General features: G+C 47.2%; 2 protein-coding genes and 2 long non-coding RNA genes across 7 annotated transcripts; 2 read left to right on the top strand and 2 right to left on the bottom strand.

The window, feature by feature from the left end:
* The first annotated feature begins 2,335 nt into the window (after positions 1-2,335).
* LOC136547182 (uncharacterized) lies at positions 2,336-2,804 on the top strand. The gene is made up of 3 exons (XR_010781502.1): positions 2,336-2,448; positions 2,530-2,631; positions 2,740-2,804. It is a non-coding gene; the product is annotated as an uncharacterized lncRNA (long non-coding RNA).
* Positions 2,805-19,881: 17,077 nt separating this feature from the next.
* Positions 19,882-23,695, bottom strand: LOC136542605 (ninja-family protein 5-like). 4 transcript variants are annotated; one of them, XR_010780746.1, is made up of 3 exons: positions 22,663-23,695; positions 21,132-22,471; positions 20,633-20,713 (listed from the first exon to the last, which is right to left on the bottom strand). XR_010780746.1 is itself a non-coding variant. In XM_066535119.1 (2 exons), exons 1-2 carry the CDS (start codon positions 23,210-23,212, stop codon positions 20,235-20,237), a joined length of 1,029 nt encoding a protein of 342 aa, XP_066391216.1. In that variant the 5' UTR covers positions 23,213-23,695; the 3' UTR covers positions 19,882-20,234. The 4 variants fall into 4 exon arrangements, 2 of the variants coding, with proteins under 2 accessions (XP_066391216.1, XP_066391215.1); XR_010780745.1 differs by lacking the exon at positions 20,633-20,713 and having other exon boundaries at positions 20,810-21,282; positions 21,318-22,471; XM_066535119.1 differs by lacking the exon at positions 21,132-22,471 and having other exon boundaries at positions 19,882-20,713.
* Positions 23,696-28,123: 4,428 nt separating this feature from the next.
* LOC136547181 (uncharacterized) lies at positions 28,124-29,792 on the top strand. Its single transcript, XR_010781501.1, has 4 exons — positions 28,124-28,586; positions 28,665-29,130; positions 29,210-29,399; positions 29,470-29,792. It is a non-coding gene; the product is annotated as an uncharacterized lncRNA (long non-coding RNA).
* Positions 29,793-38,232: 8,440 nt separating this feature from the next.
* Positions 38,233-51,559, bottom strand: LOC136542604 (uncharacterized). Its single transcript, XM_066535117.1, has 11 exons — positions 50,927-51,559; positions 49,485-49,552; positions 47,660-49,354; positions 47,421-47,535; positions 46,732-46,893; positions 40,592-41,280; positions 40,260-40,440; positions 40,049-40,167; positions 39,746-39,811; positions 39,417-39,480; positions 38,233-38,925 (listed from the first exon to the last, which is right to left on the bottom strand). Exons 1-11 carry the CDS (start codon positions 51,108-51,110, stop codon positions 38,579-38,581), a joined length of 3,690 nt encoding a protein of 1,229 aa, XP_066391214.1. The 5' UTR covers positions 51,111-51,559; the 3' UTR covers positions 38,233-38,578.
* Between the last annotated feature and the right edge of the window lie 11,059 nt (positions 51,560-62,618).

Below are 62,618 nucleotides of genomic sequence, written 5' to 3'. Positions count from 1 at the left end.
GTGTTGGCGTATTCTTTTGATAGTCTGCTGTTGTCAGATGTAGTTGTGTGGTGGTGGTTGAGTGTAAATGCCTTTTGTTCACGGGTTGTACTGTGCTGGTATATTCTTCCGAATATGCCCGTCTTCGAGTACTGTTTCTTCTCGCCTGAGTCATCCATTATTGAGTCCTGTCCTTTCACTGTGTCCTTTGTTGGGTTTATTTCGTTGGTACCCTTGGTCCATGTGCGCCGATCCTTTGGCCTATAAGTACTGTCTCGGAGTGCTTGCTTGCATCCATTGGCCATTCTGTTGAAAACTTCTTGGTTGTGAACATGGTAGTTTGTGAAGTAGAGCAGCCCCCGGGCGTATTTTGTAGTTCCTGTGTGTCTTGTCGTAGCTGGAGGAAGTCTTGTGATAGGGATTAGAGGTAGGCTAATCCCGCGACAGCATTGTGCCAGGATGTACGTGGTGGTAGTTGGAGGAAGTCTTGTGATGTGGGCTTTGTTCCTTCATCCGGCAGTTCTGGGTTGATCCTCGTCGCCTGTCTTGAGACCGTCCGGTGCAGATCAACACCATATCCAGCATCACATCGGTCTTGGGTAGACAGATGCTCGCCGGCCTTCTCTGCTCCATGTTGCCCTGCCGTGCTGCCGATTTCCGCCTTGGATGCACTGCGTTCGTCCTTTGAAGAAAACAGTGTAGCTGATGGCGGTTTGTCCTTCCGAGTAGCAATTTGGGACACGTAGTCGTTCCAGAGCTTAGTCGTGCCCGTGTTCCTCTTTGCTACTTTGCTTTTCGTGGTGCCGAGTTCGTCGGGTCTTGTAAGGTTTGTAATCTTCTATTTTTGAAGTCGCTTGTAATGTAACGAATCTTGTCTTCTTAGTTGTCTTTGACCTTTCTGTTGTGATCCCTGTCGTTCATGAGGCTATCGAGTTAGCCCTTTCTTTCTTCTCGGTTCGACGAGTTGTTCTTGTAGTTATCTGATAATCCTGCTGTGGTGTTGTGCGGATAAGTCTGAAATCTGCCCGTTGGTTTGTACCGTTGTGTGGATTCGTGCCCTCCATCATTTTAGCTGCGTCGGTAAATGGACCGTTGCATTTCCACGCTGCGCTTTAACGGGCCTTATGGGCCGTTTGTATCGTTGAGAAATCTATTTAAAGACCCTTTTATCTTCCTTTCCCTTGTCATCTAGCTCTTGCTTTTAAACCCTAGTTCTCAGAAACCCGCCGCCGTCATTGTCGTCATTGCCCGAGCGCCATTATTTTAGCTTCGTCCTCCTTAGCGCCTTCTTTGCTTCCGCCAGTTCATGGGAAAGAAGAAGACCGCAAGCAAGTCTCAAGCGACCTTCGTGGACGAGGAGTCATCCCTGTCTTTGATTGAAAACCTGGAGTTCGTGGCCATGAGGGCGGCTCAGAAGGTTTGGCCTGTTCCGACGACCGGCGAAGACCAGCTGCGCGAGCTTGTTAGTGATGGCTTGATCCAAAGCAAAGTCATCGCTGAATGGAGAGTTCCGGGCGAGCATCGGGTTCCGGCTCCGGGTCCTGGTGAGATTGTCCTTTTCGTTTCTTTTGTCCGCGCCGGACTTTGTCTTCCTGCTTCCGCCTTCCTTCATCAGTTTCTTGGCTATTTCGGGGTTAGTCTGAACCATCTAACCCCCAATGCTGTTCTCCATCTTTCCGTTTTTGTTCATCTTTGTGAAGCCTTCCTTGGGATCCCTCCTTCTCTCTCTCTTTTTCGCTTTTTCTTTCGCCTGAAACCTCAACCCCGCCGTGAGGAAACCAGTGCCCTCGGCGGTTGCGGGATTCAGTTTCGCCAGGGTCTTAAAATCAAGTTTTTTGATTACGACTTGGTCGATTCTGTCAAAGATTGGCGTGCCGAGTGGTTTTACGCCGCCAATTTGATCCCTTCTCTTGTCGTTCACTCCGGATCTGGTCCCGTGGTTAATGACCGATGGGACAAGAAGCTTGAGTCACCTGCTGAGATTCAAGCGATCCAGCCACTCCTTGATAGAATTAGCATGCTGAAACAGCAAGGTTTGACCGGCTTTGGTATTGTTTCAAGTTTCCTTCGTCGCCGGGTTCAGCCCTTGAAAGAGTGAGAACATCTCAGCTTTGAGTATTCTGGGGCCGAGGATCCTTCGCGCATGGTCCTAGCTCTTGAGCTGACCGGTGAGGAGGTACTCGAGCGCCTTCAGAAGATGTTGAAAGGAGTGAGCGTCATTCCTCCTGCCGTCCCTGAGTACTCGGCCAACAACCCGCCCCCGGCTGTGAGTTGCCTATTCTCCTTTTTCTTTTTATTTGAGTTCTTTAAGTACTCTTTCTGCGTCCGTTCTTGCTTAGTTTTTCCTTGTCTTGGTGTTTTGTCTTTTTTCGTAGGTGCTTGGGCGGAACTTTGTTGATCCGATCCCCCTTGATGTTCTCCCTGCTGTGGCGGAGGCTGGGGATCGTTCAGCCGGTACTTCTGCAATTAGTAAGTCTCAAACTTTTACAGCCCTTCCTGGGGTCTCTTTCAGATTTGATGATGTATATGAAGAGTATGTTCCTCGTCTAGTCCCTCGCGGTCCTCGCAGTGTCCCGAAGAGGGGGCGAATGGACGGGTCCTCATCTGGCTTGCCTGTCTCCAAGAAGCCTCGCAAACCAAGTACTCCCTCAGGTACTCCAGTTGTTGCTAGCATGCTCTTAGGTGAGCACATTTAGTATTCCTTGTTCTTTTATTTTCATGTTTCTCTCTTGAACCGAGTACTTTTCATCTCTTTTTCAGCGGGTGCTCTGGTTTCGCTGGCTGAGGAAGAAGAGGATGATGAAGTTCCTCTCATCATGCGGCGGTGAGTCGTTTTTCATATTCTTGTCGGCTTGAATTTTTCCTCTTTGTTTTTAATTTTAGTCTTGAACTTTTTGAAGTAATCGGAGGTCAGGCGTGAGTTCTTCCGAGGCTCTCGCGCCGACCTCTTCCGAAGCTCCGGGGTCGAGTTCTTTGGTTGCTTCTGCCCCGAGCTGTACTGCTCCTTCGGTGTGGATTTCTTCCACCGCTCCAGCCCCGACTTCTTCCGCGGCTCCGCTGTCGGCTGTCCCGCTCCCGTCGCTGGGCGGCGGGGACGTCTTCGCCGTCGTGGTTCCCCCTGCGAGGCCTTCTCTTGGCTTCGCAAAGAAAAAAGTAGTCGGGTGAGTAGATTCTTGCTTCATCTTTTTGGCTTTTATCTTCCTCCCTCTGGTTCTTATTGGTGTTTCCTTTTATCACTTTTCAGTGCTTCGTCTTCTCTAATTTCTTCATCGACTTCTTCTCCGCCTCCCGTCATGCCAACGAGTTCTGAGCTTCGAGACTCGCAACATTCTGTTGATGAAGTCGCGGCGGGGGCTTCAGAGCTACCTGGCGGAGTCGCGGATTTGGTCGCTCCGGAGGTAACTGTGGCCGTCGCGCCGGGTTCTTCTGGGGGTTTAGCTCCGGCTTCCCTGGAGGCTTCAGAGCTACCTGGCGGAGTCGCGGATTTGGTCGCTCCGGAGGTAACTGTGGCCGTCGCGCCGGGTTCTTCTGGGGGTTTAGCTCCGGCTTCCCTGGAGGTTGCTCTGGTCGCTCCTGCTTCACCCCAGCCGGCTTCTTTTTCCCCTTCTCTTGCTTCCGGCGGCCCTTCGATTTCTGGTGACGTGGTGCAACAGTTTGATGCCACTCATCGGTTATCGGAGCTGACCGCAGCCTGGGGGAGCTTGTCGACCCTTGCGTCTTCTTTTGGTGAGAAACTTCAGGTAGGTTTTATTGCTATTTCTTTTTGCGTGTTTGTTTCTCTTTTACCCTTACGTCTTGTCTCTCTTTGCCTCTTTTTTGCTCAGTCTTTCTCTCGCGATCATTCTGGCTTCTTCTTCTCATCTGAGAATGAGAGGAAGCTGTCTTCGGAGGTGGACGCTCTGAAAGCCGATCTTGACCTCCTCCGGGCTGAGTTGGAGACGGAGCGTCAAGTGCATCAGAAAGAGGAGAAAACCCTTCACGCCCGGGTAGTGGAGACGGAGAAGCAGAGAGATGCTGCAGTGGAGTCTGCGAAGAATGAATGCAAAGGTGCCGTGGGTTCTGCCTGTTTCTTCTTGTATTTTGACTTGTTTTCCTGCTGACTTGTTCTTGGGTGTCTTGCCTAGCTCTCCGAGTTGAGAAGCAGAAGCTCTCGGAGGGTATTGAAGAAATGAAAGCTCTTGTCCGTTCTAGTCACAATAAAGCTGAGGAGGTAATAACTCATGCTGAGGAAGAACTTGCCCTTGCTAGGTTGATTAGGCGCGGAGCTGACAGAGATCTTGTGCAGGCCCAAAAAACTATTGAAAACTTGTCCGGGAAGCTGGCGACGGCTACTGAGAATTGGAATGCTTTGTGGAAATCTTTTCGTTCAGTAGCCGATGTCCTTCGGACTCCGGCGGATGACGGGCAATCTTGGGCGCAGTTCATTCCCCGGATTCCGACTCGTTTCCAAGAGTTCGCGAAGAGGTGTGCCCAAGTTTGTACCAAGAATGTGCTGGCCCAGGTCCGGGTCCTTGCTCCAGAGGCGCCCCTCTCCAAGATAGCGGAAGAAGCTGAAAGCCAAGAATATCTCGACGCCGTTGAAAAGATGGAGCCTGAGGTCGAAGATCTAGCCAGTAGAGTTGTAGATAGTCTAAGTATTGATATTTCTTTTTCTGATGACAATGCCTGACTCAATTGAGCGTTCTCTTGTAATATTGTACTCCTTTTTAAATGAAGATTCTTTATTTTGTTGATGTATTCTTTGCCTGGGTGCGGTTGAAGTTATTTGACTTGCTGAGTACTTTGTCCTGTTCCTGTCTCTGCTCCGTAAAATAACTCTGCGCGTTATTCTGACGAAGCCTCTCGACTTGTCGAGTACTTTTCTTTTCTTTCTCCCTTGTGATCCGTCGAGTGCTTTGCATTAACAACCTTTCGCCTGCGCTATGTGAAATGACTCGGTATAGAATGCTGCCTTGATAAACTTCGGCATCCGAGTGCTTTCTTGAGTGGCACTTGTTCTTTTCCTATCTGGACGTAGCCCCCGAGCCTCTTGCTTTTCGGAACGAAGTGCTGGAGGGTCTTTTGAAGTTAAATTTCGGCCGACTTGTTTCGGTTGTTAGCTTTTAGCTACCCTCATCGGCGGGCTCAAGCATCTTTTCAGCTATTTTGCACCCGGCCGGGACGCTCAGGCATGTTTTCAGTCATTTTGCTTTTTGTTTCGGGTGTTAGCTTTTAGCTACCCTCATCGGCGGGCTCAAGCATCTTTTCAGCTATTTTGCTCTCGGCCGGAATGCTCAGGCATGTTTTCAGCCATTTTGCTTTTTGTTTCGGGTGTTAGCTTTTAGCTACCCTCATCGGCGGGCTCAAGCATCTTTTCAGCTATTTTGCTCTCGGCCGGGACGCTCAGGCATGTTTTCAGCCATTTTGCTTTTTGTTTCGGGTGTTAGCTTTTAGCTACCCTCATCGGCGGGCTCAAGCATCTTTTCAGCTATTTTGCTCTCGGCCGGAATGCTCAGGCATGTTTTCAGCCATTTTGCTTTTTGTTTCGGGTGTTAGCTTTTAGCTACCCTCATCGGCGGGCTCAAGCATCTTTTCAGCTATTTTGCTCTCGGCCGGAATGCTCAGGCATGTTTTCAGCCATTTTGCTTTTTGTTTCGGGTGTTAGCTTTTAGCTACCCTCATCGGCGGGCTCAAGCATCTTTTCAGCTATTTTGCTCTCGGCCGGAATGCTCAGGCATGTTTTCAGCCATTTTGCTTTTTGTTTCGTGAAAACAACTCGTTGGAAGTCATGACACGGCATGCTGTGGATGAATATTATCTTTATTGATCATGAGTATAAACTAATACATATGTTTTTGAAGAGTATTGTCTTTCGTTGGTTGTGAACGTAGGTCCCTTGCGGCTTGCATGTCTGTTTTTCCTGAGTTGTTTTTACGCATGGAATCTTCTTAGCTGGCTGATGTGCCATGTATTGCTGACTTCTTTTCCATCTTCGGTCATTAACTTGTATGTGCCGGGTCCAGTGACTTTTGTGACAATGAACGGGCCTTCCCAAGGATTGAGTAGCTTATGTCGTCCATCAGTCTTTTGTATCCTTCTTAGCACTAAGTCTCCACCTTGTAGTGATCGAGATTGGGTATTCTTGTTGTAGTGCCGTCTTAAACCTTGTAGGTATCTAGCTGTTTGGAGGGTAGCGTTTATTCTGACTTCTTCTGAGCTGTCGAGTTCTAATCTTCTTGTGTGTTCTGCTTCTCCTTCATCATATTGTTCTATTTTCGGGGATGTCCAGATCAAGTCGGCGGGTAGTACGGCCTCTGACCCGTAAACTAGGAAGAAAGGTGAGTGGCCTGTTGCTCTGCTTATTTGAGTTCGTAGCCCCCACACTACTTTCGGTAGTTCTTCAATCCATTTGGACCCATAGTCCACTAGTTCTTCGTATAACCTTGGTTTTAATCCGGCTAGTATGAGTCCATTAGCTCTTTCTACTTGTCCGTTGGCTTCTGGATGTGCAACGGACGCGTAGTCTATACTGAAACCACAGTCTTGAGCCCAGCTTTTGAATTCTGTAGCTGTGAAGGGTGAGCCTAGGTCTGTGATGATTCGATTTGGCATGCCGAAGCGGTGCATAATGTCTTGGATGAACTCGACTGCTTTGGTTGCGCTGTATTTCGCGAGTGGTTTGTATTCAATCCACTTGGTAAACTTGTCAATTGCCACAAAGATGTACTCGAAGCCGCCTTTTGCTTTTTTCAGGGGTCCTACTTGGTCTAGCCCCCAGCAGGAAAAAGGCCAAGCGGGTGGAATGCAGATAAGATTGTGAGCTGGTACATGGGCTTGTCTTGCAAACATTTGGCAACCTTTGCATTTTCTGACAAGCTCTTCTGCGTCTTTCAAAGCGGTTGGCCAGTAGAATCCGGTACGGAATGCTTTGCCAACCAGTGTCCTTGAAGCGGCATGATTTCCACAGCAACCTGAATGTATTTCGTCTAGGATCTCTTTACCCTCTTCAAATGAGACACATTTTAGGAGTACTCCTGATGATGCTGCTCTTCTGTAAAGTTTATCTCCTACTAGAACGTAGTTCTTGCTTCTGCGAACAACTTGGGTGGCTTCTGCCTTATTTGCTGGTAATTTGTTTTCTTTGATATAGTCAATGAAAACTTGGGTCCATGAAGTGTTGATTATCAGGATCTGAACGCCTTTAGCCTGGATTTCTTGTGTTGTTTCACCGGGTTGTTTGATAGAGGGAACTGATAGTTCTTCTATGAATACGCCAGGTGGAACCTTTGCTCTGTCTGATCCAAGTTTGGCAAGGACATCTGCTGCAATGTTGGAATCGCGTAGAACGTGTAAAATTTCTAATCCTTGGAAGTGTTTTTCAAGTTTCCGTATCTCGGCACAATAAGCACCCATGTTTTCTTTGGTGCAGTCCCAATCTTTGTTGACTTGGTTGATGACCACTGCTGAGTCGCCGTATACGAGTAATCTTTTTATTCCGAGGGTAATCGCGACTCGTAGCCCGTGGATGAGGGCTTCATATTCTGCTTCGTTATTTGTAGCTTGCCATAATATCTGAAGGACGTACTTGAGTTGTTTTCCTTCTGGAGAAATGAGGAGAACGCCTGCTCCGGCCCCGCCTAGTTTGAGTGATCCATCAAAGTACATCTTCCAATGGTCGAGGATTGTATCTGATAAGGGCTGTTGGATCTCTGTCCATTCGGCCACGAAATCGGCGAGGGCTTGAGATTTGATTGCTTTTCGTGGGGTGAAATTGATGTCCAGAGCTCCAATTTCAACTGCCCACTTGGATATGCGCCCTGTGGCGTCTTTGTTGTGTAGGATGTCTCCGAGTGGAAAATCTGTCACTACAGTAATCTTGTGGCTTTCGAAATAATGGCGAAGTTTCCGAGAGGTAATGAGTAAAGCGTAGAGTAGTTTTTGTACATGTGGGTACCGGATTTTGGATTCTGACAGTACTTCGCTGATGTAGTATACTGGACGTTGTACTTTATACGCACGCCCTTCTTCTTCTCTTTCTATGATTATTGCTGTGCTGATTACTGTGGGAGTTGCCGCAATATATAGCATCATATCTTCGTCTTTCTTTGGGGGTGTCAGGATAGGCGATGAAGTGAGGTATTCTTTAAGTTTTTTGAAAGCTTCGTCGGCTTCTGTTGTCCACTCGAACTTGTCTGTCTTCTTTAGTAGTTTAAAGAAAGGTAACCCCTTTTCGCCGAGTCTTGATATGAAACGGTTGAGGGCCGCCATACATCCTGTTAGTTTCTGCACATCTTTGACACTTCTAGGTGGGCCCATTTCTGTTATGGCTCGAATTTGTTTGGTGCTGGCTTCAATCCCGCGCTGACTGACCAAAAATCCGAGTAGTTGCCCTGAGGGAACTCCAAATACACATTTGTTTGGATTCAATTTCCATCTCCATTTCTTCAAGTTTTCGAACGTTTGCTGTAAATCTTCAATTAGGGTGTCTGGGTCTTTTGTTTTCACCACCACGTCGTCCACGTATGCCTCCACATTTTCACCGATTTGATTCCCAAGGCAAGTCTGGATAGCTCTTTGGTACGTGGCGCCAGCGTTTTTTAGTCCAAATGACATGGTCTTGTAGCAGTAGGCACCAAACGGGGTGATGAAAGATGTCTTGCTCTGGTCTTCTTCTTTTAGTGCGATCTGGTGATACCCTGAATAGCAATCGAGAAAAGATAATAATGCAGATCCTGCTGTCGAGTCAACTATCTGGTCAATGCGTGGTAGCCCGAACGGATCTTTTGGGCAATGTTTGTTGAGATCTGTGTAATCGACGCACATGCGCCACTCGTCTGTGTTTTTCTTCTGAACAAGGACCGGGTTCGCTAGCCAGTCTGGATGTAGGATCTCCTTGATGAATCCGGCTGCCATCAGTTTTGTTATTTCCTTTTTAATTGCTGCCTTCTTGTCGGGTGAGAATCGTCGTAGCCGTTGTTTTACAGGTTTGGAGCTTTTGTTAACATCAATTCTGTGCTCAGCCAACTCTCTTGGGACCCCTGGCATGTCGGCTGGCTTCCAAGCGAAGATATCCTTGTTGTCCCGAAGAAAGTTGGTGAGCGCGAGTTCCTATTTTGCCGAGAGGTGAGCGCTGATAGTCGCTGTCTTGGAGGTGTCGCCTGTGCCTAAGTCGATTTGCTTGACGTCGGCTTCTTTTGGTGGTGCAATGATACTGGGTTTTTTAGCTGGTATTTCTAATTCTTCCTGGCTTGTTTCCGCCGCTATTGTGGCTATTTCTTTTCTTCCATTGTCAGCTTGTGCTTTGGCTGCAATTTGGATCGCCTGAACGTCGCAGTCAAAAGCGCGCTTTAAATCGCTTCGAAGAGAAAGGATACCGTGGGGTCCTGGCATTTTAAGCAGTAGGTACGGATAATGTGGTATTGCCATGAATTTGGCTAGCGCCGGTCGTCCTAGGATTGCATGATATGATGAGTCGAAGTCGGCGACTTCGAATTTGATAAACTCTGTTCGGTAGTTTGAAGGAGTTCCAAAGGTAACAGGTAAAGTAATTTGTCCGAGTGGCATGGCTGCTTTGCCGGGTACTATTCCGTAAAAAGGCGTGCTTGTTGGTGTAATCATCCCGGCGAGTTGTAGTCCCATTTTCCTTAGGGTTTCTGAAAAGATGATGTTAAGCCCAGCTCCTCCATCGATTAGTACTTTGGTGACGGTCATACCAGCTATAGTTGGATCCAAAACCAATGGATAATGGCCCGCGTTTCCCACGCTAGTCCATTGGTCTTCTCTGGTGAATTGGATAGGATACTGTGACCAATTGAGGTATCTTGGTGTAGCCGGCTCTGCTGTCATAATGGTCCGTAGTGCTAGTTTTTCTTGATGTTTGCTTCTGCAATCCGGAGCCCCCGAGAAGATCACTGCTACCGTTCCCCTAGGTTTTTGGAATCCTTTGTCCTCGTGGTTGTCTTCTTCTTTTTTCTGATTGTCCTCTTTGGCGTTTTCCTTACTATCTTTTCTTTTGTATCGATCGTTGAAAGTGTAGCAATTTCCGATGGTGTGCCTCCCGCCAGGGTGTAATGGGCAACGTATGCTTTCAATGTCATCATATCTTCTGGGTTTGGGAAACTTCTTTGATTTGTCGGCCATTGCCACAGTATTGTCTGGTCTACGTTTTCTTTCGTGATGTCTGCTACTCCGATGATTTTGCTTGTCCGAGTTGTCCTGGTTGTTTCTGTCTGGGAACCTTTCCCGTGTTTTTTCTTCTGCAGTAATCATCTTTTCTACTATTCGTCTGAATTCTTCATTGTTTCTCGGATTTTCTTTGCAGAAATCTTGAAATTGCCACCTAGCCATGATTCCGTGAGAGAAAGCTTCAATTACTTCTCGTTCGGTTATGTCATGCACTTGAGCTCGTAGTTCGCCGAATCGTCGATAGTAGTTTCTGAGACTTTCACCTCCCTTTTGCTTGAGTCCTTTTAATTCTGCATGGGTGATTGGATGTGTAATGATTCCTGCAAAATTCTCGCAAAAAGCTCTTTGCAAATCCTCCCAATTTCTGATAGATCCTGGGTTCAGTTTGTCGAACCATTGGAGAGGCATGGCTTCCAGTGCCATGGGAAAGAAAAGGGTTTTAATATCGTCATCTCCTCCGGCTAGTTCAATTGATTGTGAATATATTCTGAGCCATTGCCTTGGTTCGGTTTTGCCATCATACTTGGAGTGGTTAGACGGTTTGAATTTGTGAGGTAATCGTACTAATGCAAGCCTGTTCGTGAAACAGGGGAACCTGTCGTGCGTCTTGGTTTCTTTGAATTCGGATTCGGCACCTTCTTCTGGCCAGCTGTCGTTCTGACGGGAATAATCTTGCGAGATTGTTTGGGTAGGTATCCTACTTCTAGTCTTCCTGGGTTGTTCAAATCGGTGGCCCTGATTATGTTCCTTCCTACTTCCTTCATTATGGCTTCCACTTGGCCCAAGTCTTTCGAAAGCAGATTTCCTTTGATTTTGTTCTTCTTGTCTGTGGGTTGTTGATCTTGCGGGTAGTCTTGATCGAGCTCTCTCTTCATGTGCTTTCGGGATTGTTGATCGGAGCAAGTCCTGGAGCTGTTCATACTTTTCACTGGGGTGTGAAGTTTTTCCGAGTTCTTCTAATGCCTCTCGAATCTTATCGTAGGGTGTATTCGCCGTGCGTCTTCCCTCGACTTCTCGTTGTGATTTTCTTTTGTCGTACTCAGCCAACTCTGACTCGTATCTGATCCAAGCTTCCTTACGCTGCCTAGCACGGTGTTGACGCCCTTGCTTCAACTTGTTTTTTCTTTCTCTAGCTTGTCTCTGACTGTCTGTTTCTCCGTCGTAGCCTTGGGCAAACGGTGATATGTTGGATTCTGATTCATCTGATGATCTGACATCAGGTGCTTCCGGGAGATTTAATGGTGACCGCGGTCGTCGAACCATGAGTACTTCTCGCGTATGAGCAGTTCTGTTATTGACATTAGTTTTCATTCTGTTGGAGTTACTGATAACTTTAGTAGATGCCTCGGTGTCGTAGATCGAGTCTCCTTCCTGGTAAGGTAGAATAGCTGTTGCTGATGTGCCGACTAGTTGGGTTCCACTATCCTCAGGGACGGAACCCGGCCAGTGGATGATACAGTCCTGCGATGTTATTGTTAGCACGAGACCCTCCTGAGCTCCTGTTAGTGGTATCCCGAATCTAGGATTGAAAGATCTTTCGACCTGCCCCTGATAGGATTTCGCCATGTTGTCGAGCCCAAATGGAAAAGAATTCGACTTCTTGTGATAACTCTGGGGGTAATCCGAGTTGTTTCGGGTTGTGCTCTGGAATCTTTCCGAAAGAGAACTCGGCTTCCAGAAAGCACTCGGATAAGACTTCGCCTTGGAGCTTGAATTCGAATCGGATACGAGTGGTCGTGAAATCTGATTTGAATCGGATACTATGAGTTGCGCGAATCTTCTGGTGAGCTGATCCGTTGCAGTTGTTGAAATAGGAACTTTTTCCAGATGATCTGAATCTTTGAGGAGATGGCTTTGAAGTCTGCCGTTGTTATCTGCCTCGCAGATCCATGAGCCGAAGATGAAAGTTGATCCCGTCGGGAAGATTATGTTGTCGAGGTCCATCGAGCTCTCGGATGCAAGTCGCCGAAGTCCCCTACCTGGCGCGCCAGCTGTCGATGTTTTACCACCGATAGCCTGCCACGGGGGTACCCGGGGCAGTATGTTCGGGCTTCGGCGTATGCCGAACTCGATGGTTAACGCAAGACACAGTCGATTTATTCTGGTTCAGGCCCTCGATCGTAGATCGAGTAATAACCTTACGTCCAGTCGGCCTTAGCCTTTGCGTTGGATTGATTGTCAAGGGTTGTGTCGTACAATTGTTGTCTATGTGTGTGTTCCCTGATCTAGGGACCCCTGCCCTCCTTTATATAGTTCAGGAGAGGCGGGAGTCCTAGTCGGTTACAAAGTAGAGATCCTAGTAGGATTACGTGTAACTAGTCCTAATAGGATTACATGTAGGAAATCCTAGTTGGACTAGGTCTTCTTTTCTCTTCTCCGTGGGGAACCTTATGGGTCCCGCATCGACAGTTGTTTTGTGAGGTCAAGGATGAATGTGCCTTCTTTGAAAAAGTTTGGAGAGTCCTAGCTGACGATATACAGTACCGTCTTCGAGACAATATGGGTAATCCTGAATTCCATGTGTGTGATGAGGACCTTAGAAACTATCTGCTTGATGATATTCATGCTCTTTTCCAGAGAAACGGGGCTAAAATGTGGGAACATGCTTTGCCTGAGAAAACTAAAAACTTTGAAGATATTCCTGGTAATAGACTCATCGAAGAGGCCCTGTCATATGATAGTCATCTGGTAATGTGTGACGCTGAAAATTTGGTTGGCAAGCTAAACACAGAACAGCTTAATGCATTTACTGTAATCACCAAAGCTGCTTTACATAATGAACCAGGGTTTTTCTTTGTATCTGGCTACAGGGGGACTGGAAAAACTTTTCTGTGGCAATCCATAGTTGCTTATATGCGATCTCAACAAAAGATTGTCCTATCTGTTGCTTCATCCGGAGTCGCTTCATTGTTGTTGCCTGCGGGTAGGACTGCTCATTCACGATTCAAGCTGCCATGTGATCTAGATGAAGCTTCGGTCTGTGATATAAAACGTGGCTCTAAGTTGTGCGAGTTGATTAAATCTGCATCTCTTATCATTTGGGATGAGGCTCTAATGACACATAGGCATGCATTTGAAGCTCTAGATAGAACATTTAGAGACATCTTGTCACACCGCACAAAAGGTGCTGCGAATTTAGTTTTCGGTGGCAAGATTGTTGTTCTAGGTGGTGATCTTCGCCAAATTCTGCCTGTGGTTCCAGGTGGTGATAGACCCCAGATTGTCAATGCTGCGATAGTAAACTCTTCTCTATGGAAACATGTTAAGATTTTGTCACTTACTACAAATATGAGGCTCAATAGACAAGACCTAGACAGCGAGTCGTAGAAACAGATTGCTGAGTTTAGCAAATGGGTGCTAGATATTGGTGAGGGCAAGATTGAGAGTTTAGGCACCAGTAGTGAGACCCAAGGAACACGAATTAAAATTCCGCGTGAGCTGCTGCTCATGCCACAAGAAGATAAGGTCGCCTTTATGGTTAGTTCCATCTACCCAGATCTAGGTGCCAAGTATGATGATGCATACTACCTCCAGGCGCGGGCCATCTTGACCCCAACAAACGAAGCTGTAGATACTATTAACTCATACGTGGTGTCCCTGATACCTGGGGAAGAGAAGGAGTACCTAAGCTGTGATAGAATTGCTAAATCCCCAGATACCCATGACTCTTTTAATCTGTTGTATCCTACTGAATTTCTAAATTCAATAAACGGAAACAATTTCCCACATCACCGCCTCTGTCTTAAAAAAGGTGTGCCAATAATGATGCTTAGAAACCTTGATCAAGCAGGTGGTCTATGTAACGGCACAAGACTGATTGTCACAAATATAGGTGAGATGTTAATAGAAGCAAAGATAATGACCGGCACACATATTGGTGACATAGTACACATACCAAGAATTTGTCTAACACTTAAAAATATGAGACTGCCATTTACTTTGGAAAGATGCCAGTTCCCAGTCAAAGTCTGTTATGCCATGACCATTAACAAGAGTCAAGGCCAAACCTTAGAACATGTTGGCGTATACTTAAAAGGTCCTGTTTTCAGTCATGGCCAGCTATATGTTGCTGTTTCGCGCGTCACTTCAAAGCGAGGCCTTAAGATACTCATAGAAGGTGCAGATGGTGGTTGTACAGATGAGACACAGAATATTGTTTACCAAGAAATACTCTCCGCGGCGTATCAAGCCGCGGACGAATCTTAGTTCCCATTCTTTTGCTATGTTGCTGATAGCTTTTGTATTGACTGTAACCATGCTTTTACAGTCAGCTTCACTGAAGTGTGTGTCCAACGGGGACAGTCCACCTAAATAACCAGCAAGCACCATCCATCTAATAATGGTGTTAGTGTTTAGACTCTTCTGTGTGTTTTTCCCTATTTTGCGGGTGTTTTATCACTGAATGTTCACAGAACTCTATGCACTGTCGGTTTACATACAGCCTATAAAATGGATTCCTAGATGTTCTCAGTTTTTGTGCTTGTTTTTTATATTTCCTTAGTTTCATTACAAGATTATAACATGCTGCTTCTGTTTACTGATAAAATGATTCTCTGTAGCTTCGAACGATGGCTTTTTCGATGCTGCCCTCCTTGCGCCCTAATGACTGGCGTGCGGTCATTTGTGTCCGTGTCTACCGCAAGTGGGAGTATTGCGGTGCGACCAATGACGGTCCGGTACAGCACGTGGACCTTGTGCTTCTTGATGAACAGGTTGGTCAGTCTATCATTGGTGAAGGTCGGCTCCCAAGCATTTTTTACTAGTCCATGTATCTCTCCATTTATTTATGCTGGTTTCCTTTTTTTCCACTATAGGGCAACAGTCTCTATGGTGAAATCCCTGGACCTAAGGTTCATGCAAAGAGCCCGCTCATAGATGAGGGGGGCATCTATGTGATTGATAGATTTAGGGTCTCCAATGCGAAGGCAGCCTATAGGCCTGTTGACGCCCCTACATGGTTGAGTTCACACTACACACCACTATGTCAGCTGCAAGAAGTGGCATGCCTGACTTCCCAAAATATGCGTACAAGATCACTCCTATAGATGGCCTTGCTGCTCATTCTGGTGACACTAGGAACTTCCATGGTGAGTTATACCTATATAAACTCTATGATTTTAATTCAGTTTTCCTTTGTGAGTTCATATCTATATAGACTCTGTGATTTGAATTCAATCTTGTCTAATATAACTGTACTTTCCCTAATATTGTTGCAGATACCATTGGAACACTGGTGGAGGTATCTGACATCCACACTGTGCATCTGCCTAACAAACCTACGCCCACGCTCTCCAGGCACATTGTTCTTAGGGACCTTAGGTGACACATTGTGCTCTCCATGCCTACCCTTTCCATGGCACGACTACACAATTCCTAATTCTCTTACTTAAACCATTGTGCTCTCAATTTCAGCTATTCTGAGATAAAGATCACTCTGTGGGGCCAAAGAGCCACTGCGTTCTCTACTGAGGGTGTCTATGACAGCAATGAAGCCAAGCCAATCGTTGTCCTGTTTGTCGGAGGACTGGTGAAATCTTTCCAAGGTATTAGCACTGTTCTATTCCTTCTGTGGTCCAGTACATGCTGAGTAGTAGTATGCACTCCTCTATTGATTCCCAAGAGTCTGAACATCATATCCATGAAATTCAGGCAGCTACTACCTAAGTGGTAATACAGCATGCCGTTGGTATTTCAATCCAATGATTCCAGAGGCGCAATAGTTCTATGCGAGGTACATTCTGTTACCCAAATACAGCTCATGACCCTTCCTTTACTTGGTGCTTTGCCAACTTTACCTAATGTGTCGTCTCCACCCAATTTCCACAACCAGAGGCTTGAGATAAGGTCAGTCGCAACACCAGTGCAGCAGCAGATCCAAGTCCATGTACCAGCACAGCTTGATGAGAAGAACCTGAAACAGCTAAACGACATGAACCCATACGAATTCTCTATAAGAAGCAACCTCATTTCATTCTGATTTTACCATGGCCGCTTTTCCCTTCTACCCATTTTACATTCCTCTCCCCAACATTACAGGAAAATCGATACCGCTGCACTGTCACTATTGGACGCCTTGTTCCCAACACATCGTGGTGGTTTCCATCTTGCAACAAGTGCAGCAAGTCCTGTGTGCCAGATGGTACTGGATATAGATGCATTCCATGCTCAAACACATCGTTCAAGTTCAAGTAAGTGCTTCTTCCACTGTTTGCTTGCTTCCCAATCTCATAGTAGGATACACCTACATACTGAATGCAAACTGACAACAGGTACAAGGTGTGTTTCATAGCCCTCGATGGCACTGATGAAGCTGAGATGGTTTGCTTTGGAGACATTGCTCGTCGTATGATTCGGAAGCCTGTCCAGCAGCTTCTGAGGACATCTACAAGTGCTAATGCATATCCACCTGATATAACAAAGCTGGTCTCTCTTAGATTCACTTTCGTAGTTACAATGACCCGTCAGAGCTACTACAGGGCCCAGAAGACCTACAATGTTGCATCTTTGGTGACAGCACATGGCCATCCTGTTGCTGTTCCGGCTAATGCTGCACATGGTAATGCTGGAAACAAAGACCATGGCCATCTTGGTGCTGCTGAATCTGGTGATTCCTCGGGTATAAGTGATGGTGTAGATACACATCAGCTGTTGTCTGCTGGTACACTGGATGGCACTCTGTCTTCACCAGGCCCTTTAAACGTATGTTTCTTCTAACACCTAGATTTAGTGGCGCTGTTTCAAGGCTTTTGTGTGCGATGATCACAATCCTTGCTTCCTGCAGACTCCACCGCCCAAGCTTGATGGCCTTGAAACACCGGTGTCAAAGAAACATTCTAGAAGGTAATATATTTGCTCTGTGCCTCTCCAACACATTCACCATATGTCTGTTCATCTGTGTTTGATTGCTCCTCATCCACAGTGGCCCATCCAAGAGCAGCAACCATCCTTCCTCTCGCCGTAGGCTTTTCAAAGAGGGTACTGGTGCTGACATTACTGATCCAGACGGTGCAGGCGCAAGGTATGCGGTCATCATGCTCTTGTAGTCTAGGCCAACTGCTAGCTTTCAGAACATCTCATGGCTCAAATGTGATTCACTATTCCTTGTTGTTAGCCATTTCTTCATGATTTAGGAAAAATCGTACCTCCTTATTTTAAATGAACTTTATCATACATATAAAATCAAAGGCACCATTCAATTGTTACACCAAGGCTAAACAATGTGATAATGCTGTACACCTCTCTTTAGAAGAACTAATTCTTTGCCTCTGATGCAAAGTCATCTCAACAAATATGGAAAAGATGAGATTATAACCCATGCATCTCCTGTGTGCCTTCTTACAGCGCTGCGTCTGACAAGACTCAGGCTCCTGAAGACCGCTCCTCTGGGGAACCTTCTACCGCTCAGGAGAGCGGCTAGATAAGGCATGCCCCCTAACTTCAAACCTGACTCTTCCCTAGAATCGATAGATTTTGCAAATTAAGAAAGATCCATTATTGTCCGCAGGTACATTCAGTGGCTCCCATGCTTTTGGTTGGACTGGCTCACTAACACATGCCGTCCAGAGAAGACTTCTGCCTATTTTTTTGGTGACGTGGTATCCTCTGCAACGGAAATTAACCCGTCATTCTCTGTCTGTTAGCTTGGCCCCTGTATCGGCCCCCAGGCAGCAACAACTTCTTTTAATAGACCCTTGAACTGGGCATGAGTATGTAAACTCTTTAGTTTATTAGTGGCCCTCTCGTTGGCCTCGTGCATGTTCCCTGGTTATGTCGTGGTTCCACGGGCATGCACCTCGAAACAATTAGCGTCGCCAAATCGACAATAGGAAGGCTGTGTCCTTGCTTGGCTCCCTGGTCAAACTGATGTAGCTTAAATTTGGTGTCCTGTTTAGACTCTTTAGTGCAGCGAGAAACTGCTCCTATATGTTACTCTATCTGTTTCTGTCTGGAGATCGACGGTGGGTGTTTTCGTTGACCAAGGGCCGTCGTCGTCGGTATGGTCAAGCAGGACCCGTCTTGCTGCAATCCTAGCTTCAGGATTGGCCGCTGCTGCCAAGGCGGGCCCCGTCCCGCTGACTCCCTTCCTCTCCCATTGGCCGCTGCTGGCCGTTGTCGACCTGCGATTGGTTCAGAGTACGCCGGTCCCGCTAGCAGTGGTGCGACGCCTGCCTCGTTTTGCGTTGCCGTGTACCAATTAAAAAAAATCCATCCCGCCCGTGAATGCCTCCATCCAGTATGGCTGTCAATCCACCACTGCCCATTCTGGCAAACTGAACATGTAGCCTCCTGTAATATAATATTTGCCTCCCTTACCTGCCCAGCACGTAGACCAATCCCTTCTCGACAACACCCAGAGCCCTGGACCCACATTGCCCTCCGATCTAGACTCTGCTCAGCAAGGCTGAGTCGTCCTCCACCTCATTCCTAAACGCTGCCCACCTCCAAGCCTCTCTTCTTCTTCTCCCTTCTTCCCACACCTCCTACCGTGTCTAGCTCCTGTCACCCCCCTTTGCCATGAGTCCCAGCTCTGCTTCCTCCATCCCTCACCTGCCAGAGCCCATAACCCCGCCAAAGGACGAAAAACAGCAGCTCCGGATCCAGCCCCATGCGGCGCCCATGACACACCTACAGACCACAGAAGATGCTTCAGATCTACAGCTCCTGGAGGACGATGACCGGATCTCGCTGGTACGAAGTCTTGCGTAGTCCCTCATGGTCATCTACGTTCTAACTATGTTCTTGCTTGATGAAAAATATTTATTGCCTCTAATTTCAGCTTCCCAGACTCCTTAGGATCAGCAGAAAAGAGATGTTCGCCCTGGCCGCGAAGGAGCTGAAGCTGACCATCCAGTCAGAGGCAACCGCACAGACTGACGACGGCATGTTCGTCAGTAGACTAACCCTTGGCAATATGCTGGCAAGAGTTTCCTATGACATCGAAACCAAAGAATTTATTGGCAGTGCCGCAATCTCGAAGAACTTAGCGATTGAGAATGTATACCACAGTATACTTAGGTACCTTGAAAACGAGAAACGGATTGAGATTGATGACTACAATGCTGAACGTGTCTCAGAACTAAAGGCCGACATGCTTTCCTCTAAAACATGGCTTATGCTATTTGAAGATAAAGCTAAAAAACTGAAAAAGATATCAGTGCAAAGAACACGGCGCTACAACGGTTTTTTCACTCCTTCAATTCAGTGTGCCTTGAAACGTCCTCCATGGTCCCCCTCCTTGCATGCAAGCAGGCATCGCCAGCGAAAAAAAGAGCACGCCAGTAGCCGATTTGCAGCAGCGGCAACACAGATCCATCGTCGGCTTACTCCAAGCTGTCCATGACCTTGTCCAACCTACGTGCGGAGCTGCTCCGACTTCTTGAGCCTGCCGACCAGGACATGTCCCCCCATCCGAACAAGCTACGACCTGAATGGCCCTGCGCTACACCTGACAGGATCGGTACAACTTCTGAAACCAGCACCCCTTGTGTTAATCTGGCTCCTGAATTCTGCATCGCTAGCAATGCTCTGTTGCCACTTTTGTGTAAAATTATGTAAGACAGCTACCACGGCAAACTCCATGTTTCGTATAATATATGCTCGCTGTTGTGTTCTTCGTCGTTTGTTTCTAACAAAACAGCATCTCATCATCGTTGATAATTACAGGTGTCAATTAGGTGACTCAATTTTAGTTAGGCCCATTTCCCAGATAGATTTCCGGCCATTTCTCGCGCTTCGTCGTTTGTTTCTAACAAAACAGCATCTCATCATCGTTGATAATTACTTTGTTTCTAACAAAACAGCATCTCATCATCGTTGATAATTACAGGTGTCAATTAGGTGACTCAATTTTAGTTAGGCCCATTTCCCACATAGATTTCCGGCCATTTCTCGCGCGCATAGGCGCGCGCAAATCACTAGTGTAGATAAAAGGCTCAAGCTTCTTCGTGTGCTCATCTGCTACCTCCACCACACAGCTTCCGCTTCTCAAAGGTTTCCCGTTTATGCCTGAGCCCGCCTAAAATGCTGAAGCTCCCTCGGCAGGCACAGCAGTCGGTGTTCTTGTAGCTCCCTCCAGCTCCGCGAGGCCGGCGCTACAAGAACACCGACTGCTGCGGGTTGACGACGATGTGGCGCAGCGGGTTGGTCACCTCGCCGCCGCCGGCATGCTTCACGAACTCGGCGGGCGTGAGGAAGCTGCCGTGGCAGACGCACACGATCCGCACTTCCTCCCCCTTCCTGTACTTGTACAGGAACCCGTCGGTCTTCCGGCCGCCGCCGCCGCTGGGGCCCTCCGCCACCTTGTACGACACCATCGGCATGTCCTCCGCCATGGTGTTCCGGAGGTCGCCCGTGCTCGCCGTCCGCATCGTCAGCGACCGCAGCGTGCGCAGCGGCGGCGGCGCCGGCGGCTGCTGCTCGTGGCAGGCCGCGCCGCCGTCTGACGGCGGCCTTCCTCTGGCGGTTGTTGCCTCCTTCGGGACATGGGAGCTGCTCTGCCCGACGCTCACGCCGTCCGACGACCTGGGGGCGGCCGCCGGGCTACTCGCCTCTGCACGGCGTTCCGCCAGTCCTGCGTCAACAACAGAGGCACAGCATTTCAGATTTTCAGATTCCAGTGACTGTATTAGCGGTTAGCACTGATGAGGAAAACTCTGACATGCGTGTGTTAATGTTTCATCAATAACATATGTGAAGCTCCATCGCACTGAACTGAACTTTTTGCCGATGGACAATGCATGGATAAAGTAGACCATACACAGCAGCCCAGACAATGATTAGTCCCATAATCACTCTTAATAATGCTACCTAATGACTCTGCTGCCTATCATTGTACAGTATGCAGATTGAACTATATCTGGTCTACTAGCCTCCAGCCCTGGTGTAAGCATCATGCACTGTAAACTACGATGGTGCTGTGCGTGCACATCAAAGAATCTTGAAACTGACAGCAATCGAAGCAAACACATGGTACTACAAGCAAGCAGGACCTGATGTCTCCACTCATCACGCATGCATCTTTGTCAAAGATAGTTCTGCATTGCGACTGCACAAGCCAATGTTTCCAACATTTTTCCCAAACTGATGGAACAAGACGACTAGGACATGGCAAGGAAAATTCCACCGATGCCAAGATCAGGCCTATCAGGAAAATTCCACCGATGCCAAGATCAGGCCTATCAGGAAAATTCCAACAATGGCTACTTCTGAACACAGGAAAATCATCATGAACATGTCGTCGTCAGAATACGCAGCAACTGAAACCACAAAGATCCGTGTGTTGATGAAACCTGATGCACCTAGATCTCTCTGCCCCTCCGGATATTTAACCATTTGCCACTCTTACAGAAGCCACCTATCCGATTGCCAGTTTTATACTGCTACCTACACATTTACCACCGTCACATTACGCTCTTGTTATTTTTTGCTGATGTGGCAGGACAGATCAGCGCGCCCCGTGGATGAGTGAGATCCGGAGGAAGAGACATGCAAAAAGTCAATTCTGCCCCTGCCTATTTCAAACAAAACACGTCGACCCACTCCACCCTTTTCCATCTCACCGACATGTGGGCCCCTATGTCATCTTCAACCTCCGTCCTGCACCAGGCACGTTCATCGCCTCCGTCCAAAGCTGGTGGACGCCTCGTCCTCGAGCCATCGAACCTCCAGTGCTCCGTTGCCTCCGGGTCAACGACCGTCCACAACCAGAGCGAAGTGGCCGCGGAGGGCGACGCCGCCAGCGCATCTCGGCAAGGACGCTACTTTCGGGGCCGGGGACACGGTGTGGAGCCCGCGCCGGCACGCCGCGGCGCCGCAGACGCAGCAGACGCTGTGCCCTGAGAGCGCGAGGTACGTGTGCGCGTTCGAGATCTTCTTCCTGTTGCTCCACTGCGGCGTCGTATCGCGTGCACGAAGTCAGTGGTCTCGGCCGCGGCCAGGAACCTTGGTCCTTGCTCGACTGCGGATTGGCAATCACGCACTCCATGCTGTCGACCAGAAAAGGAATCGTCCAGGTCACCGAAGCAGCAAATCACGACCATCAAGCGCTCATCCCAATTCCTATTCCTAGCACGTGATGAGCAAAGCAGCACGATGACATGATCGACACTTCGACAGAGTTGTCGATCGAGAGCCGCACGGACATATGAGGACGAGGACGAGGACGAGGAGGGAGTGTCGGCGGCCGGCGCGGTGCCGTTGCAGCTCGGCGTCACGGGCCCACGCCCACGCCAGCTTCGCCAGCGCCTCTGCCAGGTGCGTCCGCGCCGCCGCCAGCTGTGCGTCGACCACCGCCTCCCACCCTGCTCGGCTCGCATATGCCGGCCGCCTCCTGTTTCGGTGATAAATATGTAGTTGGCATTGTAAAGCTGGCAATTAAATAGTTAAATATCCCCTGAATCTCCTACCCAACGGAACCCAACCCAACCCAGCAAAATCTGTTCATGCACCGTCAAGAACAAGCAACCAACACAACGGAATGAATGAAATGGATAAGCGCAATAAAACAGTGGAGATTATCACCTTGCTGCGGCCGGCTTGGCGTTGGCGAACCCGCCGTCATCAAGGCGGCGATGGTACGGCGGAGCTGGAAGCCGCTGGGGACCGTGTGCTCAAGGCCTTCGTCCCGGCCGGCGGTGCCACCACCGGCCGCCGGAACTGGCCTTCCCGAGTTCATGGAGTTCCGGCGCTCGAGACGCTTCCGCTTGGCCTCGAGGCGTCGCTGGCTCTGCATCGCCCGGCGGCGGAGCCGGTCCTCCATGTACTCGGTGGGGAGGGAGGAGGTGCGGAGCAGCTGGTCCGGCGGAGGCGCGGTAGCGGCGGCGGCGGCGTCCTGCGCCCCCCCGCAGCAGGTGGCAGGCAAGGAGCAGATCGAGGCGATGGAGGACGAGCGCAGGAGCCGCGGCGGCTGCTTCCCGTCCTGCGACGGGTTGGCGCTGAAGCAGCCGCCGAGGGACAGGCCGAGGCTGAGCTCGATCTCGTCCGACTCCCCGCCGGCCCCTGCGGCGGCGCCACCCGCAGGCGCTTGCCCTCCATCCCAGCCGAACCCGCCCAGGAAATCCCTAGAAGCCATGGGTTTGCGCCGGAGACCGCTTCTTCCCACGGATTCCCCGAGGAAGAACGCTTCTCAATGACCAAAAATTCAGCTACAGAGAACACACCAACAAACGATTACGTTCTTCGGCTCGGTGAGCACCAAACAGCACCGGATTTCTCAGCTAAGAAAAGAGAAAGTAAAAAATAAAAATCGCCCCACTACGCGAACTCCCCCGTCATCACAGAATTAAGGCTCTACATGCCCCAAGCGCCATAGCATTGCAGCGGCCAAGAAAACCAAGAATTCGGTGTCCTCTGCTCCAAATCTCACGTCTGAAACCGAGACCAAGAGCAGAACACCGCAGCAGAGAAAAGCCGAATTCGAGGAATAGGAGGAGAGAGCAGAACTGGACTAGCTAGGAGAGAGCAGAGCAGAGCAGAGGCGACCTTCCTGCCTCTCTAATCTGCTTACAGCTTGCTCTTGCGCCCCCCGCTTAAGAAAAAGGAGGGTTTTCGCAGATTTGTTTTCCGGCATAAATGGGAGCGGGAATTTGGTTTTTGTAGGGGGGAACTAGTCGGATGGGACTACGAGCGCACGGCGGCCGGCCACGTATCGGACAACGCGGACACGTGTTGGTACCGCGATGAGCCCGCGGCCAGTGATGAAGAAAAAAAAATTAGGAGGAGCTGGACAAAAGAATGGAGGTTTTTTTATCTTCTCTTAGCCTGGACAAAAGAATGGAGGTTTTTTTATCTTCTCTTAGCCTTAGCTCCTCCTACCTAATACATATATGCATAAAATTTAAGAGAAAGATTAAGGGGGCTCCACGTGCCCAGGATCGATAGGGGGCAGAGCCCCTCTAGCCCCACCGCTGGCTTCGTCACTGTGCGCGGCTCGGCTTCGGCCTGCTGCGGTGGAGGGCGCTTTGGCGTTTTTTTATAAAGAGCAAATTTATTAGCAGCAGTGTGCTGCAATAAGGGTGATTGAGTCACTAGTTACAGATTGCAAAGCCGTCATCAAGGGACAGCCGTTTACATGATATGCATTGGTACAAGTAATCTGCATTTGAGAACTAGTTGTGCTCAAATGATTGAATGCCTGGGTAGCTAGGATATGAGCCGTAGTGTTGAGCCTTCTATGCATCTTGAAAATCCTTGTATTAATCGGCCTGTGTGAAGCGCTTGATCTCCCAAAGCGGTGGATTGGTATGATCATTGCCATTGAAGAATGTCACGAGCTGTTGGTTGTCCGACAAAAATATCGGGCAATGTATGCCTAGTGGTAAGGCAATTTTAACTGCACATGCCAAGGTCGTAGCTTCAGCCATTAACACCGAGGTTGAGTCTTTGAGTATGGCCTTTCATATAGATGGTTGTTGTCATGTTTGGTTGAGTGTTAACAAAGAACACTCCCAATTCCCAAATCAGCTCTTCTTGGAACCTGCATTAACGAGTTTGGCATGGTAGACGCGTCCGTATAGCACCTCGCGCCAGGTAGAAGTGCCGGATGCGTCACAATAAAAAGAGGCGAGCTTGGTAAGCTCGATGCCGATGGTTGATGGTGTTCAAGTGATGCTCTTGTTCCCCTTTCATTCATTGTACCTGCTGATGAAAATTTGTTACCTTGATTGTGTAGCCATGTGCCCTCTTGTTGTGGGGCGCTTTGGCGTTGGACCCAACAAGTTCGAGCTACGGCCAATTGGCATTGCAAAATATTAGGATTTTTTTTAAAAAAAAAATCAGGCGCATAGTGCTGAATGAGGCAAAAACATAAAAGAAATTTTTCAATACTGCTGGATGTGGGGAAAAAATGCGAGCCAAATGAGGAAAATAAAGGCAGATTAAACCTGACTTGTGAGGAAAATTGTCTCTTTTTTATTGTCAAAATCAGGTATTGCTCGAGCTTTCTAAACCAAACAACGGTAAAATTATTGTCGTTTCTTTGTGGTTGATTTTTTTGTGATTGAGAACTGTTCTTGCTCTAAGAATCAGCACTTTCATGCAGTCATTCACGACTACGGGCTTCCCCAGTCCTAACCATTAAGAATTGGACAGAGGGACAACTGTAGGTGCCAACAATCGTTGAATAAGAAGAAACAACGGTTGAAATAAACCCTTGAACATTTTAGGAAAATATACACAAATGATTGGGTCATAAAATACAAAGAGTTAGAAAAATTGTTTTGATTGCATGGTATTAAAAAAATACCACATGAAAGTAGGGAAAGTGTTAAAAAAATTCACCATAAGTTCATAACCTTTGGAAGTAGGGGAACGAACACATAACACCAAGTAAAAGTACAATAAACATTTTGACGACATAGTGGTACGCAGATGAGGAAGGATATGGCGAAGTTTGCTTGAAATCTCTGGAGGAGCCAATGACGAAGGAGCCAAACATAATATAGCAATTTTTACTATTTATTTTGCCCACATAATACTTTGAAATCACTTGTTTTTATTAATAAATCATTTAAATGCAGAGGTGACTGTAGCTTCTTTTGGTCCCATTGAAGCTCCGCCACTAATGAGAGGAAGACGGGTGGCTAGGTCTATAAATTGAAATCTAAGTGAAAAACTAGAATTATGATTACATTAATCTTAGTTTTACTTTCTCACATTTTTATATCCGTACAACATTAACATACTAATACACACGAATTACGAGCATCATGGCTCATAGTATACTTTTCTTTTGAACTCTGGGACTTTCATTACTTGTTAGCTGAGGAATCAGCAAACACAATTACATTAACAATCGAGGCAGCAGAGTTGCTAATTATCTCTTCCCCTTCAACACACATACCCCAGATCCGTCAACACATGGGCGGCTGCATTAGAAGCAGGACTCTTGAAAATACTCGTATAGCATTGTTGTCTTTATCTATAACATTTATATGTAAATATTCGTTGTGGATTCGCATAGTGCGAAGCGCTAAACGCATTGTTGCAAATAGTAATAATAAGAATCCGTCATTATGACCATTATTCCCCTTGTTAAAAAAACACCTCCCAACAAATACTCCTATATTTGTAGAAGAAAATGAGGTAAATGAAAATCGGGCCAGAGCCGTTTACTGCATCGACCCCCTCGGCTCGGCTCGGCTCGGGCCACCCCAGAGACGGCTCTCCGGGACCACGTAGGGGCAGGCAGGCTACAAGGCCTAGCCTGCAAGGTTGCGACTGGCACCCAACGAAACAGCTGCAACATGCCGCGCCTCCGGGGTCCACAGGTGTCGCGCGGGGGCCTACGCAGCAGCGACACGTCTGTGTCATCCGCTTTTAAAGCTGCAGCAGGCCCGCGCGGGGACCAGGGGGGGTACGTGTGTGCGCAGGCCGCCGCATCACTCGCCACGTGCCGCGCCGCGGCACGCCTCGCGTGTGAGCCGCACGATAGCTCACTGCCCCCGAGGCTAACTTACCGGGTCGCCAGGCAGGCCCTCGCGCGCGACGCCCCATCCACGCCCGGGCTCGTATGACGCGTGGGGCCATGGATGGCACGGGACCCGCGGGTCATTGGGTACGGGGTGGAAAGCTGGTGGTGTGGCTGGTTGGTGTGGCGTGCGGGCCTGCTGCGGATGGATCCCCAGTCTACACGGCTCGTTCGCGTTGCATGACACGCGGGTCCGCGGCATCTCCGGGCCCGCAGATCGGTGGGTGAGATGAATGAATGGCGGTGCGGCTGGGAGTTGGCGCGCTGGCCTGCTGGAGAACAACAGGAGATGGAGGCCACGTCTAGACGCTTCGTTCGCGTTGCATGACACGCGGGCCCGCGGCGTGCTGGCCCCGCAAGTTGGTGGGCGGCGCTGTCGCGACGCCTGCGGCTGGAGTGGGACACGTCACTCCGGGTGGGGGTGACGGAGACGTACTGGCGCGCCGTGTGCAGGTGTCGGGCTGCGGCGGCGCGGGGAAGAACGGACGGCAGCTATGGAGCCCGGCTGTCCCCGGAGTGTGGGACCCGCGGAACAAGTGGACGGCAGGTAGTATGGTTGTGGGCCCACTGCCGTGGAGCCGCGGATCGCCTGCGGGACTGATGACAAATGCTTTGCTTGAGCAGCTGATTGCTGCATTGGACGTGTTAGTGTGACTGGTGGTGAAGGTCATCGCCCATTATCCAGCCTGTTCGCTTGCTCGTAAACGATCGTAAATTTTCAGTCAGGAACAGTGTTTTTTTCTCACACCAAACCAGCTAACAGTAAATAATTTACGATCGTTTACGGTCTCCCGAACAAGCCGATCATCCACACCCTGAGACGATGGATCAAGTTTCTCTTTGTTATGATGGGAGGTAAAGAGTAGTAATTTTCCTAAATTTTGCTTTGAAAAATCTATCCTATAACGGTACTACCTTGGTCCCTAAGATTGCAATCCTAGGTTTAGTCTTCATCAAACTATTTGAAATTTAACTAAATATATAGATGATAGTACAAATATTTGTAACTTCAAATAAAAAAATGATATGAAAATAAATTCTACAAAGAATCTCTTTTTTCTTTTCAATTTTGGCAAGGAACAAACCTTGGAACTAGATTAAGCTGCCTATCTAGAACTCATTCTACCTTATACTATATTGTCGAATTAGTTTGAACTGGCAATGAAAATCTAGTCACGCCTATAGGTATATAGTGCCACGTAATCTTTACATAAGAAGCTATGAGACATAGCTATTCTTTGTTTCTTTTGAAGGAACATATTGCTTATTAATGGCCCTGCTTGCTACTATGCTTCTTTGTTTCTTTTGTACGACCATATTACTTTAGTCTGTTCGCTTGCTCGAATACGATGCTACTATGCTTCTTTGTTTCTTTTGTACGACCATATTACTTTAGTGTGTTCGCTTGCTCGAATACGATCGTGGATTATAATCTGAAATAGTATTTTTCTCTCGCACTAAACCGGCCAGCAGTAAATAATTCATGATCATTTACGACGAAACGAACAGGCTGTTTGTTTTTCTCCCCATACCCCTTGCAAGAGGAGTTCACCAACGATCAGATGGAGAACCACACAGACCTGCTGTCAGGTGTTTACCTCCAAGTACAAGCTGCTGCAACGAGGGAAGAAGAAAGTAGAGCTAGTCTCGACTGGTCAGCACTTTGTGCAGAATCTGAGGAATCTGACAACGAAGTAGCTATAAGCCAACTAGGAAAGGCTGCCGCTGAGTCGAGCTCAGGGTCAAAGAGACCAGCGGAGGAGGAGCTGCAGCCGCTAGTGCCCAAGAAGCTTCAGGTTCTGTCTGCAAATGCCTCTGCAGCTCCTCAAGTTTCAAGCACCGTTCCAGACGCATCAAACGCAGATCTATTGCTGTCAGCAGGGATGCAAATCAAAGCCCTCCTTCATGACTTGCAAGGACCATCTGCAGGCGATCTTCCTCTCGTCAACCTAACTTTTGATATGACGCAATCTAAAAAGTAAGTATACTTGAATCCAATATTTGTTTGTTCTCTTGTTCTTGAAGTCATACTAATTGATTACATGATTGCTCTCAGGAAATCTTCTACAGTAGCATCATCTGCAGGCGATCTTCCTCTCGCCAAGCTGACTTTTGATATGACGTAATCTAAGAAGAAAGTATACTTGAATCCAATATTTGTTTTTTCTCTCGTTATTGAAGTCATTCTGATTGATAACAAGATTGCTCTCAAGAAATCTTCTACAATAGCATCATCGGCTCCAATATTGTTTACTTCTGCAATGTCATCCTCAGCTGAAGCCTCACAGCATCTGACTACTGTAGTCGCTGAGCCAAGTACTCGCCCATTTGGCGATGCATCGGCCAGTTATGGTAAGATGCCTGAAGGTCTTCCCATGACATTGGCGACTACTTCCTCAGGTCCATGACTTCCTGAGGCCACTCAAGCCACTCTACTGGAGCAAGTAGTCGTCGCAGAGGCTGAGGACGAAACGCTGACTGAGACGATGGAGTTGTAGAAGAAGCTTGATGATCATATGAAAGTTAGTATATTCATCAATGTATTTTGATGAAAACCAGAGTTTGTACTGCCCTCGTTCTTACTTGTCGTGGTACTCGCAGTCTGTCGTCAAACAGTCCAAGCAGAAATCAACGCTGCTGAAACAGACCAACCAACTACTCGTCCGAGCAGAGTCTGCAGAAGCAAAGTTGGCTGAAGAACAAAAGCGCTCTGCCAACCTTGTAGCAGATATCGTGGCAGCCTAGGAACAGGTCAATTCTCTTAAGAGGGAATTTTCGGCTTCAGAGAAAAGTAAGGAATCCTTATTTCAAAGTCATGACGTACTCATCTTATGATACTAATGGAGTCTTGTGTATTTCAGTTCATGCTGAAGCTATAATCAGACTCAAGGATCAACTGGACGAAGCTCTTCAAAGGGAGGAGGTTGTTAAAACTCAATTGGAGTCAGAGAAGAGGAGGTGCGAGGATGCATATTCTCGGCTTGATCGCCTACAGAAAGCTGAAGTAGAAAACGAAGAAATCAAGGTGGCTGCCAGCCGAATTCTCCATTTATTCTCTGGGTTGTCTGAGAAAGAAACTTCCAAACCCTCTGTGGATCAGCTGAGAGAAGTGCCTGCCTTGATCCTATTATACTTGAAGGAAGCAGTTAGAGAATGCATTTCAAATGTATTGGGATTAGTGAAAGTATTCTTCCCCGATCTTGATTTGACTCCAGTTGGTGAGGACCTGCCAGAGGACTACTCACGTAAAAAAATTGAAGGTCCTGTTCTTCAGCACTACTTCAGTAGTACTTTTCAGCGAACGAACAATGTTTTTCTCTCAGAACAAATCAGCTTAAGCCAAATTTTAGCGAAACGAATAGGGCCGAAGATCTTGTTGCTGCATTGACGCCAGTAGTAGATGGGCTGATTGACAGAATCAGGATGTGGTGAAATATTTTTCACAGACACCAGAAGCTTCTATGAAGACCAACATGATTCAAGACGCCGGGAAGGATGGAGATGCTGATCAAGAGACTGCAAGCTAAAGTTGTGTGGGAAGAATGCTCTCTTTTTGCCCCACCCTTTTGATGTTAGTGGCTCGTAGCAAGTTGTTAGATGGTCCCAACTTGTCTATGTAGTAGTTTCATGAGCGGGTGGTTTAAACTTCAGTTGGAAGTTTGTTTCATTTCAGACATGAATCCCCCCAGCATGCAGTTACAACGTGTCTGTTAAACTTCAGTTACTATGCATTTATCAGGTCACGCCTTGTTCTGTTCAATGCTTAGGTAATGTGTTTGTTAGATTGATGGCATACTGCATACACCAAGTTAGGGGTGGAGGAATATTTTTTATATATAAGTCTGGTCAAACTAAATAGGGTTTGACCTAGCACCATGCTAGAAATGTATTCTTTTTTAGGACGGAGAGAGTAGTTAAGTCAAAATATTCTTTCTTATATTTAATTTTTTTAGAATTTAACGCAACCACTCCTTTTCGAACATTGGTGAGTTTAGGTGATGACAGAGACCGAGGGTTCTAGTTTTGAGTGTGAGGTTACTAGAATCCAATGGGCTTAGAGGAAAGTTCTGTCTAGCAAATTGTGCCTAACTCAACAATATAAAGTTTTTTATTGCTCCCTTCGCTCCAAATTTTACGTTTTGTTCTAAACTTCACTTTTTTAAAAAAATGATCAAAATTTTGGAAATACATAACATCTATGAAACCAAATAAGGGCATCGCTGGGATTATTTTTTAGTAAAATTGATTTGATGTTATAGATGTTGATGTACTTTTCTCTTTATTTGGTAAAAATTCCAGAAGTTTGACTTTAACATATAGATAAAACGATATACAACTTGGAATGAGGGGTACTAGATTCTGAAGGTTTCCCTATAAGGTCGATAGCTTAGATTGTAAATATTGAAATACTCCCTCTATTTCAAGTTATAAGACGTTTGAGTTTTTATAATACCTAGCTTTTACTATGCACTTAGATATACATTATGTCTAGGTGTATAGTAAAAGCAATATATATTAAAAAGTCAAAATATGTTATAATTAATTTGGGAAGAATGGACTAAAATGCTTTTGGATACTTTATCTTCACGGATCCCAGCAAAGCATTAGCAAGCCGAGCTCGTACCTCCCATGTTACGGAGCACCGTGACAGAGCTTAGTTAAAAGATATTTCCTGTTTACTTGGCTATAAGCTATACTTTTTCAGCCAACGAATAGTATTTTTCTCTCACAACAAATCAACCAACAGTATTTTCAACCATGACTTATCAACCCAGCGAACAGGGCAATTGCTTTTCATCGATGTCTCTGATCTCCTCTCTCAATCACGTAGGAGTACTAGTGGGGATAAACACAATGACACGTTGATATTATATTCCACATACTTGGTTGTCCCGCGTTAAAAATCTACCCATCCAATTACAAACTAGTGCGTGCAAACACGACAGCATAGTGATATCAATTGTAATCCACGCTACTACTTCCTTACCGACATTACATTACAAGGTTCAGATAAGAACCGCCCCCTATCAAAAAAAATCACAAGTCCCCATCTCATGAACCCCGGATAAGCTTAAGCCCAGAGTGATCTTGACGCTATTCAGCATCCATTTGTTGACTGGCCATCGACGCCGCTACCACCAATGATTGCGGTGTGCACAACCTAGGCCTTGTTCAGATTGCCTCAAAATTCCAAATTTTTTCACTCTCTTTCCATCACATCAATTTTTGGACGTATACATGGAGCATTAAATGTAGGTAAAAAAATAACTAATTACATAGTTTGGTTGTAAATCACGAGACGAATCTTTTGAGCCTAGTTAGTCCATGATCGGACAAAGTTTGTCAAATACAAACGAAACGTGCTATAGTGTCCAGATTGCAAAAATTTGCAATCTAAACCAGGCCCTGGTATGTGTGCAGTGTGCTGCAGGGTGCACGCGGAGCAGCACAGCGTACGGTGGCTGCAGGCTCGGCGTCCGCAGGCGATCCAGCAAATCCGCGAGGCGGGGAGCAGAATCTTGGGGATATCGATCTCGTACGATGTTGGCCACAGAGAGAGAGAGAGAATGGAGGGGGGGTGGGGGGTGGAGAGAGAGAGAGAGAGAAGGGAAAAAAAATCTGGGGTCGGCGATTTGACGCTGTCAGTGTCAGATTCAAACCGCCAATAATTTAGCGGCGCTTGGGCGTGGCTTCCCGCGGTTTTGGGTTGGTCGCGGCAAGTTGCGCCACCCACTGCCACTGGTGACTGGTGTGCGGGCAGCAGTACACTGATGAGCTCACCTGAGCAAAAAGGCACCGGCTTATTTTAGCAAGTGCAAAGGCCAAAGGTTGTTTGCCGACGCTACCGTGCTAAGAGCAAGGCTAATAATATAGCTGGCTTGCTGGCTGTAAGGTTCTTTGCAGCTTTCTCTCAGCCCACTCATATAATAGTCAGTTCTTTACAGTTAATACATGGCTCACTTGTCTCTCTCATAGACTTTCTTGGTTCTTGTGCCAAGCCGGTTGTAAACTTAGAGCCTGCTTCTTCTCTCTCTCCTCCCCTCTCTTCTCCACCTCAACATTTAGTTGGCTTACAGCCTGCTATTATACTTGCTCTAATGCTAGCTACTAGGCGGCATCTTACAGTTTGAAATATGCGGGGTTCACGGTTCGGAATTTCGGTTAAAATACGTGATCTTCGGTACTATCGACTGATCAGCGATATACTTTCATTTTTCATTCGGATGAAATTTTATTTAGATTTTAAAACTTTATTCAAAATATTAAGAAGCTTCGATTCTTTGGCATCTCACAAAAATGAAAATGACGCGTGTAATATATGTATGTATGGTTAAACACTATGAATTCTATAACATCTACTACCTCTATTCTAAATAACATATAATTATCAGACTGGATTAAGTTAATTTTTTTAAGTTTAACTAAACATATAAAAAATATTTATTATTATCTATGACTCAAGGTATGTACAAAAATATATTCTATGATTAATCTAATGTTAGTTGTCTGGTATCATAAATGTCAATTTTTTTTATAGATTTAGTTACACCTAAAAATTTTTGACTTCTTGAAAAACGAGGATTATTTTCTTTTTGAGACGTAGAGAGTGCATAGGACCATGATAGTGCGTACGATTTTCAAGTGCAAGGATCATTGAGGCGTATAGAGGGCGTGGTACACCTTTTACCAAAGACTTTCGGTCCTCGATAAAATGCTACTCCCTCCGTCTCAAAATATAGCAAATTTAGTTTTTATACTAATTCAAGCTTTCTAAAGTTTTTAGGAAAAAATATATTAACATCCACAATTTCAAATAAACACATTTTGAAATAAACATATCAATATCCACAATTTCAAATGAACTCATTTTGATCAATTCCTATTCTCGCAGAATTTAATAAAATCAATTTGATATTGGTTCATTAAAGTCAGAGAAGTTCGACTTAAAAGACAAGAATAAAGTGAGGTATAGTTTGCAACCAAAGCGAGTACTCCGTATCACACAAGTTGATGACGATCCACAAATCCAACAAAAGATGCTACCAAAGGACGATAAGTTTATCTTCCCTGAAAAAAAAAGGACGATAAGTTTATCCATGCATTTATTTGTCGACAATGGTAGTGATGTTTACCGTGTCTAACTAGCTATGGCGTACTAGCTGCCTTATGCCAACATTAATTAATTAATAAAGAAAGTCTGATCCCAACACGCAACTAGTAATATAACCGGCCACGATTGTTGGACATCCTGCGGTTTCGAAAATAAAGCGCAAGTTGCCATGCGATCCTTGCTGCATCTCGGCTTAGCGTAGGGACTAACTAATTGTCGTTGTTAATGGCCAACTTGCACCTCATGATGAAATCTGCTATTAATTACTAGTGTTAAGTACTGCACTAACCCACACCAGAAAGGAGCAAGTTGATCAAGTTCATGATGGTGCGTGTGCCAACTGGGAAATGTACCTTCTAGTCTAGTGTAGCTAGCCTAAAAGGTCAACAGCTAGCCAGCCAAAAAAAAAAAACGCACTGACACGATCATGCATGGATGGGGTGACTGAATATATGTTTGCTACCTGCAGCTAGCTAGACTAGTGTGTTAGGCATGAGGCTTTTGGTTTGGCATGCAACTAGTACTAGCTCTCTAGTCTTATTGGGCACAATTATTATTATTTTTGTTACTGGAACTCTACATATAACGATTAACGAGTTTGTAGTTAGGTAGCCTATATGGCTATATATAGAGACCTGTCATTGGTAAACGACGTACGTGACGATCATTAGTTACAAAATTTGCCAATGCTACGACAGGATATTTATATTTAATATTTATGTTATAATATAGTTACTACGTTTTCGGAGGGAATCTGTGACCATTCCGTCCATCAGGTACGGATTAAGTAGGGCCGGGCCGACCACATATGTGTGCTCTGCAGAGCTACACGTAGAACGGTGGAAGGTTTTCGAGGCCACCTGGCCACGTTTGTAGACTACGCTTTGTCCGTACACACATGCTCCGATCCTGTTCGGCAGGCCGTAAATGATCGTGGATTATTTATCGTGGATCCTGTTCGGTTTGGTGTGAGAGAAAAATACAGTTCCAGTTTATAATCCACGATCGTATACGAGCAAACGAACAGGTTGTGGGTTCAGTCGACAGGTAAAATGCTGCAGGTCGATCGAGATACGTATCTCGTTGCAGGTTGATGAACTAGCTCGAGACGATTCCTTGATCTATTATCTATATATGCTAGTGATCTCTTTTTTCAAGCCACTATATGACACATGGGGACCCAATGTGTCCATGACGCGTGGCCCCATGGGACATTACGGTACCATTTCTTCTCCAGGATTTTGTGACGAAGTGATGACACCGAATGCAGCGTGTTAAACACCAGCGCCAGCGGGCACCAGTCCACCACACGTAAGTTCCTCGGTCGATCGCGTCCATCGACCGCATGCACATCATTAAACCCTCAAGCAACAGGGCGGGGGCGCAAGCTGCCGATATACGTGTAAAAGGCAGCACGGGAGAAAAAGGTCCACACACGGCACAGTCCTTGACCACAAACGCAGAAGCCAAATTGCACAAGTTGGGAGCAGAATATGTATTGCCCTGCCACCTTTTAACCTTTCTATTCTACATCTCCGGCCTCCTCTACTCGCTCGCTGCTGTCCCTTTAATTTCTTTCTCTCCTCGTCACATCGCTCTCCGAGATCTAGATAGAGAGAGAGAGAGAGGGACATGCATGCACGGAGCCCGTCCCGGCCCAGCGCGTGTGATGGTTTATGTTATCCACCGACCACTATTCAGTGTCGCCACGACGCCAATTTGCTGCTGCCTCTGGCACTAATTCGGCACACGGCAGTGTGCGTGCATGCACCTGAGCCGAGACAATACGTGCAACTTGCTGGTCTGTGCGCGCGCGGATGCCATAATTCACGTGGGTGCCACCCAAATCCAAACTTTGGTACTATGCAAAAAAAAAGATTTCCCGTCACATTAAACTTGTGGTACATGTATAGAGTACTAAATGTTGACGAAATCAAAAACTAATTGCACAGTTTGGTCGTACTTTGCGAGACGAACGTTTTGAGCCTAATTAGTCAACGATTAGACAATTATTATCAGATACAAACGAAATACTACAGTGCGCTACAGTGCTGTCGCAGTGATTTTGGTTGTCCAAAATCGAGCAACTAAACAAGGGTGGCACTCTATGGGGTTGGGGGTTGGGGGGGGGGGGGTTGATGTACATATTAATAATACTATATATATATACTACTCCATACTAGTACTACTTTTGTGTTCACGCACCCTTAAGGCCATGTTCGGCTGGTAATAAATCGGCTTCTGCTGATTTGTATGGTTGTTTTGTTATGAGAGAAAAATACTGTTCCACAATTAATTTGTACGGATTAAAGCCGGCTGAACAGCACAAGCGAACTGACCCTAGTTTGTTGGTCGACAAAACCTACTCATTCGTGCCATTGTATTGACTAGTACTTACGTGCTCACTTCATTTGGGGAATTAGATCGATATCGATCGGATTAGAATTCTCATCTAGTTAATCTTTTACGGAAATGATTTATTACGAGCGCGCACGCGTTAGCCAAAGCGCTCACACTCAGCCCCCCGTGCCCGCTCGCACGTCTCCCGCACTCAGCCCTGCCCGTGCCCGCACTGAGAAGCGCCCACTCTCTCTCTCTCCGGCAACGGCGACCGGTGAGCCCCAACCGACGGCGTCCTCCCACGCCCGCGCCCCACCGCCTCCTCGCGCCTGTGCTGGCCATGGCGGATCCGTCGGATCCGGCGGCGGCGGCGGCGGATCCGCGCCAGGTAGGCCTTCTCCTCCTCTCTCCTCTCTCCTCCTCGTGGATCTGATTTCTAGGGTTCCGACGAGCTCACCCTATCATCTCTTCCAACACCGGTGGGCTATAGAATGGCCGGCTAGGGGGAGAGGCTGGTAGGCCAGGCAGTGGCGATGGTCGATGGGCGGTTTAGGGGAGCTGGCGGCGGCAGGAGCGGTCGGGGCGGGGGAGCTCCGTCCATGGTGGCGTTGGCGCGCGGGGGAAGGGGGGAGAAGGTGGCACCACGGGTGAGCTAGGGATTCGCTGGAGCTCCTTGGCCGCGGCCGCGGAGCTCCGAAGAAACCCTAGCTCACCGCGGTGAGGCGGTGGCGGCGGGTGCGAGGGCGCCGGAGTCGGGGAAGAGAGAGTTGTTGTGTGTTTTTTTTTTCTGCGACTAGAATCTGCTGTGGAGGAGGTGAGCGGGCGAAAAACTCAGATCCTGCACGCGCACGCTCTAGTAGCGCCCAATCTTTTAACTTTGTTCATGAACAATATGTAAAGAAGAAGTATTACTACCTCTGTCCCTAAAAAAAATACAATTCTAGCACAATGTCACGTTTTACTACCTTAAGTTTGACCAATTATTATAGATAAAAAATATCTATATTTATGATACCAAATAAATACCATCAGGTTAATTACAAAATATATTTAATAAATTAATTTAAAGACATAATTATAAATATTATTTTCTAAAAACTTAGTCATACGTGAATCACTTTTCGTAAAACGTTGAGAACGGAGGCAGTACTACGTTACATAAGCTAGATGACATGACATATATATAGTACAGTGAAATAGATGTCTATTAAAGATCCATACATCATGAACAGAACACTTGCATGGTATTTATTTATTTGGTCGTCTGAAATGTCCTGTTCTCGTACAAATTACCAGTCAAAGTGTCACCTCATAGCCGTGACTGTCGGCCGATATATCGTATCCTTGGCATGCTAGCTGTCCTTCGCAGTCCGATTGCAACCTCTACACGCCGCGGTAACTAATATGGTATTTACTGTGCATGCACCGCACAGGTTTGGCATCTGGTTCTCTCGCTCGGTCACTCCTTTTTTTCCTTTCTTTGTGTGATGAAGCGGACAGGCGTGGTAGTATTTACGGTGCATGCACCACAACACACGTTTGGCCTCTTTGTTTCCTCGCCTGGTCACGCTCTTTTCCTTCTCTGTGAAGTGAAGCGGACAGGGACAGTGCATGCACGCACCAGCACCACGGAGAGGAGAGCAAGTTGCCGTGCGCGTGCGCCTGGACTGGTCCTGTGGTGGTGGTCGGGGGGGGGGGGGGGGGGGGGGGGGAGGGGGGGCGGAGGGGAGGGAGGGAATCCACGACGAAATATCTCATGGCCGCGACGCGCCAGGTGCGGAGCGGACGAGCGCGACTGCGCGAGGCAGACGCAACCGCGGAGTTTTTTGGGAACAAAACATGTGTCGCCCCCGGGGAACGAAGCGGATCGCGGGCGGACGGAAAGGGAGGGAGGTGGGAGCGCGTGAATGCGATGCGATCCCTGTGGGTTGTGGCGCTTGGCCAAGCTAAACACGGAACAAGCTCCCCTGCAAAAGCTGTGGCCAGCAGTGGCCCGGCCCAAAAAAAAGGAGAAGAGCTTGTCTCCTCGCCTACAATACATCAGTCCAGTTGCCAGTCCCGGGACACGGCCCACAAAATTATATTTAGAAATTTGCAAGCCTTTGCCAAGCAGATGAATCGCCGTCCACACGGACAGCTTGAAGAGGACGGCACAACATAGAGTAGCGGCTAATTTGCGGGAAGTAGATAGATGATTTTTTGCAATACCTGTTCCCCACTACTCATAGCAGTTCCAGACAAAAGACGCACAATTGCTGTTATCAATTGCGCCAAAAATGCAGCCCATGCCAAAGTGTCTAGACAAGCCTGGTGTTCCTAGTTCCTAGGACATGAAAGTATCCTCACTGCTTTCGTTTCATGGATGAACTGCAAAATGTCAGTCTACGCAGCAGCAGGGCCTTGTTGTTGCCTAAGGCCATTGTTGCGCTCAACCCTCCCGTTCCCGTTGTTGTTGCTGGGGCGTCGCTGTTGGTAGCCATCACTGCTTTCGTTTCATGGATGAACTGCAAAATGTCAGTCTACGCAGCAGCAGGGCCTTGTTGTTGCCTAGGGCCATTGTTGCGCTCAACCCTCCCGTTCCCGTTGTTGTTGCTGGGGCGTCGCTGTTGGTAGCCATTCCCAGAGTAGCCGTTGCCGTTCTGCTGGTAGCTATTCCTGTTCTGGTGGTATCCGTTGCTGTTCTGAGGGTAGCCGTTCCCTTGCGGTCCTCGGACACAGCCTGAATAGTCGTTCCTCGTGTTATCTCCATCGTGGTAGTAGCCGTTGTTCTGACCGCCCCACTGCCGCTTGTAGCTGTCCCCGTAGTAACCACCTCTGCCATACTGGAAGCCATTGTCATCCCCACGTGTGATAACACCATCGACAACTGAAATAAAAAAAGAAAAAGAAGCACGTCAGTTGAATTCAAACAAAAAAAAATGAACACAGAGGCACAAACTAGCTCAAGCACAAGACCAAGATAATTATATCATCAAAGGTTAGACAACTGAAAAGCCCCAATAATGGTAAGCAGCTACTAGTTGCTAGAATTCAAATTAATTAACTACAAAGAAAATGTAGGGAGTTGCACATGAGCTAGTTCGCTGTGTATGGAAATATTTAGCCCAGGATGGAATGGAACCAAAACCAAACTGCAGACACCATCTAGTAAAATATTCTTGCTAACCAACACAGCCACGACTTCCCTTCTCTGGGAATATAATTCAGAATTTATGACAGTAAGAGGTCAGGGTGCCATTACTTTTACAAAGCCACCTATCTATCTCTACAGTGAACATGTTGAGGCAGTATGTCAACAATTATGAACCAAAACATGCTCATTCGCCTAGACTTATGTGGATCGGAATGCTTCCTCACCTCGTGTTTTGGTTCTTTTCTCCTCAACATATGATTCTCTTGGGCCGAAATAAACCGTAGAAGCCTAAAAAAAGGAAATATTATTATTTGTAAATACTGTGAGCCATCATTGAGTTATTCAAACTTTATAAACCCACAGCACATGCACATCGTTCAGCGTAAGTCAAAATACATAGATAAATGTTCTCCAGCTAACTGAAACTACTTCATTAATGTAGCTTACAGACTGCAGATGCCTAGAAAAGTAACCAAATACATGAATGCAACAGAAGAATTTAACTGCAAAGCATGCTCTAAAACAAGTCAACTAGACAAGAAGGCAAACAAACCTCGATGGCTGCTACCATGGATTGCTGAGACTCAAATTCAACAAAGCCAAAGCAAAACTGATCAGGCTGCAACAACATGAAGAAAATGTCAACAAGTGTAGAAACTAAAGCACATCCCACTCCTCGAATTCTTGTTTGGTTTGAGAAATGTTATGAGTTGATCCATCACCACTTCATTCCCCTTTTGAATACAATTAGTATAAACATGATGAATGGGGCCATCCCACCAAAATTCATAGAATCGCCTAATGATGGATCAACCCCTCAAAACCAAACACCCATAAACCTACAAATTAAACTAACCTGGCATTTGACTTGTATACCACCAGATTTAATAGAACCAAACTTGCTGAACTCTTGTTCCACCATTTCAACAGTTGCGTCGAAAGGTAAATTTTTAACAAAAATTGAGTACCCTAGCTCTGCAAAGCAAGGTAGCATTACAATTCAGAATAAACCCCATTATTTTCTTGTTTCTTTAAACAAGAAACTGAAGTAGAAAAGAGAAACTAACCATCATGTGATTTATTTTTAGGAACACTTTTATCGCCTGGGAGGGCATTATCAGTAGAATGAGCAGGTTTTGAAGGTGAGGACACATTTGTCTCCACATTTTGAGCCGCCTTTGGCCTTGGATTGGGTTTGGCGGGTCTGGCAGCTGGGGCAGGCTGTGTGCTCTCCCTCATGGTTTTAACCTACAAGTCACCAACAGACAATACAAAAATAAATATGCCAACACGCAATTCGCCAGATGATTGAAAAAAAGGCAATATAATAACTCAGACACATTAGATACTTGCAGCGGTAAAAGGTACATGAAAGTAAAAATAAAAAATAAAAACTCACAATTGATGCATAAGTCTTCCTAGTTACTTCCTTCTCATCTGATGAGTGAGGAGCTGGAGCAGACTTCACAACTGGTGTGGGAGGACCTGCAGCTGCCTTCTCGACTGGTGCGCGAGGAGCTGGAGCAGCCTTCACAACTGGTGCACGAGGAGCTGGAGCAGCCTTCTCAACTGGCGCGGGAGGTGCTGGAGCACCCTTCTCAACTGGCGCGGGAGGTGCTGGAGCAGCCTTCTCAACTGGCGCAGGAGGTGCTGGAGCACCCTTCTCAACTGGTGCGGGAGGTGCTGGAGCAGCCTTCTCAACTGGTGCGCGAGGAGCAGGAGCAGCCTTCACAACTGGTGCGCGAGGAGCTGGAGCAGCCTTCTCAACTGGCGCAAGAGGTGCTGGAGCAGCCTTCTCAACTGGCGCGGGAGGTGCTGGAGCAGCCTTCTCAACTGGCGCAGGAGGTGCTGGAGCAGCCTTCTCAACTGGTGCGCGAGGTGCTGGAGCAGCCTTCTCAACTGGTGCGCGAGGAGCAGGAGCAGCCTTCTCAACTGGTGCTCGAGGTGCTGGAGCAGCCTTCTCAACTGGTGCGCGGGGTTTTGGAGCAGCCTCAGGAATCTTCTCCAAATCATTGTTAACTGCTTTCTCAGCAGTAAGAGGAGTTGAAGCCTCAGGTATCTTCTCCACATCCTTGTTAACCACTTTCACACATGTCTCAACAACAGGATCATTTTTAACTGGAGAAACAACATTTGCAGAGGTGCTGACAACTTCACCATTGGGCAGGGTTGTAATCTGTGTGCTTTTATTATCATGGTTAGCTACAACTTCCTTCACCTCAGTTGAAATCCGGGTAAGTCTGAACATATCATTCAAAACATAATAGCCTCTGTTTTCCTGTGGAGCAAGAAAGAATGACTGTGTGAACTTCTGTGTCACAGCAGCGGTTGTAAAATATCCAGCAACCAAAATGAGCACACCATCCACGTGGGATGGCTGTGCATCAACAGTCTCTATCTCTATCAAACAGTCAGCAAAGTCTGTAGACACAAGTTGCTCCTTGATATCCTGCTCAAGCACATAAAATAAATTGATCAGCCCATCAGAATCAACATAGGAATAAAAAGCTATGACTGATTTATACAAGATATAAACAATAAATCAGAGCTAAAAATCATAATTTCAAGTACTAGTCCATGCTCCACCCATTCACTTGTTATTATTCCTATGTTTGAAGTGACTACATTCACTTGTTTTTCTTGTTGCTTCTATACATATAGAGATAAGGCATTGCCAAGTTTGTTCAATTTGAAACCAAGATTTAATCGAGACAGGAGCCTATGGGAGTGTTTGGTTTGATCTATGGAGTGGCCCACTACCTCTATTTTTTTTCTAGTTTAGGAAATGGAATGGGTTGATCCATCACCACCTCATCCATAAAAAAAATAGGAATCATCGTAAAAGAACAGTTTGTTGGCCATGATATACTAGCGTAGTTAAGCCTATCAGCCATATATTTGATTAGCTTCTAAATTAATAAGGCAGATAAGAAACATGTCATCAAAATTCATATTCTGACATTGAAACCAGACAAAACTTCTATTCCAAAGTTCCTAGAATCCATTGATAGCACTAGCATCATGACGTTGCAGAGAACTTACATTAATTGTGGTTACATTCATCATTTTCCCATTAGAATCTGTTCGACCAAGAATACTTGAGTCATTATAGAACTTATAGGCATCCTCTCGTGTGTAACGAAGAGTTTGGTAGTATTGTTTAACAAATGCTTTAGCAACCTGTAAGCAGAAACATCATTACTTTCAGTCCAACTCAAAGATTATTGACAAACGTAAAGGTTAATTAAAGGGTTGAAAAACAATACCATTTGTGGAGTAAAAGAAGTAGCTGGGCTCCCAGCTACCAAGGCCATTGCTGCACAAGGTATAGCAAAATTAGTATTTAAGAGCCTTGAAGTGGGACTGTTAGGAGATGCACGGTTATCCAGTGTAATGAAAAGGAAACAAGAAAAGATTCTATCTAGTTTGCCAAGCACCCAAGTAGGAAGGTTACTGAAACATTGGAAAAAGAAGCAGTAAGCAACCCCAAGGTAAATCATCCAACAACCTATGCAAGTATGTAGTTACCATATCTTTCTTCAGAAAGTAAAGCAAGACAATTTAACAACATCCATATCAATTACGCCCATTGTACAAACTTACGTCGAAGAAAAGATATCAATGTTGTTGAATTTGACCAGAAGTTCAGTGCTGACTGCCAAGTGCCAACCAGAAGTACAAACGGCAGGAGACAGCATGATGGTAGTTCATGAATTCATGTTTCCTTCTTAATACCCTGATTCCACATTGTGCATTTTCATACACTACTGGGAGCTGCGACTAGCTTAGCAGCAAATCAAAACCAGACAAATTCACGCTAGTTCACTGTTATGTTGCATAAATGTCAATCTTTTTCACCAAAAGAAACTTAAATTCCATCTAACCCAACCTTTTTCACCACAAGAAACATAAATTCCAACACAGGCGTAGGAAGCAAGAGGTTGATCGTTCTTCACCACAGGAAACATAACTTCCGTCTAATCCTACACAGGTGTAGGAAGCAAGAGGATCTGATTGTCATGACGCCATCAGAACACAAACAAAAACTCCAGCCAGAACCACAACACGAATTCCAATCTACTAACCCCTCGATTGCAAAATAATCTCGGCACGAAAGAAACTACCCCCTCCCCAATTCGCAATTTACAGCCACTGGATTCCGAAGTAATCTCGCTACTAAAACAACGCACCACCACAGTCGAGACAACCCGATCGCCAGTAATACACACATTCAAACAATCAAACCTATGCGGAGGGATCAAAAAGCATTGAAAGAGGGAAAAGAAAGGGATGCGAACCTTGGGAGCGGGAAGGCCCACGGAGACGGCGCCGCCACGAGACGACGCCGCCTTGGCCCGCGACGGGAACGGCAAACCCTAGCGAGTCGACGCGAACGCGAGGCGAGTCGGCGGCGCGAACAGAAGCGAGCCGCGGACGCCGGGGCGTGAAACGGGGGGCGTGAAGGGTTTATAGCGAAACAGGACAAGAGGGTTTCGAAAAGGGTTTAGTGAGGCGCGGGCTCCCGAAGCAACCATGTTTCTCTGACGTGTGGGGCCACATCTAACTTACCGTGGGCTACACGCGTGACGGACTGACGGAGGGTGCGGTTGGGTGGGTTTCGCCGTTTCGACGTTTCATTTCCTTCCCAGTCACGCGTGCAAAGCACTCCAACGGGCCAAACATGATAATTTAGGGCCCATGTGACTTTCGTCCCTGTGTGTTAGGCCTGGCTGATCTTGGCCGCCGAACAGTTTACCAGCCCATTAAGTTGTAGCGGGGGGCGGCCGCCGGTGGCCTCGCCATTCCAATTTCCACTACGATTGGCGGCCTGTGGCCACTGGCCACCACCACCACCACTAATAACTGCTCCAATGCCGCTGCGGGGCCTCCGGGCCGCCGTCGGTCGTCCCACCTCTTGCAGTGGTGGCGTCAGATGATGAATTTGACGAGGAGGGTGGAGGCGGCGATGCGTTCTCCGAGATCGCGATCGTCAGCTCACCGTTCCTAGCCAGCTGGCAGTGGCGCGCCGACCGCGTGCTCGACGAAACGCTTGTGAGGCGCGCGCGCGCACTGAGCGTGGCGCCGGAGGGCGCTTGCTCCTATGCGCCATTGCCTGACTGGGAGAGCAGCGTCTCGCATCTGGGCCGCGCGTGCTAGCTGGCGGCGTCGCCCACCATCGGTGCCAGGTCCTGTTGCAGATGACCCGCTGATGGGGACGATGCTAACTTATTGCTTCCGCTGCCTGACATGGCGGCGTCGGCATTCCATGTGCGGTGCCGAAAGGCTTCCTCCCAAGCTCAGGACTGTTCGTCCTTGGCGATGACGCGAGCTAACCGCACGGGGGGGCCGTGGCACTGTGGCAGTACACATGTCGGAGCCGATGAATCTCCGACTGGTAAAGTTAACAGTACCATTGAAACCTTAGCCGTGCTGAAAGTCTGAAGGGGCATCGAGTGCCGGAGTTCTGTGAAAGTCGTTGTCAGATAACTCCGGGAGGTGGATCATTGCAAACTTGGCCAATTCACTGTGCGCGTACAGTTTGGAAAATGGCAAGCATGCATGCCGGTCTGGGATTGGAGTTGGAGGTACGCCTTGCTCTGTCACTTTCAGCAAATGCCTGTCCTGTCCTGTCCTTGTCTGTTCAATTCATCTCTCTGTTCCCGGGCCACGTTTAGATTACAAAAAATTTCAAACCGATAAATAGTAGCACTTTCGTCTTATTTGGTAAATATTGTCCAATCATGGACCAACTAAGCTTAAAAGATTCATCTCGTGATTTCCAATTAAACTGTGCAATTAGTTATTTTTTTACCTACATTTAATGTTCCATGCAAGCGGCTAAAAATTGATGTGATGGAGAGAGTGTGAAAAAACTTGGAATTTGGGCCTTGTTTAGATCACCTCCAAGTTTTTTCACTCTCTCTCCATCACATCAATTTTTAGCCGCTTGCATGGAGCATTAAATGTAGGTAAAAAAATAACTAATTGCACAGTTTAGTTGGAAATCACGAGATGAATCTTTTGAGCTTAGTTGGTCCACGATTGGACAATATTTATCAAATAAGACGAAAATGCTACTATTCATCGGTTTGAAATTTTTTACGATCTAAACATGGCCTTGGAGGTGATCTAAACAAAGCCCCAATTTGCATCCGGTGTCATATCCCGTGTCCTACATGATCTGGCACTGCAGTGTTAGATGTCTTCGCACATACTCCCTCCGTCCCCGTACAGATGTACAGGTTAAATTTTTTTAACTTTGACTAGATTTATAGAAAATACGTGCAACATTTATATCTTTAAATAATTTTATTATTAAAATATATTCAACGATCTATCTAATGATACTAATTATGTATTATAAATATTAATATTCTTTTATATATAATTGGTCGAAGTTGAAAAAAGTTAAATCGAGTCCGTTTACTTTGGGGAGGGACGGAGGGTAGTGGCTCGTTTTGTTGATCATGTGTGAATGCCAGGTTGGAACTGTTGCATTCTTTTGGCTAAATAGTAAGACAGTTTGGACTACAGTTTTAGAACCCCAGTTTGGTGTCATTAGCACTCTGCCAGAGTGGCAGAAGACATCTTGTTATCTATAATAGTATGAGAAGGTCCTGAACTATAGAAGCCAAATGGTCCCTGCTTCATGAAAAAAGAAACAACGGCTTGTGTAATTGTGCCGCATGCGGCATGATTCAATCAAAACAACATCACACCATTAGACAGAAGTTTAATAAGAATATTATATTTATATTTCTTGCTTCTGGCAGCAAGACTAGTGTTGAGGATCATTTATACTCCTCCTACAGTTTAGTCTTCAGAAAAATAGAAAATGTCACATTTACTAGTTGCTACTTGCTATAAGCTTCTTAATGGAAATGACTACTACAGCGCATATTCAGTTTATACTACTGAAAGAAAGCTGCCTCTGCAGCTTCCTTTGTACAAATTGCATCTTATCTGTAGTCTCACCGCCGATGACCTCGTCGATAAGGCCCTTGAAGATGGATCGTTCAATTTCCCAAACCATGCCATGTAGCACAGTGTCGAAGCTCATCCAGTCTTTCGTTCCATTGACTGTATCCTCATCTAATATCATGTTTTCATTCTCCTCCTCCTCGGAGCATTTTATTAGCCTGTCAACCTCAGTGCATAAATCCTTGAATAGTTGCCACCCACTTAACTTCCTTGATTGAAGAAACTTTACTGTCTGCCTTCCAGATCTGCAGATGCTCATCTTATGAGCTATTGTTTCATTTACCAGGTCAAACACAAGTCTTCGATGAAGCCTCCCTGTGTAAGGCTTACAACTTTTCTTAGCTCCGCTGACAGTTTGGAAGGCGGAAACTAAGTCTGGTTTTGTTTGCTCAAGAATGAGGAAGAGCTCCGGATTGATTGGATAATTTGATGGTTGGAGTTGACCAGGTAATACTGCGATGCTATGTTCTTTGTGCAAAAGACCAGATGCCAACAGTATCTCATAGATATACTGGTGATCTTTATTTGCAGTGACTGATGCCATGACTTCTTGGATACTTGCGTCTTCTTCATTCATTGATTGCAGTTGCTCAAGCTTCTGGATCAGAACTTCCAAATTTTCTGGTTTAATCTGGTTGACTTCACTGCTCGCTTTTGACTGTGGCGTGTCAGGCAGGCTGTTTGGGTTCCAGCATTCCTCTGAAGAATGTCTCTCACCATCTGAACAGGTAAAAGGGTATGTTCAGAAAACAATTCCTATACAGTGCAGAACAATTTAATGTACCAAACGAAAATACAGAGTTCGCTGCCTGACAATTCAACTGAAGAAAGCATGTATCAGACAGGAGAGACAAAAACACTGTCTACCTAGAATAAACATACAGATCATACACGCTGGGTGTATTTGTATAGGGGGACATTGGTGGGCACATCTATACTAGCATGTATGCAAACCAAAAGACACATATCATGCTCCTGCATCAGCATTGCTGCTTGTGGGGTTGCAGCCATGCACTGTTCCTCCTAATTGCAGGACCACGAGCTACCTGGTAGCTTTTATTGCAGATTATCTGTCACTAGCGTTATCAGCACGCTGACAGCTAGCTATGCTTGTCCTTTTAGTAACACTATGGGTTTCTGAATTGAATAAGACCAAACCAAAGGATCTATCATGCTAATGTTCTTGCACGAAACAAGTGGATATCTAATGCAAATTAATACTGGTAACTAAGAAAATAACTTCTCACCTCTGAATGAATCTGAGATCCTTTTATGATAGAAGGATGTATCAAGGACAGAGACAGGGCTTGGAATGTTGTCCAGTGAATGAATGTTTTGGTCTGAACCCAGAATTGAAGGAGCCTGAAAGGGGGTAGAGAGAAATCGCTCATTAGTAAAGTAGTGGTAAACAATGAATACAGAATGCATGAAAAATGTAGAATTAGATGGATTATTGGTATGAACTTTCTTTCCGTTTTATCTGTACCTTGTGACTTGCTGTTGCAGCAGCATTGCTTGGTGGAACGAAGGTTGAGTTGCCACCCGGAGGCTTTGCACGATCCATAACGTTGACATCAACCTGCTTTGCTAAGCTTATTCTGTTCCCTGTACTCTGCAAGACCTCTTCACGGTGGCATTTCACCTGAGAAGGCTTTGATCTTATTCTTCCTTTTGGAGAGATAGCTTCATTGGACTTCTTGCTTGGAGATTTTGGTGAAACAGGTGGACGAGACCTCCTTTCAGGCTCTGCCTTCTTTAGCACATTTCTGGGACTTGATGAGCTTGTAGGCCTTGGCGAGCTAGCACTGCTGACAGTTTCTTCAGACTTCAGTTGAGTTCTTGACATCCGAAGATGCATCTTCTCATTTGTGCCGGTGAAAGATGAATATCTAGCCGGCAACTTTCTGAGGCTTCTGAGGCCTGCCATGGGAGCAACAGAAGCCAGTGAAACCCCATGCTTCTCAGTGGTTCTTGCAGGCTTCATGACCACAATAGGAGCCTGGAAGGTTCCAGAGTTAGTGGTGAGATCATATCCTGTCCTGTGAGTAGCCACTGATCCACCACTGCTGTCATTCTTGCTCTTAGCATCTTTTGCGTTCAATGCACCCAATATTCTGAGAGCCCTGAAGTCCTTGTTATTACACTCTAAGAAGTCAAAGCCCCCGACCCTTCTCTCTATATCAGCATAGACAGATGCAGTTCTTGGCCTCCCTTCAGCTTCTCGATATTGTTGTGCCTTGATATTGGTGGCACTTCTGTCCTGCTGCCTCCAAGGAGCTGCTTCTGTGACAATTCGTGGGAAAGGCTTGGTTTTCAGTACTGAGGACTCGTTCTTCAGCTGCATGCTGCAGGAATCCTGGCAAGTGCTTCTGGGGGAGCGTGATGGATGCTCATGGTGAGTGGCTTGAGCTGGTCTCGGTGATCTTGTGGGTTCACAGTTTTCAGCAGTCAGCACCCCTGTAGCATCTGTTGCTTCTTCCAACCCCATCAGCTTGGCAATAACACTGTTAGCTCTCCTATGGCTGGGGGAATCTTGAGGCCTCAAAGTATCCAGAAGAATATCATCAGTTCTCCTGTAACTGAGGTTCTTCTGACGTGAGCCTGGACTCAGAGACTCCTTCCTACTGTCCAAGGATAATCTAGGAAGCTCTTTTGGCCTCGAGGAAGGCCTCTTGCTTTCCTGGGTTTCAGCTGGCCGCAGGAGTCTTCGGTCATCACATGAGAAGCGTGACTGCTCCTGCAAACACCTTCTAGATTCAGTGACATTTGCAGGAACCTTTGTGGTCCTATCGATCCCAATGATACAGGTTCCATCCATTGATTTGGACAGCAGCAGTGGCCTCGGTGAGTCCTTGTACTGCCCGTTTCTTCTTGCCTCCTGCACCGAGGTTTTTACAGTCAGGCCTCCAGGGTCCCGGTTGATGGAGTCCTTCACTATGTCTCTGAAACCGACATTAGGATGGCCAGACTTGGTGTTCATGTCAGATTCCTTCAAACTTGGCGAGCTCTTCAGTGACCTCTGCACAAAGAGCTCCTCATTGATGTAAGGAAGCTCGTGTTGGACTGATTTGTTGCCGTCAAGGGAGGAGAAGGATGAGCACGAAGAGGAGGAAGAAGAAGCTCTTGATGATTCGATTGAAAGGCTGCTGTTCTCGGTCATACATTTGCTGAATGTTTTCTCCTGCATAAGCGAATGGGAGGTTAGTGCCAACTTCTTTATGCATTCATAACATACTTCTAAAATTCTGATGCATGAGTTTTCCCAGCCAAAAAGAAAAAAGAAGTTCAGTCCAATCTAGTAGGAATATTACCAGAACAATCTTTGAGGTACTTGAACTTTGAACTGGAACATTGCTACTGCTCTTTGGATGAGTATTGCCTGGAAAACATAAGGATGCATTATTAGAATAAAATACCTAACCAGAGAAAATCGAGCAATTTGTTATGCAATGATGGTAATGCAAAAGATGGATAAGGGCATAAGGTGATGAATTATTTGGGGGAAATTCATTAATAAATGATGTAAATATTACAATCAAATTGTTGTGCTGCCCTCTTCAGTTAATCTGTAATTGGTAGAAGGATTTATTTATTTTCTAAAACTAAATGTTAAGCTGTCCTCTTCAGTTAATCTGTCATTACTAGGAGGATTTTTTTTTAAAAGTAGTAAATGTTAAGCTGTCCTCTTCAGTTAATATGGCATTGCTAGAAGGGTTTATTTAAAAAAAATACAAAATGTTAAGACGTCTTCTTCAGTTCGATTACATAAATGAATTTATAATATACTGTTCAGCTGTCATCCTCAGTCATCAGCGAAAATAGTTATCCTCGTTCTATTTCTGGTTTTGGGTACCCGAATCTTCATCATTGGATGTCATTACGCCGATGCCGTGCTCATCTAGTGCTAAAAGGTAGTAGTATCATGTGCTGTCATTTAGTGCAATATTAAGGAAATGCTTTTATGATCACAATTACTAGAGTCAACCACTGCTATAGTACTGTACACATGTTTTTTCCTTACAGATGTACTGCTAACTTGCACAACAAACCTCCTATAGTCTCTTGTCAGTAAAAAAGGTAAGTGGAAATAAAACTAGTATTCTGGTACCAACATGGCAATTTCTTTTGCAAGTTCCACTTTACAGGACGTGGCTCGCCCATGTTGCAAGCCAACCAGTTTTAATACTTGTATATATAATAAGCAGTTTTACCAACCAAAAAAAATTTTATTCCTTTGATAGGTTGTTCTTTGCTGAACCTTCCAACTGTCAATCTTACCAAACTTTGAATAACAGTATGAAAGGGCTTGTGTTCATATTTCGAAGCAAATTTTTTATATAAGTAAAAAGAAATGACACCTGCCTTTCTCATCTCTAGTCAACCATACCAGGATGAGTAGCTCCGCTATCTAGTAACGACTTGGAGAAGGGTGTGATTAGGGGCTGCTTGGATGGCTTCCAAAATATGACAAGCCAAAGATTTAGCAAGACATGATTTTTGCTCTCATTTGATTTGCTACAAAAACTTGCCAGCCACTCACATTTTGCTTGCCAAATCTTTGGCATGGTAAATTTTGGTCGTAAACCAAGTAGACCCTAGTAATTGGATCAGTTCTTAGAAGCAAAACGCTATTAAATTAAAAAAGTTAAAAGAAAAAAAAAACAAGGCTGTTTGTGAAACACTTGAGCCAAGTGAATGCGAACGTAACGCAGCAGAAAGATGCAGGGAACAGAGAGCAGCGAGGAGCCATTACCTGGTGGGGTGGAAGGCGGAGGCAGCCTCTTTTGCTGCCGGGCGGCGCGGCGACCGGCCCCAGTGATGAGCCGCTGGCGGTCGAAGATCTGGAATATGCCGGCCATGCACCCCATTTGGCGCTGGAGGTCCCGCGTGTCGTCGGCCAAGCCGCCGCCGGCGGCGCCGCGCATCCTGGTGGGCATCTTCCCAAGCTCTCGCTGTCAGCCCGATCAGGCGCGGAACGACGTGCGCGCTGCAGGACGATCGCCGAGTCGCATTCAGGTGCGACGACCGATGTGACCAGGCCGGCGGCGCCACCGACGGGAGTCGTCCCGAGGAAGAGAAGATTCCGAGGCGGCAGTCACCGGTCAGAGCTGCGGCAAAGGCTGCGACTGCGAGGAGGAGGAGAAGCAGTTCTGCACGGATGTAGTAGAAGAAGCCGGAGCAGAGCAGAGTTCTCTTGTGTGTTTGGTTTTGGGATGGGGACGAGTTCAGAGGAATGTTATCATTGCGGCGCCATGGCCATGCAGGCTCTCTCGTCGTGGGGATGGGGAAGGATGCCTGTGGATTTAAGAGGAAGGGCGGCGGGCGAGCCGGCTGGACGGACGGGCTGCCTGTGGGTGTGGGTTTGGGTGTGCCGGCCGATGGGGTTGAAATAAGGGAGGGGCCGACTGCCGAGGGGGGCGCACCGGCATGGTGTGTTGGGGGTGGGTCAAGCCGTGTCCCTGGTCCTGCTAGCTGCTCCCGCTGCATCACAAGCCCCTCACCCCATGTGAGGGGCTGATCATTGCGAGCCTGTGGGTGTGCGCGGGCATGTGATGCCTGTCAGACCGCCTGCGCGCGCACAGGAGTCGAATACGCAATTACGCATGGCGAGGAGGAGAGGAGAGGAGAGGAGAGGGGAGCAGAAGCAGACTAGCAGAGAGGCCACGGCCAGCCGGCCAGCCGGCCCGCCCCCCTTCAATTCGTGACGCGCCCGCCCCGCCAGCCCCCGGCACGGGCGCCCATGTACCGTGTCTGTCTGTCCACGGGCCCCCGTGTCGCTGTGCCGCGTTACTGCGACCGAGAGGCGCATGCCGATGCCATCCATCCAGCACGTCCAGTCCAGTTCTGTCCTGCTGGGCGCCTGTGGGACGGAGTGGCAGCGATGACCGATGAGCGAACGGCGTATGTCCCCGGCGCGCGGCGGGGCGGGGTAGGCCGCTCGTCGGCATCGCCACCCTTTTGCCAGGATGATGAGAGGAGCAGTGCTGCAGTCGTCCACGCCGGGGACCGCCGGCCCCAGGGTCCACACGCGTATAAGCAACAGATGTACGCGTGTATATACGTATATACATCCGTCTATATCTAGGCATCATGCCTAGCTTGCGATCGATCGAGTACCTGAGATCCTGAGAATACGATAGGTTGTCATGTACTCTATTATATTGGTCTCCTCTTCCGGTCTCCTGGATTGCATATATATGGATATACGATACGACGCATACGTACCGGTACCAAACTACCAATCCTACGTAGAACGCATAGCAAGGGTAGCTGCTCATCATTGCACTCGTCTGTCTCGTCATACACATGCTCTGTTTGGTGGTACGCGACGCGCCCTCCGATCGAAATCGAATGCCTGCATGGGAGACAGACAGCGCGAGCGGCGAGCCAGTGGCAGTGGCTGTTGCATGCCGTTTACCACATCGTACCGTACCTGCTGGCCCAGCCGGCCGTGTGAGCCTGCTTGTACATGTGACGATGATCGATCTGACGGATGGTATACGTACGACTGTAGAAGACACAGATTCGTCACGGCCGGGAGCGGGCGGGGACGAAGTGACTGCATGCATGCCCGCATCCGGCCGGATACGTCATGGAGTCACGCCTGCGTCGTGCACGACCAAGTGCTGCTTGCACGGTGTCGCCGTGCACTATCCACACATGACATCTGTTACTGCACGCGTCCGCTGTCTCAACTCTCAACCTGTGACAGCTTTTACTGCTGCTGGCATGCATGTTTCAGCGGCTGATAAGTGGACGGGAGCTGAATTATTATGAAAGAAAAACACTGCAGACAGCGGCGAATCTAGACTAAACTGCTGCCGGGGTCGCACAGATTCATGAACTCAATTTGATGGGGTCATAGCTGGTCGGAATACGCGGGGTTCCACTGATTCGTACAAAGTTATCGGGGTCGCATGACCCCGACACATATGCACTGGCTTCGCCGCTGATTGCAGATAAGTTCAAGCAAACAAGGCCCTAAGGACTTTCAAACTTTTTTAAGACTCTTTTCGATGTTATTGAATTCACCTCAATCCACCTGTGTTGGGTGGACTGAGATAGAATTTAGTTCAATTTCACCCAATTCACTCCACACATGTAGATTTATACGAATCCGACTACATTCAAACAAGGCTTTAAGTTTAAAAAAATATCATTGTGATGAGATATATTTTCATAACATACGGATGATATGTTCTATGAATATTGATATGTTGTTCTAAAATTACATCCATTTCCAGGCGTAGTACTACACACGGGTTAGCGCTGCTTGCTACGGCCGGCAACGACGTACAGATGGCAGCAGTACGTACAGTACTAGTGTACTACACTAGGTTAGGTTTATATAGCGTCGACACACGTTGTTAAGGTTGTGTGCTTAATTGATACTGTAGGGATGGTCGGTTAACTAACAAGCAAAAGCACTCAGTAATGGCTGCCTCTGCCATATCTTCTGGTTAGCCGGCCTTTGGTGTTGCCTATAATCAGTCTGTTCGTTTGGTCGTAAACAATCGTAAATTTCCAGCTATAATAGTATTTTTCTCTCACACCAAACCCGCCAGCAGTAATAATCCACGATCGTATCAGCACCAGCCGAACAGGCTGAATGTCGTTGCCTGTTGGCAATTGCAGACAACTAGCCTGTTCGTTTCGGCTTATATGATCGTAGATTATAAGCTACAACATTATTTTTCTCTCACACCAAACCAGTCATCAGTGCTTCTGGCTTATAATCCACGATCGTTTCAGCCGAAACGAACAGGTTTAATCTCCTGCTGAGGCACCCTGTTCCTTCCTATGTTCATTTTCGGTGGCTAACCCGTCCTCGTGCATGCACCGGCTGTCGTCTCACATCTTAGTTAGCATTAGTGTCGGTGCGAAAAGTAACGACAAGTAAATATTTATAGTTTTGTTGTGCGTTGTGATCGGATGTGACCTAACACTCAATGACACAAAATTTATACTGGTTCAGGCAATAGGTCCTACGTCCAGTTGAGGTCAGTCGGTGACTTTATTCCTAAGTCTAGGTGCTCGAAGTTTGCTGTGGGGTTACAAACGAGTAAGGAATGAGAAGGGGGTGTTAGAGGCCCGGTCGGACTCTGAACCGAGTGGAAGAGAGTGATGGATGCTCAAACGTGCGCTAGGTATTGAAACGTATGCTCTGTGTGTCCGAGCTTATCAGCTGCTGAGAGCGTGTAGACTGTGTAGCTGTCGAGTCCTAGAGCCATTGAGTTGTCGGGTCGACCAGTCTTCGGGGGGGGGGGGGGGGGGGGCTTTTAGGAGAGAGCCCATCCCTTTTATAGTTGAAGGGGGTGGTGGCCTTACAAGTCAGAGAAAAAGAGAGAGTGTGTGTATACGTGTGTTGTCTAGCCTTGTTACCCACACCATCGGGTACGGGATGGCCGTCGGTGCCCACAATACTGTTTATGTTCAGACACATCTGGCAGGCTCTACCATGTTCGCCAGATACGATAAATGACAGCGCCCACAATATTGTTTATACTCTAACACGTCTGGCAGGCTCTACTGTGTTCGCCTGACATGCCCCGATGGCACCGTCCTGCAGGTGCGCAGGGCATGGTAGGGTACAATCCTCGGTATTACGGTTGACTTGAGCGCCTTACCTTATCTGCTCCGCCTGCTCCCCGGGCCTACACCGAGCGGGCGTCCCCGATCAGTCGTTTCCGGTCGGTCCCGACCATCTCTGTGGGTAAAGAGCAACGAGCAGAGGTCCGACGTATCCTCAGTCGGAGAAGGAGGTCGGAGTCGGACTGTGGTCCCACCTTGGTCAGGCCTTCCGATCGGGGACCGGATCGTCGTCTCGGCCTGTCATTTTGTATATAGGCCGGTTCAGGTTAGTGCTGTCGCTGCGCCGCCTGCTTACGGGGCAGCAGGTCCATTTAGGATCCCACATTTATGAACCCGGCCATTAGCAATCCCTCGAAAGAGGAAGCTGGAACTCACATGGCGAGTGCATGAGTGCATGGCTGGCAGTAAACAAGTCGGCCGGAGCCCAGTCAGAACAGAACCCCTCTCGTGACATCACGTTACTGGCGGCGCTGGCTGCTCCTGCCGCTGCTGGTAAAACTAAAACCGTTTGCGCCGATCAAGGAGCGCGGGATGGCTGCGACTGCGAGCACTCCCATGGGCCATGGCGGGGTTGCGGTGGTCCACGTCCACGCACGTCGCCGCTCGTCACAAGTCCCGATCGACGCCGCCCGCCGGCCGGGAGTGGGAAATTGGGAGTGGATGGCCACCCGAGGGATTCGGGCCAGGGAAACCGGCCTAGCCAGATGCTGAGATGCAGGTTTACCACCCACGCTAGCTGGATGGCTGTGGTTGCAACTCTGCAAAGTCAGCAGCAGGTGTTGGTTTATTTCTGGTACCGTAACTTTCTGCGGCAGCAAGGGCGCAGCGAGCAACTCAGATAAAACTCTGATGCTGCGGGCCAGCGGCGGGTTGGCCCGGCACTGGGCGGCCGGATCGGCGTTAACTGGAAGCGAACAAGAAGGCAAGCCGGAGAGAGACGCGCGCATGGAGGCGAGCGCGGGTGGGGGAGGGGGTGCCCCGTGGATCTGCTGCCCAGTGCTGCGTGGGCTGGAGAGGAACTGGACCCCCACCCGAAGCCTGTTTCTCTTTCTTTGCCTCCCGCCGTCATCATCATGCTTGGCTGCTGCTGCGTGCTTTCATTCATCCTTGGTTGTTTCTTCTCCTCCTCGGCTCATCCATGGTACTCTATCTAATTATCTAGCGGAATCACGTCAGTGCTCCTCGTACACCAACGTTAACTGACGATCAGTTATTCAGTTTTTTTTCACTGTCCTTCCTTCTCCAGGCATGATGCGTGTAACCTTATCTTCAGATGCATGGATAATTAGAGCCAAGGCTTTCTCAAGTATTGGACCAGTACAGTATGTGTGCTACCAAGCTGAAAAGGTAGTAAATCTTAAACTGAGATTCTGGATGCCATACAACCGTATATACTTATTACCACGATGCATGCACAAGAACAAAGCCAGGAGCACATGAAGATCTTATTGGAGTGGCTTCTGAATTTCTGGTCAGATTCCCGCCAGGCTGCGCGTGACGTGGCTCGAAAAAACTTTTTACAGGCTTGAATGCTACTGCTGCAGCGAAGGTTAGGTTCGGTGGAAGGATCGGTCGCTGCGAATTCGTACGCTACACTACGCTCGCCGCTCGTGAATTCGTACGTGGGGGTGGGGTGGGGGGGGGGGGGGGGGGGGGGGGGGGGGCGGGGGGGGGGCGCAACGCGCAAGCATTGTCTCTCTGCCTTCCCCTTTGCTTCCCGCCAACGCAACGCTTTCCCTTCCCTCCAATTTCAGGATCTGCTGCCTACCTGCGACAACGGTGAAACTCGACAGGGCATTGGCGGCACACAAGCATTGCAGTTGCAGCAGGTCCTTCGCTCTTCACTGCTCATGAACATTTACTCCGTCGTGTCGTGCCGCCGAAGGCGTGTGTGCTACTCACCCTGGTCGTAAATAGTTGGTACTATATGCTGTTGCCTGTTGGGTTCATGGCCGAGTTTTGATCTGAGTTTTGGCTACTTTTTTCTTATTGGCATGTACCACCACCTAACGAGTATGGTGTTAAGAAAATACTCTTCAAGATATATATCTGCATGTTTTCAAACTACATATTAAGGAAATCATGGATAGAACGGTATAGAATTTTGACTGAACTTGGCCAAATCTCAAGTATCTGTGACAGACGGGAGTACAACATGTACCGGTAACGTGTTTGCTAATTTCTTCCCTATAGCTATTAGCTAGTCAAATCTTTTTAAGTTAGGTCGATTTTATAGGAAAAGATTGTAGACATATATTTATGGCACAAAATTAGTTTCCACTAGATCTATAGTTTTTTTTTCTCGAATACGTAAAAGGCTTGCATATGTTTGTATTAAAGTTGAGAAAGTTTGATTTGTTACGACGTGCCGCTCCGCCAGCACACTAGGGGACATGATGTGTTACAAGGGGCTCGTTCCTCACTAGAGTATTACTAGATGTACAGATGTTTAACACATTTCTGTATCATATTTGTTTGGTACTGGAAATGTTGCTAGTTCCCTTCTTTCTATAGTAGATTTGGTTAAAATTGAAGACATTTGACTTGGTATAAATAAATGTCAAAAACGCCTGTCATTTTTGGAACATACGGGGTATTATTATTGGAGCATGCCTTCACACGGAAATGCACTATTATTGGTGTGATGTTGGAGTCACGCATGGATGCATGCCTCCGCCCACTTAGGCTTCAAACCGTGCATCCCGGCCCAGTAGAGGCTAGAAATCTATACCTCCTTCGCCTGAATAAAATGAGTAGTACTACTACTACTATATATTTTATTCTTTTTGTTCCCCCTTGTAGGTGACCTACAAAAGAAAGAAAAAATTGAGAAGTAATGATTAAAAAAATGTGTGTGCGTGCTGGCACTCCCACTCATGAGTACTACAGCGGTACGTGTGATGTAATGCAAAATCCTGAAAGAGAATCATGATAAGTGGTGATGGAACAGCACGACAGCAGGGACATCGGAACAAGATACTACGTAGTACATGATGGTATGACAAGAGCACCGTACCACACTGATTTACGAGCTGATAAGCTCGGTTGCTGTTGATTTGTTGCGAGAGAAGAAACCGACGGACAGTCGTGCCAATCCAGTATCCATGCATGCATCTGGCCTTTTCGTAGCCCCCGAGAACGGCCTCGTCAACGGCGGCAGGTACACGAGCCGCATCACAGGCTGAGACCCACAGAGTGCTTTCTCCCACGTCGTCGCGTGCTTCTCGATCCGTGCATACAGATACAGTGAACTGGACGCCACCAAAAGCGACGAACCAGCGAGCTCGCTCGGCGTGGACTCGCCCTGCGCCACCAGCAGTAGTAGTCCCTGCCCACAGTGCCACTCATCATCCGATTCCGATGGCATGCGTGCATTCTCACTCTCAGTGCATGTCCAGGGCAGCTAATACGGGTCCTGTGGTGAGTCAACCTTTGGCTGCGCTCCAGTCCGAAAACGATTAAGTGACTATGCTTAGGTGAGAGTGAGACGCCCCACTTACCCTAATAATTAATTAATCGCTTTCGCTACATATATCATTAAACATCTCTTAATCGTAAGCCCAGATAAGCCAGATATACTGATACCCGTATTAGTATAGCTAACTATTGCTCATCAGCAACCGGACACGAGTTAGACATGCATTCAGCATTTCAGCTTCCCCCGCATGCAGAGCAGGTGCAGGTGCAGGTGCAGGTGCAGCCCTCTGTTGCGAAGCCTTAAGCTGCATTCGCAAGCAGCCAAGCACGCACCGAACAGTGCGCCCGAGACCGAGAGCGACGTGATGGAATGGAACGCAGCGCGCTGCATCTCCACGCCACCGGAGAAGGAGACGCAATGGTTTATAAACCGTATTTTTCTAGATAATCAATAATATTTTTCTCTCACAACAAATTAGTCAACGGTACTTTTAGTCATTACTTATCAGCCAAGTAAACAGGGCACATGTCCGCCGCCAGGCAGGCAGGGTCGCTGCCGTCGCAGCTGTGCGCTGATGAGCAGACGGCGCCTGCCGCGTCGACGTCCCCCTGCTCGCGAACCTCGCAACGCATTCATGCACGCACGGCCGCACGCCACGTCGCTGCCTGCGCTGCGCTCCCACGTCGTTGTAGTCACCGTCAGGATTACACGCCACTACACTATTGACCAGTCAGTTTTATGGTGCGGTAACGTGGGAGCTGCCGAAGGCAACGCGCAGTGAGCGTGATGAGCCAGTGACCAGAGCGAAGCGGTGGTGGCTGGTGCAGTGCAGTGCGCAGAGCCAGAGGAAAGAAGCAGTCAAGCAGAGCATGGCAAGTTGGCAACGGCATGGTGGCTTCTTTTCTTCTTCGTAGCTGGACGGATCGAAGGTGTAGGCAATGCAAGGCTGCCCTAGCTACCAGAAGCAGCTGGTAAGGTGTTGGCGTGTGTAGCTTCTACATAATGGCTTTGAAGTGTGGGAAAAGGAACGCCTGGTTTTATTTAGGGTTTTGGAAGGACGTGCAAAGTGAGAGCATGAAATTATCTTGGGTTTTTGTTTAACATCCTAGCTACGGAGTAGAGTAGAAGTCGATCGTGACGTATTATATATCGCTACTAGTACATGTTTTCTTAAAAGAATATGCACGAAAAAGATGGAAGCGAAAAGAGTGTCATGCCACACCTCATAGGCGCTCCTAGGCTGCTACCGCCCTACAGCTTGCCCTACGCTCTAGATGCCAACCAATCCTTCAGACTTCCATAGTGTAAAAACAAGTGCCACCAGCCGCTATTTGGAACAAAAAAACACAGCAAAGATCGTTCAAATTCTTTGGCACGAGATTCTCTCTGATTCTGACAGTGTCATCACGCAGAGATTAACAAGGGATGGTTATCTTGGCCCTGTCAGTAGTAGGTGTGCCGACACTTACCAACGCGACCTGCTGAAGTAAGCAGCACCTGCCCGGCCTGCGATTGTTGCAAACCACACTGCAACGAACAAACCTGCCACGAATATATATTTTTGGTCTCTTTTCTGGTACAAGTTGCAAGATCTTGCTGACGACACTTCATTTTATTTAGTTTATTTCTCTTCATCGCGGGAAAAATAGGAGAGAATCTTGCAGGTGACAAGGATAAAAAAAAAGACCTCTAGTCCAACTGGTTAGAGCGTCCCGGCGGCACTTCTTAAGTCCTACGTTTGACTCCTCGTGGGAGCAGGTTGGGGTTAAAAAAATCTCCTAGTCTGTCCCACGCCAAAGCACAGGTCTAAGGACCGGCCCGTTCTCACAGGGCGACGGTGCCGCTGTGTAAGAGTAGGGCAGGGGTTCATGAGTTTTCTGGGCCTGCGTGAGAATGTCTTCTTCTTAATGTAATGCCTGGGGTGGTCATACCCTCACAGGTCTAGTTTTTTTTTCTATCCTGCTGGCATTATTGATGTCATGGAATATTCGGTTAAACCAAGTCAAGCTAGGTCATCACACATGCATTGCTGCTGGGCCGTCCACCCATACGACAATGCTATCCTATCCATCATGCAGCATGCATGTTCGCCCTCCGTGTGCATTTCACTTCATCAGCATTATTTCAGTGATAAACTGGCAGGGAACTTGTGGATTAGCGTGCAGTTTGCATCTCGGTCACATGATAGCTCATGTGGTGCTAGCTTGTTACAGCCATATATATATGCATTCTGTTTCTTTCTTCCGTCAAAAAGATGTTTTTTTTCCCTGAAGGGTGGACATGGGGAATATTAATAATTGACAACACATGCGTGCTTCAGGTACCAGGAGAAAACACTCTGAATTCTGAATAATGGTGAAAGAATATTATTCAGTTAGTTTGTACATTTTCTTTTGTTCAGTTAGGTAATGGATGTTTGTATGTACAATTGTACTCTGCCTGTACGTATTATTGGCCATAAGTAGCCATAGGACAATCCAAAGCTCCCAAACCGTACGTAGCAGGCTGTGCGCCAGCCGTGCACGCGTGAAAGCATGCCATTATACATGATTCGGATCAGGAGTTGTTAAAATGATTAAATCGGACGAGAAAGTACACGGTGCACCTCGATGCTAGGATTGGAGCATAGCGATAGACTGAGCAAGTTGCATGGCACATCCTTTGTACTACTCAGTGGCGGCGATAGATTGAGCAAGTTGCATGGCACATCCTTTGTACTACTCAGTGGCGGACTCAGGATTTGGCCAAGACTGGACCAAATCTTAGCGGCCAAAAACCCAAAGCTACAGCATAGTCTATAAGGTGTATATATATATATATATATATATATATATATATATATATATATATATATATATATATATATATATATATATCAGAAAATAATTATTCTCAAGTAAAGTTTGCAAAAAAAGTTCTTCAACTATACAATTAATAACTAAGAAATATCATGGAACATTGAAAAAATAAATACCTACTGTCTAGTGATGCCCCTGATTTGGTGCATTCGCATCGTCCACTTCCTTGTCCTCAATAACAACTCCTAATAAGAAAAGGAGCAAGCAAAAAAGGTTAATAAGAAAATAAGCGAGTAAAGGTTAATAAGAAAAAGGAGCAACTTATTCCAACCAAGCACGATTTGGTTGACATGGACCTAACAAGACATACACACTTTTTGCATCATCCCTAATGTTGGGTGCATTTCCTCAATTGGTTTTTGACAACCTGGATCTGCAATAATATCTTGAGGATTAAGGACATGATTGGAACCGCCCTCCTCCTCCTCCTCCACAAAATCAATATTTTCATTTCTAGTTTGTTCTACTGCACGCAAAACTAGTTGTAGCTGTTCTTACTTCCTCAGGTTGGTTCTGTGCTTGTGCAGCACTAGCTCTAGTCCTAATTGTCTCCTGTTTTGTACCTTCAGATTGCGGTGGAGGAGCTTGAGATTGCGGTTGTTGTTCGGCAGCACCCTGTTGCTCAGGAACTCGAGAGAAATATGAAACTAAAGTCCTGGTCCTCTTCATCTTGTATACTGTAATGAGAAATTAGAATCAAATGGTTGAAATTCGAAACTTGGAAATTAGAAATTTGGAATTAAATCAGTTTCAGATCCAAACGACCAAACCTATTGCAACTTGCAAGGAAGGAGGGCAGGAGGCTCACCGGTCAGGGTCAGCCAACAGCATGCGGGCACCCGGCACCCGCTTGACCGGCTGAGGAACAGAGGAAGGAGCCGCCGGCCACACCGCCGCGGAGCGCACAGCGGAGGGGGCGAGGATGCGCCGCCGGATGCCGCGGAGCGTGGAGGCCGGAGGGCGGAGCGGAGCGGAGGACCTGTGGACATAGGCTGCCGGCTGGCCGGCTGGGCGCAGGGCGCGCCGGTGCGGACTGGAGGAGCCGCCGGCCGTGGAGCGGTGGTCGCGACTCCCCTGCGCCTGCGCGACTCGCAAGGCCGAGCGGCTCTCTATGACTCTGTCTCCGTTGCTCGCCTAGGCTGCCTGTGTTGTTGGATTGTGTCGATTGTTTCACCACCGATAGCCTGCCACGGGGGTACCCGGGGCAGTATGTTCGGACTTCGGCGTATGCTGAACTCGATGGTTAACGCAAGAGACAGTCGATTTATCCTGGTTCAGGCCCTCGATCGTAGATCGAGTAATAACCTTACGTCCAGTCGGTGTTAGCCTTTACGTTGGATTGATTGTGATCTGTTGTGTTGTTTTTCCTCAGGAGCCCTGCCCTCCTTTATATAGTCAGGAGGCCAGAGTCCTAGTCGGTTTACAATGAGATTTCCTAATAGGATTACTTAATAGTTCTACTACTAAGATTATATGGGAAGAATCCTAGTTGGACTAGATCTTCTCTCTCCCTTGCGGGGTATCCTATGGGTCCCGCATCGACAAGCCCCCGAGCACTTCATGGTTGAGCTCTGAAA

The sequence above is a fragment of the Miscanthus floridulus genome, chromosome 3, assembly GCF_019320115.1.
Source record: "Miscanthus floridulus cultivar M001 chromosome 3, ASM1932011v1, whole genome shotgun sequence".
Taxonomy (NCBI): Eukaryota; Viridiplantae; Streptophyta; class Magnoliopsida; order Poales; family Poaceae; genus Miscanthus; species Miscanthus floridulus.
The sequence above is the reverse complement of the archived record's forward strand: the minus strand, read 5'-3'. Positions and strand labels throughout refer to the sequence as shown.

Bases quoted from the DNA above. Each gene is read 5' to 3' on its own strand.
- LOC136542605 (XM_066535118.1), bottom strand. From the start codon at position 23,212: ATGGCTTCTAGGGATTTCCTGGGCGGGTTCGGCTGGGATGGAGGGCAA. The intron at 22,472-22,662 runs GTGATAATCTCC...TCACCGAAACAG, and splicing joins GCCAAGCCGGCCGCAGCAAG to GAGGCGGCCGGCATATGCGA.
- LOC136542604 (XM_066535117.1), bottom strand. From the start codon at position 51,110: ATGCCCACCAGGATGCGCGGCGCCGCCGGCGGCGGCTTGGCCGACGAC. The intron at 49,355-49,484 runs GTAATATTCCTA...TCGCTTATGCAG, and splicing joins GTACCTCAAAGATTGTTCTG to GAGAAAACATTCAGCAAATG. The intron at 40,441-40,591 runs GTGAGTTTTTAT...GGTGACTTGTAG, and splicing joins GGAAGACTTATGCATCAATT to GTTAAAACCATGAGGGAGAG.